Source organism: Gracilinanus agilis, chromosome 1 (genome assembly GCF_016433145.1).
Source record: "Gracilinanus agilis isolate LMUSP501 chromosome 1, AgileGrace, whole genome shotgun sequence".
Classification (NCBI taxonomy): Eukaryota; Metazoa; Chordata; class Mammalia; order Didelphimorphia; family Didelphidae; genus Gracilinanus; species Gracilinanus agilis.
In genome coordinates this window covers 651,136,112-651,208,200 of record NC_058130.1, presented here as the reverse complement: position 1 = coordinate 651,208,200, position 72,089 = coordinate 651,136,112, and the positions used below count along the sequence as shown (strand labels likewise).

Here is a 72,089-nt window from a genome sequence, read left to right as displayed (position 1 = left end):
AATGGAGCATTTTGTGTGAGAAAAAGCAAGTAGCCCAACATGGCTGGGCTACAGTATGTAAAAGGATGTGTGATCAATAATTGGCAATATAGGTATTGCTGGTGCTGTTGCTCCTTCCCCTATTTTCTTTGCTGTGTTTGTATGTGCCTCAGTTGTTTGCATTGCTATTTCTATTTTGTTCACTGCTGTGATCCCTTTCCCCCCTTTCAATTGAGCATTCTCTTCAAGTAACTTTGCTATTTTCTTTCTTAATGTCATTATCAATACAATGCTATCATCCTTGTGTCCTAGCAATTTGTGTACTAAATTCTTTAAGGACCAATAGAAGTGGAGGAATGAGATGATGACTGCAATTGTGGTTGGTATGAAAGCAAAGACCTGATCTATTTCTAGCTTCAACCATTGGCAGGAATCATATATTTCTGTGATTCCCATTTTATAACCTGGGATCACTAAGATCCAGAAATTATAAATCATAGTTGAAAAGTTATATAGTAATGTAAGGATTCCCATCATGGTACAAATTGTTTTCCCCACTGGTGCATCTATAGTACCAGTTTGAATGTAAAATTTCTATGGTACTGTGGCTTTAAATTTTCTTTGCTAAGTTTTTCCCCTTTGCTATGCTGTAGACAGGAGAAAAATGGCTGCTGTCTGGTTCAAACAAAGGCTTTTTTTCTCAGAATTATTTAGGTACTTTGCCTAAGCTGGCTCTGCCCAAAACTATTAGAATAAAGAGAGACTCTGCCAAAACTGTAATAATAAAGAGAGCCCGTAACCAGTGTTATGATAGAAGGGGAGAGAGAGAGAGTCTATGAGGTGAGACTCTCTTTAGCTCTCCCTTTCTGTGGAATATACCCTGGGAGACTTCGAGGGAGTGTCACCCCAAAACTGGGTGACCTGGATGTTCGTGCCACCCCTCACAGGAGTTGGGGGCAAGGCTTCCCTATAAGATGAGGTATGGGGTACCCCAATCCAATTCTGAATGAGGGAGGTGTTTACACAAGCCTCACCTGGAGTCAGTCAACTTCACAGCAGGTGGTCTGGCTCCAAGATGAAAGCAGCCAGACCAAGATGTGATTCCCTTCCCCTTGTTGTCTTTCTGGAACACTATCTGACTAATGAATGGCTTTTATTATTCGCAATTTAGTGGTTGGGGAAAGGGGTGAAGGGCAGAGGGATTTGGGGGTGCCCTCTTTTCTATTTCTATGGGGTCCATCACTTGGGTGGGAACTTTTGGGGTTCTCACTCCCAAACTTCTTCCCTTGCCTCTTCTTCTTCTGTTTCTATTTCTATTATTCTATTTCTATCCCTTTCCTATAATTGTAAGTTAGACTGGAAAGGGTCTCTCAGCAAGGTTGGGTAATGGGAGAAGGAGAGTAAGAGATCACTTCCAAGATGGAGTCTAAACATTTGGATGACTTGATGTTTGAAGTCTTGCTGGGTGAGATGTGATGGAATCTTTGACCAGGGAATCAGGGTTTCAATGTCCAAAGAACCTGAGGGTCAGGAAGCCCTCAGGATTGGATTTGAGCTGAGATGTCCACCTCCTCCCTCTCTCCAGTCCTCTACCGGCAGCCCTTCTCCTCTTTCCTCCTATGGAGAACTACCCAGAATTCCCTCTGGTCTCAACCATCCCCAACTGTCACCAGCTCTCAGCCACTCCTTCTCTGACTCCTTTTGTCCCATCCCCTTTGCACAAATCTTATCCTTACAATATGTAAGAGGACTGAAAAGATAGGAATGGGCTAATTTGTAAAGAGTTTGAAATGCCAAACAGAAGTATTAATGTTTTATCCTCAAAGTAATAGGGAGCCACTATCATTTATTGAGTATGGAGTTTCTGTGCTTTAGGAAGATCACTTATTTATAAAAGACACTTCAAATGTGGAAAGATTCAAGGAAGAGAGACCAATTAGAAAACTGTTGTCATAGTCCTTGTGAGAAGTAATGAGGTCCTAAAGTAAGATGGTGATGATATCCATGGAGAGATGGTTAAGAAAGGGTGTTGAAAAATAAATGACAAAATTTTGCAGCTGCATTGGATATATGGAGTGAGTAATGGACAGGAGTTGAAGATGGTTCTGAAGTTAAGAGCCATGGTAACTCAAGTTAGAGTTACCTTTTCTAATAATAAGGAAGTTCAGGAGAAGATTAGGTATGACAAGAAAAATAATAAGTTTTGTGGCATACATGGTAAATTTGAAATGCCTGTAACATTGAGCTTGAAATGGTGAGTTGGCCTAAAACCCTTACCTTTTGTTTTGGAATCAATACTCTGTATTAGTTCCAAGGCAGAAAAGTGTTAAGGGCTAGACAATGGGAGTTAAGTGACTTGTCCAGAGTAGCACAGTTAGCAAGTATCTGAGGTCAAATTTGAACCTTGAACCTACCATCTGTAGACATGGCTCTCAATCTACTGTACCATCTGGTTGCTTTCTAGGGCTATTTATATACATCTGAGAATCATTCCTTTAGAAATTATAATTAAAGTAATGAGAACTTATTACATCTCCAAATGAGAATGAAAATAAAAGAGAAGAGGACATAGGATAGAGCCAGATCCACTTTTAGTGGGCATGATGTGAACAAAGATCCACAAAAGGAAATGACAGAGAGGAGGAGAAACAAGAGAGATTAGGGTCACAAAAGCCAATAGAGGAGAGATTATCCAGGAATACAAATTAGGCAATGACACCATAAACTGCAGAGGAATCAAGCAGGGTGAGAATTGAGAAAAGGCCCTTAGATATAAATAAAAGATCATTGTTAACTTTGGAGAGAAATTTTTCAGTTTATTAATGAGGTCAGGATTCAGAATACAGAGCAATTAGAAAGGAAAGTAAGTAGGGATACCAGTAGATTTGAATGAAGAAATAGTGGTATAGCCACCAAAAGGCAATTAAGTGTTATGGAAAGAACATCATAATTAGAGTCACAAAAACTAGGTTAGGACTAATACTTCTCAGGAAAATGACTTAATCTTTCCAAGTCTCAGTATTTTACCTGGGAAATGGGTTTAATAATCCTTAAATGTAATAATGCCATGTAAATGTATATAGTTTTTATTTTTGTGGTTAAGAGAAAAGGGCTTGCAGAAATGTTTTAACATCCATCATTTTATATTCAATTTTTATTAAATTCATTCCTTAATTCTTCCATTCATACTTATGCCTGTTCTTATTCTTGAATAGATAGCATTTATACTGAAAGCTTAAGCTTTCTTTCTTCAGAGTGGAGTTCAAGGGGAAAGATGAAATGTTTGTCCATGTTTATGGCTTTCAAAATTGTGACAGAAAAATTGCTCCCTATTTATATCTCCTTTTTACAGCAATAAGCTAGTCTTTCATTCCATTCATGAAATGGAATAGCTGATCTTGCCATCTAGTTAATAATTAGGGAATTTCACCAATAAGGCACTAACTATATTCGCTACTGGGTTGAAAACATGTCTAAGGAATCTGTGAAGGCACCACACACTGAAAGTAACTATTTTGAAGGATTTAAGGAGACAATTGGGAAGAAATGAATGAGTTTTGTCAAGTCACCAAATCACAATCTGGTGTCCAAAATAAAGTTAAACTGGAAAATAAAAAGGTTGGAGTATGCTCTTGACTCCTCAAGTTGAAGAAGGGAGGAAGGTGAGAGGGAAAGACATTAAATACTTGCCAATTGGAAAAAAAATGCAATAACAAAATGGCTAGTAATGCCATTTTCTAGAAGCAGCAGAGAACTACAATAGGTAAAACATACAGACAATCTCTAAGAATCCAAGATGTAACCTGTCTACTAGGAGTCCCACTTAGGGCATGCCTGTGAGTGTCTGAAGTCTCATGAGTCTGTTAAGAAGGACTGCTCATTAATGGGGTGGGAGGTCTTTTCCATGAGCTCTGATTTGAGTTCTTTTTATTTTAAGAGGTTTACAAATAATATTTTCTTCATTGGGCATTGTGAATTTCTTTCTTATAAATGGTGCACATGATGGCACACTAAAAAAAGCTGTTCAAAATGTGCTATTATGAATATGTTCAGGTCTTACATACCAATTTCACAAAACTAGGCCTTATTCCTCTTAGTTGGCATTCCTTCCTTACACTTCTGTCTGGTCTTATCCTTTATGTTAGAATGGTTCTATATCTCAAAGTTGGTGGATTTTGTTTCCAAGGCTTGTTTTCTTTTTTTTTTAATTCTCAATCTTAGAATTTATTTCCTTCAATCCTCAGGTCTGAATATGACCAGGACTGGGGCTAGAATCTTTCTTTTGCGGTCAGTCCTCATTCTTTTCCTATGGATTTTCATCTTTATTTCTCCTCACCTTAGGCTCACTGATCTAGAACAGACAAGTCTCACTTTTTTCTCCTGACTTCCATTTTCTTTTTCTCTTTCCAAATTTTCAAATGGTTTCTTCTTGGTCTCTAGGCTTTAGGTCTCCTGAAGCTCTTCCTGCTTTTCCCCCCCTCTAGATTTCACCCTTTCTGGCCATCAGCCTATCTTTTTTTTTATTTGAAGGAATTATAACCATTATCATTGCCCTTTCTGGTTAAATGCCTCTTCTACTTTTGCCTCAGATTGGTATCAACACTATTATTCTAGACAATAAGGCTAGTTCTTTACACCTCCCAATTCAACTTCCCTTATACTTTTCCTAGCTTGAAGTCCTTCTCATTCTCAAAGTCTATTCCAGTTCTAACCTGTGCTCATTTCGTTGGAAGAAAGGATAAGGACAAGCTTCCTCTAGGGGCAGTAAACATCTGTTGTAGCTTTCTAAAGCTGGTGCACTTTTAGTTCAGATTTGATATTGGAACAAAATGAAGCTTTTGCAAGGCAGTGAATGTTTAGTAGAAGAGGTCTACTTTGCCCACACACAGTGAAGATATACACACAAGGAGCTCTTACTTTCCTTGGATTTGGCTTCCCACATTTTCATCTGGAAATAAGTTATCAAAGTATAGCAACTCTTGTGGTCCCTGGAACCCTTCCTGTCTGCGAGACCTGGAGTGCACATGGCTTTAGTATTTTATTGACTCTAGGCCAGGAAGTTACATTGGAGAAGCTGGCCTCACTCAGTTTTCCTAAGGGAAGGAGGCTTCACCAGGGAAGCCTCTGAGGCCAAAGGAAGTTGGGTGGGGAGAAAACTGTGTCTGGAAACTGCTGTCTGTTACAATTGCTAACACAATTTCTACCCATAACTATTGTTTGCACCACTTTTCTGATCTTGGAGATTACAGGTGGCTCACGTTGTCCTAATGTCAAATGTTCTTCTTAAAGGGATCTGTCCTAGCTTACAACTGGAAAAATATTCCCAAATGGACAATATTCATTAATGGATAATCCCCCTCACCCATTGGGCTAGTCTGGTGTTAAAGCCTCTTTCATAGAGTCCTCAACTTACCATCTGGCAAAGGAAATCTGTTTTGCCCAAAATTATTATTGGAAATTTTTGGCGCAATGTTCCTACTGAGGATACTAGTGATTTGGGCTCCTTTGGTTTCTCTTGGTAGCCTGTTTAATGCCATCCAGAGAAAATGAATGAAAGGGATATTTTAGATAAATCACAAAACAAAAACATGTTCCTATCATCAATTCCAAAAGATGTTGGCAGTCTCTTTATTGATCCCTGGCCTTCTGTTCTACTCCTTCTTCACCCAACATCACTTAAAAACCAAAACATAAATAAATCTCAAACCTGGACTGAAAAACAGAGAATCAAAGTCCCCAAGCTTTAAAAACTGTATTAACCCCTTCTGGAGCTGTGGAGAAGTCATTGTTTTATGCAGATCTTAGTAGGCCAATACCTAATCAACAATCAAAATGCTTGTCCTTTCTTGCTCTAGTCTCCATGACTTCATTCACCACAGAATTAGGTGCAGTTAGGTGGCTCAGTGGATTAAGAGCCAGACTTATGGATGGAAGGTTCTGGGTTCAAATTTGTCTTGCTATTTTTCCCCCCTCATGTTTGCATTTTTTTTCTATATCATTTAAAAATTTTTTGTATTTAATTAATTTTCCATGGTTACATGATTTTTGTTTTTTTCCTTCTCCTCTTCCCTTCCCTTCCCAGAGCTGACAAGCAATTCCACTGGGTTTTACATGTATCATTTATCAAAACTTATTTCCATGTTATCAATATTTGCAACAGAGTGATCGTTTTGAGTCTACGTCCCCAATCATATCCTCATCAAACCATGTGATCAAGCAGTTGTTTTTCTTCTGTGTTTCAACTACCACAGTTCTTTCTCTGGATGAGTTGCCTTGCTATTCTTAAATATCCCCTTCCTTCCTTTAAACTGACATGTGCTAAAGACATGGTGGGGCTTGGAGAAGAACATTGAAAAGGAGGCAAAGAGAGGTGAGAAATAAAAGTGGAACTCAATAGTCACTGGAAGGAACCAACAGAAAATGTTAAATTTTTTTTCTTGACTAATAATACTTAGCACTTTCATAATACTTCAAGGTTTGCAAATTGCTTTGAATACATGATCTCATTTGATCTTTGAGGTGAGTATTGTAATCATCCACCTTTCTGAATCTGAGAAAACTGAATCTGAGAAAAAATAAATTATTTGCTCAGTCACGTAGGTAGGAAGGGTCTGAGGAAAAATTGAATTCAGATCTCCTTGATTCAAAGTCCCACATGCTAACCACAGTGCCACCTAACTGTCAGGATTCTATTGCCATACCTGATAGTTTATTACTCATAAAATACCAATATCAAAAGTTACCCATAAAGATAAATAATTAAAACTTTTTGAACTATAAAGGTCTAACAATACCCTGGCTTAGTTCAAAATTAGCTTAATAACCTCTATGTACCTGGTTTCCCACGTCTGTAACTTTAAAAATTCTGTTTTATTAACTGAAGGCAGTACTTTTTACCTGTTTTATATTTCTTTGTTTTTTCTATTGGGAGAGGGTAGGGAGGAAGGGATGTTAGAAAATTAATGATTAGGTAATACTCTCTGTTATATACTTGTAAATTCACCATGCAACAAATTGCCTTCTTCTTTGTGATGAGAGTAAGTTCAGGTTTGTACTATAGATACACAATTGGCCTTCTTGCTTTGTTCTATAGATGATATCCCATCTATCTCCTGTGTCCACCTTCACCCCCTCTCAGTTTATGATTTTAGGCTGTCCTCTATTCCTGTAACACTTTCCCTCATCAATATACATCTTAGAAAACCTGGTTTACTGGTGGATAAATGGATGGCAAAAATCTGTTAATAAGGAACTAATATTCATTAGACTGTGTGTCTCTCATCCAAGGTCCAGGTTAATAAAGTTTGGAAAAGTTTGGCACTTAAGATTGGTCATAGGATTATCAATAGTGATTGGACCTGTTATTTCATTGCTATTGAGAACTACTGGATGAAGAAAATCCCTCTACCTAGGAAGGTTGATACCATCTCTACAATTTCTATTCTCAGAAAATTGCTTAAAGCCATTAGTGGTTACTTGTCCAGGTTGCCAGTCAGTATCTCTCAGAGAAGGGACTTGAATTCAGGTTTTTCTGCCTCCAATTTCAGCTCTCTATCTACTACTAAATCCCTACTTTTAGATTTGTCCAGAGAGTGAAGAATGCTTTCATTTTCAGAGATTCATGAGGACTGAAAACCAAATCTTTGAGGAGATGAAGGCTATATATCAAGTCATGTCAAGGATATCCACAATATGATATCCTGTGCATTCATATATTAAAATTTCATTTCAAATTCTTGAAGTAATAAAGAATATTGAAGTATCAAGACCTACAATGCAATAACAAAGAAATTTTCAAATCACTGAATCTCTTTTAGGAAGGTGTGTGAAGCAAAAAAAATATAATAATAAAATTAAGATGTTATGTCTATTAAAATATTCCTCCCTTATCCAATCACCTCTCTGTTTGAACTGGATTGTTTTATATACTTTACCTGAAACAACATCATAATGGACCAAATGTAGAAGAAAATTTGTGCATCTGTCTTCTATTAAAACAAACTTTAAAGAGATTTGCAAAACTATTTAGAACCATTGCACACTTCTCACTATTTTTTGGGAAAAACAAAGTTATTTTCACAAATTATTAATTACTTTAACATATGTGGGTTTATTGTTGTTATTTAAAATGTGTTAAGTAAATATTTTTAAGTGACCAGTTTTAATTTTTAACATTGCAAATATGCATAGCTATTGCTCAGTGAAACAAAAGCTCATTGAGTTACTCAATAATTTTTAAGAGTATAAGGGAATTCTGAGGCAAGAAAGCTTGAGAATTGCTACAGAATCTTATGCGCAAGTTGCTATTGTTGTTTAGTCATTTTTCAGTTGTGTCTGAGTCTTTGTGACCTCATTTGGGATTTTTTTTTTGGCAAAGATACTGGAGTAGTTTGCCATTTCCTTCTCTAGCTAATTTTACAGATGAGGAAACTGAGGCAAGCAAAGTTATAGCTAGTACATGTATGAATACAGATTTAAATTCAAATCTTCCTGACTCTACGCCCAGCACTCTATCTACTGAACCACATGGCTGGCCCACGTACAAGTATGTCTTAGTAAAAACTTTTGAAGAAGACAGTGAGGTAAACAACAATGAAGTGTCAGGACACACACAGTCCTTAATTATTTTCCCTTTTAATTTGAAGTGCTCCTTTCCTAGTCAGTTGTAAGTTGCATCTTCTTTGCTGTATTTCCCTTCTCTGCCAGCTTTTTGGAAATGTTCACAGATGTTTTTCCCTGGGAACAAATGGATCACATAGCTCAAGGCAAAGCATACCCAAAACACCCCTTTAAGAAAATTCTGAGAAACTATTGCTAAGTGAATTTCTGCAGCACAGCTGCTCTTCAATTCCCTCTTTATTTTTTACCTTTTTATGGTTCTCTTGAATTTTGTATTTGGACATCAAATTTTCCATTTAGTTTCTTTAGGAATGACTGGAACTCTTCTGTTTTGTTAAACACCCATACTTTCCCCTGAGAGTAGATAGTCAGTTTTGATGGGTAGGTGATTCTTGATTGTAGACCCAATCCTCTTGTCTTCCTGAATATCACATTCCAAGCCTTGAAGTCCTTCAGTGTGGAGGCCGCCAAATCCTGTATAATCCTGATTGGGGCTCCTTGATATCTGTCTTGTCTCTTTCTGGCCATTTGCAATATTTTCTCCTTGACCTGGGAGCTCTTGAATTTGGCTATAATATTCCTGGGGGTTGTCTTTTGCGAATTTAATGTAGGGGGTGATCTATATATTCTTTCAATGTCTATTTTGCCCTCTTGTTCAAAAAATGTTCAATTTTCTTGGATAATTTCTTGTAATATGATGTCAAGGCTTTTATTTTGTTCTAGGCTTTCTGGTAGATCAATAATTCTCAAATTGCCCCTCCAGGGTCTGTTTTCAAGGTCAGTTGACTTTTCAATGAGATATTTCATGTTTCCTTCTATTTTTTCATCCTTTTGATTTTGCTTTATTAATTCTTGCTGTCTTGTGAGATCATTAGCTTCTACTTGACCAATTCTAGTCTTTAAAGACTGATTTTCAGCCATGATCTTTTGATTTTCATTTTTGCTTTGGTCTATTTTGCTTTTCATGACTTCCAGCAGGTTGATTCTAGTCTCCAATTTGCTTATTATTTCATTTCATTTCTGTGTCTCTTTTTCCATCTGAGCAATTTTGTCTTTTAAACCATTATTTTCTTTTAGTATTCCTTTCATTTCCTTTCCCCACTTTTTGCCCCATTTTTCTTCTATCTTTCTTACTTGGTTATTAAACTCCTTTTTGAGTTCCTCGAGAGCTTATGACCAATTTCCATTGTTTTTGGAAAGTTTGGATGTGTTTCCTCATTTGTCACTCTCTGCTGTTGCTTCTGTATTTTACTCTTTAACTCCATAGAAATTATCCAGGGTCAAGATCTTTTTTTACTGCTGCTTATTCCTTTTGCCACAAGAGGATTGGGGTTCCTGCATGTTGATTGCTTTCTTAGCTTCTGTCTCACAGGGCTTTGCCTGGGTAGTATCTTCCCTTCCCAGTCAGAAGCTTGAGTGAGGGCAGGTAATGTGATATTCTTTGTGCAATGTACTTCAAAGCATTTTGCCCTGAGACTATCTTTTCCGCCCCTGCTGCCTAGACTGTGTCCAACCCTGTTTCTGTTCAAGCTCCATGTTCTGCTGCTCAGGCTCCGGGCTCTTCAACCTTGGGTCTCAAGTCTTGCTGTCAATACCTCACACTGCCCTCAGGGGTAAGTCTGTGGTGCTTTCAGCTAGCCCCAAAGAATTTAGAGATTGCCTGGCCCTCACGTGGTAGGTGGTATTGGAGATATGTGATAAACTTGTGTTTGGATAAGTGCAGTTTCATCCCGTTATAGCATACAAATCCCCAAATACTGCCTACCTTTAAGACTACATCCAGTGGGACAGCTCCTTTACTTGTCTGATTTTGATTTCTGTACTTTTGAGATGTTTTGTAATGGTTGATTGGAAGGAGATTCAGAAGACTCCTATTACTATGCTACCATCTTAGCTCTATCCCTTGGTCTTCAGTTCCAATAGAGTCCATTCTAACCCATTAAACAAACATTATTTAAAAACAATTATTTTGTTATCTATTCCCCAATTACATATAAAAATCTTTCAACATTCATTTAAAAATTCTTTTGAGTTCTATATTTTCTGCCTCTATCCTGCTCATCTCCCCTTCTTCAGAAGGGAAGCAATTTGATATTAATTATACATATGAAGTAGTGATGTAAACAAGCATTATTTTAAAGGTCCTGCTAGTACCAGGGAAGAGCCAGTATGGTGTAGTGATTCCATGATTTTTGGAGTCAGAAAGACTTGGGCTAAAGTTATGCCTCTGACCTGAATAATTAGGTGACCAGAGATAAATCACTTAGCCTCTCAGGGTTCTGGACAACTCTCTAAGGCTATAGATAAGTTGAAAATAAGTTGCTGACCTAATTTTTGGATCCCTGGATCTAAATTTACATTTATATTCTTTTATACNTTGCTGACCTAATTTTTGGATCCCTGGATCTAAATTTACATTTATATACTTTTATACATTTATGTATACTTATGTATACTTATATACAGTTACATATATATGTGTGTATATATATGTATATTAATACATACATACATCCATATATGTATATATATATATGCTTTTACATATATATTGGTTTCCCCCATAGAATTCCATATTTGCTTCCTAATGCTTAGTGTAGTGACTGGCATATAGTAAGCATTTAATATATACTTATTGATTGTTTCTATGTTTTCCTGATGACATCATTTGCCCTCTTATACTGAGCAAATGAATCTATAAAACAAAGATCAATTGAAAGAATCCAGTGGATTTTGTTATGTTGGTGTCTAGTTTTTTATGGACTCTACTGTTCTAACTATTCTCACAGAAATATTCTGCCTTCAGCTGGTGGCATGTATATAATTCTTTTTATTCTTTGGCTACCCAAATTCCTCAAAAAATTATCCTTACATAGGACAGATAGTAGAATCAGTGATTTCTCTGAGTGGTTGTTTTTTAATTTGGAAGCATGGTATTTATTCAGTCACAATTCAGCTTATTTTTCCACTTGGCTGGCCCAACCTAACTATTCACCTTTAGAGACCTTACCTTCTATAAACCCTTCCCTCACCATTAGTACACAAGCTCAAGACTGGAAGGTATCTTAGATGTATTTTAGTATGGTGTTGTAAAAAGAACACAAGATGAGGTTCATTAAATCATTTCTTATTGTGAGGAAATTGAGGTACAAAGAATTTATGTAATTACTTCTAAGGCTTCTTTGGTAGTAAGTGGCAGAGCTCAGAATTGAACTCACTTCTGAATCCAGATGCTTGAAATCTATGTCCACTGACCTCTCTTTCTTTTTCTACTCCTCAATGATCTTCTGAATAGTATGGAAAGAATGCTAGATTTGGTGAGAGATGATTTTGATTCAAATCTTGATTCTGTCTTTTTAACCTAGGAAGAGTCACTTTCTATTTCTGAATCACAGTTTTGAGGAAATTATAATTATTCTGTATCACTTAATAATTGATTTTTGTTTTGTAATTGACTCTATTCTGTATTACTGTCCCATTTAGTATGATTGTTCATGCCATATTTCTCAATCTCCAAATTAAGCTCAGGGATGCAGTTTTCATTTCTAATTAGTTTCAAGGTATAATTAAAAGGGAGCTTAAAAAATCACTCATACTATTAGCTCTTGGGACATCTGCTTGTTGTCTGTGAAACCTCAACCAGCTTAATTTGGTGCCATTTCCCAAAAGACATGTTGTCTGCCCTTGTCTGTCCTTGTGCAATTAGGGGAGATTCAATCTCCTCCAAAGAGACAGCAAGGCTACCTAAGGGTATTGATTTCTTGATAAAGACTACTAGAGGCAGAGGAATCCTATAAAAAAGCTAATATTCCTTTTTGTCAGAGATGGGTGTGATAAGCCATACTTGAAGAATGCCAATTCACTTTTCTTTGTATAGCCAATTGTAATATTCCTTAACTACCTAGACTTTCTCCTTTCCTGTATGTCAAAAAAAGTGTCCTCCTCCTCTTTTCATGGAGTCACTGGCTTTGCTGATATTTGTCAATGTGATCCTCTTTGTCAACAGTTATATGGATCACTGTTAATAGCAATGTTAATAAACAGATCTTGCTTGGAATCTGAACCTCAGTCTACCTTTATTACATTTACTTATATACTATAGTTTCCTTATTCATACAAATAAGTGCCGTGGCCTTGATAATATCTGATCCCTTCTAATTCTTGATTTTATGATTATAAGTTTCACCTGTCTAGAATGCCCTTCTTCCTCCAAATCCCTATTCTCCTAGCCTCTACAATTCCTATCCATCCTTTAATACCTAGGTCAAACTCTCACTTTCATAAAACATTCTTTGATCACCCCATCTTAATTGACTTCTCTCTCACCCACAAAATTGTCCATAGAATTCATATATTAATCACCATCTTTCATTTCTTTTGTTATTGTCTTGTCTTAGAATACACATCTTTTATTGTTATTTGATTTTTCACAAATTTCTCTCTTGGCACCTGAATTTGTCTATAAAGGCATTAGCAAATCTTTGTAGAATACTTTTCCATTAAAAAGTACTTTCACGTATATTACATTTTTTGACCATTAGAACAACCCTTTGAGGTAAGGACTACAATTATTACTGTCTTTATCTTCTAGATAAAGAGATGGAGACTCAGAGAGGTTCATTGAATTAGTAAAGATCATGTGATTGGGAAATGGCAGAATTGAGACTTCTACCCAAGAAATCTAATCCCATGTTCAGTGTTCTTTCCACTATTATATAATGAAAATCATAGTATCTTAGGGCTAGAATGGACTTTATAGATCCCTGGGAGTCTCCTTAGTTTTCCCGTGGGAAGGCAGAGGCTCTCAGAAGATAAATGACTTATCTAAAGTCATTCAAATATGCCACAGTTAGAATCTGAACTCAAGTATTCTGATGAATAGGTCATTTCTTTGTCCAGTTATTAGATATTATTAGATATTAATATATTAATAACTATTATAAGTTCCTTAAGTATAGAATACTTGTTTTGACTTTCATAGGACCTAAGAGAATGCTTGGATAGTAGTAGGAGCTCAATAAATATATATTTATTTGATATAATAATAATAACTAGCTTTTATATAGCATCTATTATGTGACAGGAATTGTGCAAAGCATTTTACAGATGATTATTTGAGTTTTATAGCAGTGCTGAGAGGTAGGTACTATTATAATTCTCTTTTTATATTTCAAGAAATCAATGGGAAAAGAGGCCAAGTGACTTGTTCAAGGTCACACAGCTAGTGTCAAATGTCAAATTTTAACTTATATTTTCTGATTCTAGGTCCAGAGCTTTATCCACTTTGCTATCTAGCTCAAGAATTATTTTTTATAGCTTCTGATTTTTTAATTCTCTATTCCAGCTTAGTTGCCATTAGCAATAGGAAGCAGGAAGAACTCCTTTAAAGACATAAAGGAAAATGTACAATAACTGAAATATTAGGATTAGTTTTTGTCCAAGAGTTTAGTGGAATTTTTTTTTCTCTCTGAGAGACTCACAAAATTCATAGCTTTTAGATACTTTCAATATATATAGTAATTTTGTTTATTTTATATTTCCATATATAGATAGATGTGGATAAAGGATAGATCTTGGCATTATAATGACTTAATTCTGAATTCTAACTGATGTATGTGTAAGGAAGTTAATGAGTGGACTTTGATTATGAGGATAGAATTGAAACTCTGGTGCTTCCTGTAGTTAGCAGGAAAAGCCAGCAATTGAGGTAGAGGACAACAAGGCAGAAGACAGGCTGGATGTCCCCTGGTTGGTCCCATGGGCAATCAAGCAAAAGGGGAAGAGTGACAGTTGGCTCGTGAGGCATGACGTATGAGAATCAGTAGGTGAAGAGAAAGTTAGATAAACTGAGGTAGGATGGGATTTTACTCTCTTCTACTTTCATATTGAAACTGATTGAGGACTGTCGGCACTATTGTGGTAGAATATAGGTAGAAAGCCAGTTAAATGAAGGTTATTAATCCTTTCTTTAAGAATGATCAATTTCCTTATTCTTCTCTTATTCTCTCCTTTCTGATTAATTAAATATTAAAATCTATGGCCAGTCTCCCCAGTTTTAATCTTAAAACATAGACCATGTGAAAATGGGTACATCTCTTAACTATTCAATATCCCAGGTAATTCTCTAAATTATAGGTGAGTTGCCATGTATCAGTTAGAGGGAATTTCCATTAACAGCAGTTTCCTTCACTAGTGAAGTCATTCATCTAGATTCCCCCCAATCCTTCATTCAGTATGTCTAGATGGGGCTGTATATGAGTCAGAGACTATTTAGAGGTAGAAACAGAGTTTATTAAGTTCAGTCTTTTTATTTTGCAAATTATAAAACAGAACAATGGAGCATCAAGAATTTAAATAGCTTTTAAAACTAGAAGGTAATTTAAGGATAAACTAGACAATCTCATTTTATAAATAAGGAAACTCAGCCCCAATGAGATGTTTCCTAAGATCATAAATATAGTAAGTGACAGAGAACCAATTCCTCTGAACCCATTTTCCCAGGGCTTCTACACCAGAACTGAAATGATGGTTGGAACAATCTTAAAGTTTATGGATGTTTTTCTCTCCCTAATTCAGAGCCAAAAGTTTCTGAGATATGATTTTTCCCAGATGTTCTGGAAGGAAATGGGCATGAGTTTGTAGTCATTTGGTAATGACAGTTGGAATGTGTTTTTCTCTTCCTTTGCTACTTGTTTTTAGTGCCAATGAAATTTTTTACTATTAAAATGCATTTTTTTTGCTTTTGTCTCTTAGTAAGACAGGTATTGAATAACTATGTTCTTCTTGAATCCCAGGTTTCTGTCCACTACTCTTCTAATTGACCCTCATGCTATATATGCTTCTGGTGAGCATTTGCGATCCTCTCCTGCTTCAGACATCCTTATCAAAGCACAGGATCATATATAATCCCTTCTGTAGAATACCTTCCTGAATCTTGAGACTATGCTCTGGAGAGGTGATCTTTGTGGAAGACCTCTACTCAGGCAGCAGTTGTTTAAATAAACCACTTCTTGGCCCAGCAGATCTTGGAACAAGTTCATGAACTTCTAAAAAGCTGTGGAAGTGTTGTTGCATAACCCAAGTGTGATAACTTAGTATCCTCCTAAGTAGTACCAGGTCTGGAAGGCAATTTTTCTATTGTTCCTTTAGATTTGGACAATGTTGCAAACTTGGAAGGTTCGGGTTGGGAAATACTATTATGTGTACTATTTTTCCATCATATCAGGGTAGGGAATTGTGGTCTCAGATGGTGATAGTATTTAGGGCACCACAACAATTCCCAACCTTATGTTTTTGGCTTTCTTTTTCATGAATAACAATGGGAGGCAAACAGAAGAGGTAGACTTCAGGATGAACCCTTGCACCATGGGGAAAGATCACTGGCTTTGGAACTAGACTATATAAATTGGAATCCTTTACCTTTTATTACCTGTATGATCTTGGACAAATCACTCATCCTTTCTCAGTTTGTTTCCTCATATTATAAAATGAAGGAACTTGACTAGATGAATACTAAGATCTCATCTAGGTAATCTGTAATAAAACTAAATCAAATATTTTATTGCAAAGTTACAATTTGAAAGTAACTCAAATTTTATCCATATTTTGTTAATTTACAAAAGTTGTAAAAATAAATATCTAATGAGCTTCTAGCTCTAAACCTATGATCCTATAATCTTTCTGTTATTTTCCAAAAACTCCCACAGGGCCATTGTCTATGGTCTGGTCAACAAGGAGATCTATCCAAATAGGGACAGAACTTCCAGATTCAGGTTTTTTATACAGCTAAAGGGCTTACACAGAGTCAAGTTTTTCCCTTTCCAACTTCCCTAAATATAGCCCAATAATCATACACACACACACACACACACACACACACACACACACACACTTACATATATACATGAATAAACTCTGATAAGGAACCATCTGAAAATACTGACTCAATAAAATTGACCAACTTGTCCAGAAGTGTCAGGAATAGAAACTAGGTCTCCAAGTCCCATAGAAGTCTACATATTGTGCTGTACCAGACAATAAATTCCTAATGTCTTGGATAGAGGATTGTTTTACTAGAGGATACGCGACTGGGATTGGAACTTGGCAAACCCTATTTGAGCTTCTGACGAAACCCTTTAGCTTATGAAGATTCTTAACCTCCTTTGTGTCATGAATCACTATAACAGTGTGGTGAAGCCTATATATCTCTTTTAAATATTTAAAATGAAATATGTAGAATTGTAATAATAATAGTTAATAATAGTAATCAGTAGCATAGAGATAGGGATTAGATCTGTGATTTCATTAGATAGGGAACAAACTTTTTGGGAAGGAACTTAGCCCTTATAATTTTCTTTGGCTTGGGAATTTGCAGGACAGATGAAGAACTGAATGGCCTAGCTTAGAAACAAGAGCAAATGGCAACTACTTTATCTTTGCCTGGTAGCACCTGTAAATAAGACCCTCTGGCACAGGTCCTTCAGTTTGGGTGCGTATGTGTGTTGGGATGGGGGTGTAGGGAATGAAGAGCTGAGAGGAGCTGGGTGGGAAAGCTGTTGCCATTCTTCTGATGCTTGGCAGACTACATTGAGTGCTAGATATAGAGTCAGAAATCCAGATCCTCACTCTACCCCTTACTAGCTAGGTGACCTTAGGTAAGTCATTTTAACCTTGGGAAATGTGTTTGGATTACATAACCTCTAAGGTCACTTCCAAGCTTCAAATCCAAGAATTCTATGAGGCTTATGACATGAAAGAATCCAATTGTAGGCTGTACTTACCTTTAAAAAAAATCAAAATCTTATCGTCTGTTTTAGAGTCAATACCGAGCATTGATTCTAAGAAGAAGAGCGGTAAGGGTTAGGCAACTGGAGTTAAGTGATTTGACCAGGGTCACATAGCTAGGAAGTGATCAAATTTGAACCCAGTACCTCTCAGCCCCCTAGTTGTCCCTACTTAAGTTTCTTAATAAGTTTAACTTGGCATGCATGTGGTAGAAATATGATATCTATCTGTACCAATATGATGCTTTACATTAATTACTAAATATGATAGACAACACCACAAAATTAAAATTTGGTAATCCTCCATTTTAGTTCTAGATATGCAAGTTATGGGTATTTAACAATAATAATATCTATTTACTTATATTTGTATATATGTGTGTCGTCTTATGGTTTGCAAAACATTTAACAGGGGGCAGCTGGGTAGCTCAGTGGATTGAGAGCCAGGCCTAGAGACCAGAGGTCCTAGGTTCAAATCTTGCCTCATACACTTCCCAGCTGTGTGACCCTAGGCAAGTCTCTTGACCCCCATTGCCTAGCTCTTACCACTCTTCTGCCTGCCTTGGAACCAATACACAGTCTTGATTCCAAGATGGAAGGTAAGGGTTTAAAAAGAAAAACACATTTAACAAACAGTATCCCATTTTATCCTAATAGCAACCATGGGAGATAGATGCAATTATTTGCCCAATTCACAGATGATAAACTGTAACACAGAAATGTTTAGTGACTTGCTCAAGGTCACAAATTTAGCAAGTGTCTGAGGCAAGATTTAAATTCAAGTCTTCCTGTTTCCACACTCAATGGTCATTCACCCTAAATCATCTTGCTGTCTATATAATTCAGTTGCTTAAAGAAAGGTAATTTCTCTTAGCTGGATCTATGGGAAAATTTTACTGGAAAAGCAATGTTGTAGAAAAAGAATGCAAACTGTCTAGCCATGCCATTCATTTTGATACTTTATTACTCATCATACATACATTAGATCAGAGACATCACAGAGAGTATAACATTCCACATTCAGAAAGAGAATTGTTCCATGTGGAGACTTCAGCTTTTTATTCCTAAGCACATGCTTTTCTAAAGCAGAAGAAAGGGAGCCAGAGGCATTTCTCTTGAGATCATAAGTTACATGCAATGAAAAAGACGTGTCTCTAACTAATCTGTTAGAATCCATGCGAACTATCTATGCACACAGGATTTTCAAGATTTAACTTTAACATTTATTTTCAGAGACCCCTGAATACCAATTGTTGTTATTATATGTTTACAGAGATTCCGTTATTTAAAGTCCTTGAAAAAAAGACACATATAAATATTTATATTTTTATATATGTATATCACATAGAGAAAACTAGAGATAATGTATTCCCCTCTGCCCTTTGGAAAATATGACAAAATTACTCCCGAGCTTATGCCATACCTAGAATAAATAGTACAATATTTATTATTAAGAGAATAAATAGAATTTACAATGTTTGGGAAACAATCACAGTTGATTTAGTATTACACACACGCATATATATATATATACATATAAAGCCACACTTGTTTCATATTTTTCTCTGTGTGTGGAGTTTCTCAAGCATGCATATATGCATCTACAACCCCAATCTTTTCTTTTCTTCCAATTATGACATTTTTATTATCCCAAAGGGAAAAGCTCACTTATCCTCAGCTTGTTAATGTCATTATAATTCAATTCAATTCAATAAGCACTCATTATATGCATACTATGTGTAAGGATGTAGGAGAATTTTTGCCAGATATTGCTTGTTCATCCTAAAAATCTTTTCCTTTCTTCATGCCTTTCTTTTTGTTTTCTTCATTGACTGGAATGTTCCTCCCTCTCTTTTTGCTTATCAAAATCCTTCTAAACCAGTGATGGGCAAACTTTTTAAAGAGGGGGCCAAAGGAAAGGAAGTGTCTGTTTCTAAGGTTTCATTGTATTGTATCCTACTCATTGTATTTGTCAGATTAGGAATAATGTCCTGCAGCAGGATTGAACATTTCAGGGAGCTGCATCTGACTTGCAGGCCATAGTTTGCCCATCACTGTTCTAAACCACTGATCAACCATGAAACATTTATTAAGCACCAACTGTGTATCAGGTACTTGAGATACAAAAACAAAAATATAACCATGCCTGTACTCAAGAAATATATATTCTATTAGTCCTAAAACAAAATGCTGCCTTTTCTATGAAGCCCTCCTTGATTATTCCATTCCACCCCATGATCAGGCTTCGCATTATCTATAATTCATGCCCTGAACTACACAGAGGAATAATTAATCATGTGCTTTGTACTACTGCTTGTTATTTATGCAGGTTAATTTTGTCTCTCCAACTACTCAGTAAGATTCTCGAGGGCAGGGATAGATTTTATATTTTGATGGTCTCTAATTTTTTTCTCTTAATCTTCCTGGTTTTTAGTGTTCTTACAATTCTTACATAATGATGTAGAGGCTTTAGCAATTTACAAGTTTCATCCCATTATAGAATGTAAGCTCCTTGAAGCCAGGTACTGTTTTTGTTTCTTTTTTCTGTTTTTTTTTTCAGTACCCAGCACCATATCTTGAACTGATTATTCTAGGCCCTAAACAAATGTATGTTCGATTTTAGTGTATAATTTTCTGCATCTCCTACAGCATTAAAGAGGCCTAAATGATGCCTAAATGATGTCAAGTGCTCTTCAGTCACTACAACATGACCTCAGTGGCCTACAGAGAATCTAGCTGCACCTATTTTTTTTAAAGCTAGTCTCATTTGATACTAGAATAATATTAAAATTTGAGGTCCCAAAGACCACAATTACAGGGATTAATTAATCTCAAAGAAGAGCTCCTCCTTGAATCCATGATAGATTCAGATCCCAGTTCCAATGGGGTTGTCCTAGAAGTGTGAAATTTCCAGGTTTCTGCATTTATCATTTCCACATGTGATTATGAAAATCTGAAACAACTTTAATATCATGAGTGCTTTCCCCAAGAAGACAGAGTCACCATAATGCTATCTGCAATTCTCAATAAATACATAATTTCTAAACATATTGTGAAAATGTTTAAAAAGATTATATACTCTATCAGGTTAATCTAGTGCAATCTGACTGGGGTTCAAGGAGTAGAGCACAATAATGCTCACTAATACTTAATGTGGGCACATGAAATTTGCTAAGAAATTACTAGAAATTACACGAAAAGTACAAAGTTGAAGATACTACTGGGCCATAGCCCTTTCCAATTCAGTTTGTATAAAGTCAAGCAATTGATGAAATATCTACTCCAAGGCAATGTCAATGGAAACATCAACATACAAATTCTTACAATACACTGAGATGCCTAGCAATGTTATCAAGATGTTACGTATTATTCAGAGTTGTCATTCTGCAACAGTTTCTAAATCTCATATTTAAACTCTGAAAAATACCATCCTGATACATCAGCAGGTAAATACATATCTTGCTCAAATTCACAAAAGCTGGGGAGTAGAGAAGGAAGTTTTTAAAAGCACAAATTGAAAGGACACACGATCATCCTCAGAAAAACTAACAAATTCTGAGAGCTAAATGTTCTGTCAAAGATGGAAAGGTGTGTTAGGCCACAGGGAGAAAATTAGGAACATCCAAAGCATGTTAGAGGATGCAAGGTTTGTATTTGGAGGCAGAGGCCCCAAGTTCTGATCCTGGGTTTGCTACTTATGCCCTGCTTAACCTTGCTTAAATTATTACCTTCTGTAGGCCTTGTTTCCTTATCAATAAAATGAGGTGGTTCTACCAGAGAGCCTCTAAGGTTCCCAAGGTGCCAAACTAGCCAGAATGATGGATCTGGAGTCAGGTAGACTTCAGTTCAAATCCTGCTTTAGATATTTACTTGCTTTCTGACTCCGGACAAGTCTTTAAACCTCTGTTACCTTCCATTTCTTTATTTGTAAAATGAAGAGGTTGTATCCAATGGATACTCTAGTCCCTTCCAGTTCTAAATTTTTGGTTTTACAAGCCCTTCCAGCTCTAATTCTAAGAAGCCAGGAACAAACAGTATTTGCTTTTGTACATTTGAAAGAGATAAGGAATGCTTTAATACAACCAAATGAGATTTCATAACTTTTCATCACTTTATAATAATCAAATTATTTTTATGCCTTGTATCTTAGTATGTCAAAATGAGCAGACCTGGTTGAAAAAGAGCTTGAGGGCTAATATTAACTAGTATTTGTAGATAATAAATATATCTGTTAAGTAGTCAGACCTAAAAATGGAGTACTTAGAGGTACTACAAATGAGATTTTAATATATACTTATGGATTTTTATAATGAGAATTATCTGACCACTGTCCTCTCTATCTCTGAAAATGAAATGAAATAATTGAAAGAAACTTTCTCAAGTGATAGCATACCTACAGGTTTTGGTATGTTGTTCTGTATCACCAAGGGAGCAAGGAAGCACTAATGAAAATTTGTTGCCAAGTCTATATTTTCTGTACATAGCAATAGCGTCACATCATTAACAATCAGTGGCTGTAGGTCTGGCCCTTTGTTTTTCTTTCGAACATATATTCGGTTTTTGTTATTTACAGAAATCTTTAATGACTTGGTTCTGTGAAATGACAAATATTTAAAACGTATCGTTCGCTCCTAACTAAGCACCATGTCTATAGGGCAAGGTTTGGGAACATTTAATTTTGTAATGACATTTGCTTTAGAGTTGAAATGCTCTGAGTCCTGTTCTTTTGAATTCCCCTTTTTATCCAGAGCTGAGAGATTATTAGCTAATAACCTTTTGGGGAAAGTTAAAAATGAATAGAACTGAACCAATATATCAGACTGAAGTGAATAAAATGAAAAAAAATTATTGTATAATGAAATACACTTCTGCCCATTTGTTACTCGATAGTTATCATTCTGCTAAATTTTTATTTTTAAAACTAATTTTAAGATCTTAAATTGCCAATACCCATCCTGAACATCTATTTTTAAAAAGGGTGATTTTTCTATAGTTCTTGAACCTTAAATCATTGTCCATTATTTAATTTGAAACTTGTAGTATTCCTTAGACAAAAGAGATAGAAAATATGATTACCTCTATTTTACAAATGAAGAAACTGAGGCTTAGAGACATTAATTGAGTTTCTTAAATCATACAGCTGACAAAAGTACTGCAAACAAGATTTAAACCCAGGTATTTCCTGATTGTGTATATAGAAGTTTTTCTTATACACTGTGCTTTGACTTATCTTCATTCTCACAACTTTACCTTTTCTGTGAAAACAGCACTAGTCTAATCTAAAAATCCATGAGAGGACTGAGAATCATAGGCTAGAAAGAACCTTAGAGGCCATCAAGTTTAATTTCCTCATTTTAAAGGTGAAGAAACTGAGGCCTGGAAGGGTCAAATGATTTCCACAAGATCACAAAGGGAGTAAGTGGTAGAGTGGTAATTTGGACATAGTTTCTCTGACTCTAAAGGCAGCAAAAAGTTATTTCCAGTGCTGCATGCTTCCTCAAGTCTCTGGTGAAGGACCTAATAGAGAATGTGATGTTACTCTGCATTTTGTTTCTCTCATTTCACAAAAGCAAGTATTGGAGGGAATTCCCAGAGGTAACACTGCCATGAGGAAGGATTTAAAGCCAGAAATACCACATAGAGTTGACTCTATAACAAAGTGAGATTGAGATTTTAGAATTAACTCAGGGCCCAGAAATACAATTGGAATGGTTAGAGGCCAGAATGTGTGATTCTTCAAGTGCTTGACAGCTCTTAAGTCTGTCGGTCAAAAAGAAAAAGATTATCTACTGAGAATTCTTTAATGGGTGTTTTAACTTACAAAGAACAGCTTTTGCAGTGGGAGGTTATGGTTGATGATGACTCAGTGAGTACAAATATAATGTCTCTATCAACTGGTTAACCAAGGAACTGATATATTTGAAAGCATTCAAGGCTGGAATATGACAAAATATTCTGGGAATATTAAAATTCACACATGCCTGAAGGCTCATGGGAAAGATAGGAATAAGTCATATATTGGACAAATCTACTAAAGATATTAAGGAATCTATCTCAACTCTGAAGAATAACATCTACAGAAATTGTAGTTTCTAAAAAGTTCATGTTTAACAAAATATCTCTGATTTCTAGGAAATCAAAGAATAATTAAAAGAAAACCAGACAGGAAAAACTACTGAAAACAATGTCAAATTCAGAATTTAGGCTGTTATGTGGATAGCACACATTTGGAAGCAGAATTTTGATAGACCAGAAGTGAACTAAGTTTTCACACACACACACAAAAGACTTTCAGGTGAATTTTCTTTTATAAGACTCTTTTCCCTCCTAAAAACCACAACTCAGTAATTCAAAATCTTCAGGATACTCAAAAGATTTTCTCTCAAAACATTTCTTGTATCCTACCCAATCATTATTTATGAATGTCTCAAATAGTTGGAAGAAGCTGGCTTTAGCTTCAAAATGTAAATGTGATTAGTAATTAAATTTACAATTTGGAAAACATTTGAAGTACATTATACATTAAAATTTAATAATCTATTAGTAAGCAGAAACTGAATGTTCTAAGTGACTATTAAGATATTAAGGGAACTTAAATTTTTAATTAATAGTTTAAGTGAATCTACAGTAAAATGTCTTAAGCATTTAAGCCATTTGAATGTGTAATGTAGACTTTTGGAGGAGAATAATTTTAGATCAGAAAATCTTTGAAAATTTAGTGTAATTATGTCCAGAATTCATAGTAGATATAATCAGTTACAACTAATTAAATTGATTCAACAAATTAAAAAGAGGTATTTTTTTTCTGATTGAGCTATAACATAAGTATTTCTCAGATCAACTTCATTTTTCTGGATGATAATTCTACCAAGTTAAAGGTTTGAATTACTCTCCTAGACAAGAAATCATATCTAAGGGTGACAAAGTCAAGGGAAACTAAGGAACCTTGGGAAAACTTCTCCCTGGTCCATTTCACCTATACGAACACTATAGACAAGTTTTTCCTTTCTCCTCATAATGGCCCAATAGCCCCCTCTACTTTGTGTTGCCTCATTTTCCATATCATGACTCAAATTCAGCTAAATGTTACCTCAGAAGACAAACATGTATCATCAAAGGACACTTTGGTTGTGGCCAAATAAGTGTCTGTGACTGTGATATCTTCAAGCTCTGTGCTGAAGTGGTCAGACTCCTTGATGACACTGTAGTTAAGGGCCACACTATAGTTGACTGGCTTCTCTGAAGGCTTCTTTTTGCAGTTGCAGAGCTTCCTGAAAGCAGCTCGAAATTTCTGGGACATGAGATTATAAATCACTGGATTGATGGCACTGTTGAGATAAATGCAGATTCTGCAGAACAGTAAGAACCAATTTTCTTGAAAAGGACTGGAGAGAAATGAATTGACCACAACCAGGGTCCTATAGGGCATCCATAAAAGGGCAAATAGAATCACAACCACTGCTAGCATCTTGGTAACCTGTTGGGGGATAAAAAGAAAATAAAAACTGATGGGAAAGAAGCCCCCATATAAGTAACTTTGTGTGTGTATTTTCACAGATACCATATGTGAATAACATACTCTCGTTTTAATTTAAAACACAGAAATTGGAACGATAGAGAATCAAACATGACAGTTTTGGGGCCAATTATTACAAACTTCTATTCATAAAATTGCATCTAACATTGACTTTAATTTTATATATCAGTATTACAACATATTAAATACCTACCAAGATGTAACTTATTTAATTAAATATTTTTATATTAAAAACATTAAACAAGTAACTTTTTTAGGGATATATTTCAGTACCTAGCTATCAGTATGAATTCAAGTATATCATTTAACTCCCTAGTTCTCAGTTTTACCTCTAAAATGTATCCAATAATACCTATTTCAGTAGATTTCTATGCAAATTAAGAAATAATATGAAAAAGATCTTCCAAAAGTATAACAGATAAATATAAGATGTTATTGTCAAAGTCGGTGCTAAGCTATTGTCCCTTCTTCTACCATCTCAAGCTACTTTAGGAGAATAGTGGCTGGTTGAGGATGGGCTTGCATTAAGAACAATCAAAGATGCAATTTCATCTTGGGTTGGGTACCTAGGACAGATAAGGTGAAGGTCTTGAGTGCCTTGAATAAGAAAAAGTAGGAGTTTGAAAACTATAAGAGGCTAATAGTCTTGACTGCAATGTCTGGCAAAATTATTATTGAAGGTTTGGTTATATCATAAAAAGAAGAAACACTCAGAGTCAGCATGCCGTCATCAAGAACACGGTATTCCAGACTAACCTAATTTCCCTTTTTGACAGGGCTACTAGACCAGCAGATCAGAGAACTGTTATGGATATGATTTAGATTTTAGAAAGAAATTTCACAAGTTCCTCTTTCTTGTTCTTTTGGGGCAATAGAGTATACCAGGGGTCTCCAAAAAAAGTAACATAGTTTGATCCCAATGGGCTTTGTGTGAAACCAACCAGGAGATAAATTGGGTCTCATCTTCCCTGTGTAGTGATGGGATTTTATTTCCCACATAACCACACCACACAAATCCTAACATTCTCTTCCCATCCTCTCCTCCCTTGTGCAAGTTTCTAAACTCCCCACTTCTGAACTAGTGTTGACTGTTCAGGCCTGTTATAACCCTTCCGATATTCAGGCATCCAAATCACTAGCTATGCCAGTGCCATTGGGAAGATCTTTTAACACTGGCTGTGATCTGAGTGACTATTCCAAGATAGTTTCAAGTACTTTTATGGAACAAATGGATCAATTCATAGCTCCATAGAAAAGAAGTAGCTAGTAAAAGCTAGAGGAAATAGACTAACACAAGAAAGTGGATGGAGAGGTAATATGGATGAGGTAATGGAAAGAACACTGAATTTAGAGCTGGGAAAGCTGAATTAGAATAGAGCTGTGATCCTTATTACCTGTGTGGCCTCAGGCAAATTCATTTTACCCTTCTCAGTCTCGGTTTCCTCATTTGTAAAATGAGGAGATTGGAATTGGTCACCTCAAAGACTTCTTCAGTCCGAAATACCTTCATAGCATCAAAGTTTTCTCCATTTGCAATGCATTTTGACTATGTTAACTTTCTCCTTCTTACTAGGACTACAATCAGTCCTTTCTTTCATGAGAAAAAGAGTGGGGAAAAGGAGCTGCTGCAGTAGAGGTTGTGGAGTGGGACAGTGTTTCAGAGAAGGTGTCGTGTTCACTTAATGAGGGAGAAAGGACAAATGCATTCATTAAATACATGGCTGGGAAAAAAAGGGCTCGATGACTTGGGTATTTTGGAAACTGTCTATAATTATGTTTCAGTCATTACCGAATATCTACTGAGAACTTGATAACTTCCTAAAATGCTCAAAAATTATTTTGCTTTATTGTATTCTAACTCCTGTCCTTTCACTTTTTTTAAAAAACCAGACCATCTGAATCAACACAGAAGCTGGAACAATAATAACCAAGAGTTTAGCTAATTCATTCAATTGAGCTTGACTCTGTGGTTGCTTAGTTTCTTGTTTTGTCACTGTCTCTCATCCTGAATAATATGATTAAATGCAAATTTGAGAAGGAAAGGGGGTGGGGAGGGCAAGAGTTGACTTCTTGTCATTCTTCATCATGAAAATTGACTCTGAGGTGTTAAATAATTTAGTACCCTTAAAGAGGGGAATGATTTCCTTTTAAAAAATAATAAGATGAGAACAGTCTGAGGAGGGACAAACCTTCACAGGTGATTGATTGTGATGATTGATTCTATTTTAATAGTAGGCAAATAAATACAAAGAAAGTAAACTATTCTTCCTCATAGATGGAATATCAATGTTGGGGGACATTATTATGTACCTTTATGAATAGTAGCACCGTATAATAGCAGAAAATGACTGTTTTTCAAGTAATATGCCTTGAATTCAAATCACAGCTCCTTGACTTACTTCTGTGACCTTAAGCAAATCCTTTTACCTCTTTAGGCTTTACGTCCTCATTATTATGAGTTTATTGTACCAGATGACCTTGAAAATCCTTCATAACTCTAATTCTATGATTCTTTGATCGTATAATTTAGTTCTGAGTATCAGTTTTCTCATCTGAGTAATGAAGGGATTGGATTAGATGATGCCTATAGTCTCAGCTCTAAGTCTATGGATACCATGAACCCTAAGATGGTATGGTGTCATCAGAAAGCACAGGAAAGAATGTGGCCAGAGATGGGAAAAGGTACACTATGTATGTACACATGAACTTCTGTGATAGTCATGTTGCCCCGAATCCTCTGAAAAAGAAAGCTCAGACATCTTTAATTATAGCAACTGGTGTCACATAAAGCAGGCAAAGAATAATTGCTCCAGATTTTCCCCTTCAGCAAGTTGCATTTTCAAGCCCTCTTACCTGGAAAAGTGAGGCAGGATGAAGGCATCAGGAGCTAGTGGAAAACACACTATATTGACAATCAGGATATTCAGATTTTAATTCCTGTTCTGCTACTAATAAGCAATGTGACCTTAGTGTGGTAGAAGAGAAAAATAAACTGCATTTAAAGTCAGATGACCTAAGTTTGAATCTATGTTTGAGTACTGATAACTAGGTTAGAAATGAATCTAGGGAATCAGTACTATATCCTAAAGTTACTGATACAGGAGAAGAAATCTGGGCATAGTCTGACATGCACCTTAGATTTTGGAAAAGCAGATTTCAAAGCTCTCAAAGTCATTCAGCCAATGAACATTTATTAAGATCCTATTATCTATCATACACTGGGCTAAGTACGGGGATATGAAAAGAAAGAAAAGGCAATCACTGTCTCAAGGAACTCACAATCTAATAGAGGATACAATAAGTAAGCAAAATGCATGAGCAAAAATTAAAAAATAATTTAAAAAGAAATGGTTCTAGAATTAAGAGGATTTGGGAGATGTTTCATGTAGAAAATGAAATTTCAGTTGGGATTCGAAGGAAGTCAGGGAAACCAAAAGGGAGAGCATTCCAGGCATAGGGGACAGTCTGAGAAAATGCCCAGAACTGAAAAATGTCTTGTTCATGCAACAGCAAGGAAGTTAGTGTCATTGAATTGTTCTGGAGTAAGGTATAAGATGACTGGAAAGAAAGGATTGGACTAGGCTATGAAGGACTTTGAATGCCAAACAAAAGGTTTTGTATTTGATCCTAGACAGAACAGGGAACAAGTAGAATTTATTAATTAGAGGGATGAGAGAACTGTGCCTTAGGCATATTACTTTGCTGGCTCAATGAAGGATGGATTGGAGTAGGGAGAGATTTGAAGCAAACAGAAGTAGGCTATTACAATAGTACATTTATATTGATGAGTGCCTGCACCAATGTGTTAGCAGGTCCAGGACAGAAGGCGATATATTTGAGAGATGTTACAAAGGTGAAATTGTCGGATCTTGGCAACAGCCTGGATATGGGGAGGGATGTGAGATATAGTGAGGAATCAATGATGACACCTAGGTTATGAGTGTGAGGGATTGGGAAAATGATGTTTTCCAACAGGATATGGAAATTAAGAGATCCTTGGTATTTGTTAGAAACTTTGAGATGAAAGAGTTGAAAAGGATGGGGATAAGGAATTAGGAGATAGGGAATAAGGAATGAAGTTTGGCTGATGACCTACAAGAGTTGAGAATCACTAGATTGTGTAGCATATGAGCAGGCATGGGGTTTCATCATCGAATGGAAGGTGAAGTTTCTTTTCACACAGGAGGCTGGAGATAAGGCAGGAGAAAAAAAAACAATGAGATGGAAGGCACATGGTCATATAGTCAGATGGGAAGTCCTTTTTCACTATTCTTCCAATGTCAATATGAAACCAGTTTTTGATACAGAACCATATGTCAGTGCCACAAGCTTTGATGGCAAGAACTTCCTTTTCTATGTCTTCAATAACTGGGGCTGTCGCATCTGTGGGAGTCATTGCCAGGCTGCCTGTACACAGTGATTGCTTGCTAGTATGATGACCGCGGTCACTAGTCTAGAAGCAACTCAATTTCCAAGGCTCTTGGACTGAGGACCCTAAACTTCTCCATTAGGATATGAGAGGAAATGGTGGTCAAAAAGGTGGTGATGGTTTAATTTGCCTGGCACATGCTCCCTCCCATCTCTTTTTAAGAAAGCCTTGCTGCTTCAGTTAGACTAGCTTGCCAGCCCTGGGCGTGGTGACTGATTTGGTTCTTCTTCACAGTTGTTGCATTCCTGGATGATGGTTTTGAGGGCTGGGTTGGAAGCAGGGTGATGTTCTAAGAGATGTTGTGACTACCCTCTGTTATCTAAGCATTTGATAATTGTATTTATTCAGGTATTGAGTTCTTTTATTTTCTTATTATTTTCACTACATGCATAAGTTGTTGTCTTGAATAGGACTTTTCTATTATTGACTTCTGGATTTGGGTATTAATACACAGAAATGCTATTGATTTTCATAGCCTGCAACTTTGCAAAAACTATTGTTTGCAAACCATTTCATCAGCAAATAGGACTAGTTTTGTCACTTTGTTTATCTTTATGACTTCCTTTCCCCCTTTTTTCTTATTGTTATTGTTAGCATTTTTAAAACTATGACACATAATAGTAAGGAATAAGGATATATCCAAGACCCTTGGGAATTGAAGTACTTCCAGCCTAGTGACTTCATTCACCATTCTAGCAAGCAATCCCTGTGTACATTCAGCCTAGCAATGGCCCCAACAGGCACAATAGCTCCAGCGATTGAAGATCTAGAAAATATATAGGCAATTGAAATTAAATGACATGACCAGGGTCACATAGCTAAGAAGTGTCTGAAGCCAGATTTGAAGGTAGGATCTCCAGTCTGCAGGCCTGGCTCTCTATCCACTGAACCGCTTACTTGCCCAAGAAAGGGGATATTCTCGATTCACATTTACAAATAAGGGGAAAGCTTCTAGTATTTTCATTTTGAATGTAATACTAACTTGTATTTTAGATATATACTTTTTATCATTAAGGGAAATAATCATCTATGCTTATAATTTGTAGGGATTTTAAAAGCATAAGTAAATGTACTTTGTCAAAGGCTTTTACTTTTCTGTATCTGTTGCTATAATCTTGACATTTTGAATGATTTAATGTGATTGTGTTAAATGTTTTCCTAATATCGAATTATTATGCTTGTATCTGGTATATTTCCAACTTGATCACAAAGAATTATTATTTTTTTATAAAATGATGCAGGGTTATTTTCAGATTGGATTTTAATTAAGTTTTTTGAATCAGTATACATTATGTTGGTCTAGAGCCTTTTTTTTTTTGATTCACCCTTTCCTGATTTATCATTAGGATTGCATTTGTCTCTTAAAAGGTAACTAGTAGAGTGATTTATTCTTAATTACAAAATTTGTATAATATGACTAAATTATTCTTTAAACACTAGGTAGAATTTTCCTATAAATATATCTGGAGCAGGATTCATTTCCCCTCCCACACTTCCTTGTTAGTTCCTTATAGCTAACATTTCTTTTTTCTCCTTTAGATTAGATTACTTATAATTTTTATTTTTAATTAATTTTTGGCATTTATTATTTTATTATTATTGTAGATCATTATTTCTACTGAATTCTATTTTGCTGGTAATTTTTGGTTTTCTTTTTAAAAAATTTCACTGATGTGATTTTTTTCTTGCTTTCATAGTATGATTATTATTTCTACTTTTTTGGATTTTCCTGATACGAGTAAATTTTGATTCAGCCTTTTGTTTTGATTCTGACTGTTCATATTTCTTATAAAGAGTGGGTTATGGGATTTTATTTTTTTACCTATTCTACCATTCATTTTAATTTTCTTTTATTTGACCCTTACTAGGACTATTTCCTGTTACAAATTCTGTTATGTTGTTGAATCATTTTCAATTGTGTCTGATTCTTCACAATCCCTTTTTAGGGTTTTCTTGGCAAGGATATTAGAGTGCTTCACCATTTCTTTTTCTACATTATTTAGTAAATTGAGACAAATAGTGGTAAGTGACTTGCTCAGAGTGACACAAGTAGCAATTGCCTGAGGTCAGATTGGATCTCAGGTCTTCCTAAGTCCAGGCCCAGCACTCTTTCTACTGTGCTACCTAGTTGCTGCTAAGTTCTAGTATACTTAAGGCTTAAGCTGCATCCAGTTTTACTTAGAACTGGCTACAAAAACTCTACACCACCTTGCTAACACAATATAATTCTAATTCTATCTTCTTCATCCTGAATAGGCTTTCCTAGTTAATTTAAGAATAAAAAAAAGGGGGCAGGTAGATGCCTCAGTGGATTGAGAGTTAGACATAGAGACAGGAGGTCCTGGGTTCAAATTTGACTTTAGACACTTCCTAGCTATGTGACCCCAGGGAAGTCACTTAACTCCCATTGTCTAGGCCAGTGATTCCCAAAGTGGGTGCTACCGTCCCCTAATGGGTGCTGCAGTGATCCAGAGGAGTGGTGATGGCCACAGGTGCATTTATCTTTCCTACTAATTGCTATTAAAATTAAAAAAATTAATTTCCAAGGGGGCTAAGTAATATTTTTTTCTGGAAAGGGGGCAGTAGGCCAAAAAAGATTGGGAACCACTGGTCTAGGCCCTTATGGTTCTTCTGCCTTGTAACCAATACATAATATTGATTCTAAGATGGAAGGTAAGGTTTTGGGTTTTTTTTTTTTTAAGAAGAAACAAAAAAATGTTTAAAAAACACACAAAAATCTCTTCTTGTGACTGGTTCATGTTCCTTGATCCCATCCCTCCATCAGTAATGTGACAAATGTCATAGCAGAACCTTTGTCTGAAAGCAAAACCCAGCACATTGCCCTATGAGATGATGGGAACAAAAGAGGCCACATGCATCTCTCTCTGTTGGAATTGCTGTGCTTTTTAATTGTGCTTGGCTATGAATATCAATAAGCCATTCAACTCCACCCAGGCTTTGCTGTATGCCACTAACTTAAACTATGTCTTAAGGTTTGCATGACTATTACTTAGTATATTCATATTTTATATTATGAAAGTTCATTTTGAATCCAATATTTTTTTTTCTTAAAGGTATTCCCTTTCTCTTTTAAGTGAATACATTGGGATTGTTGTTAGTTTTGCTTAAACTACATTGATGCATCCCTTTTGTCACAGGCCTCCTTTCTGTCTTCGCCTCCCATTCCATTTGGAAATCTTTCCCCATGTTTTGGGGTATTGCTTAGATTGTTGTCATTTTCCCTTAGTTGTTTATTTATCCTTTTCTTACCCTTTCCCCCCAACTTTTTTTCCTCTCAGTTAAGATATTTGTTCAGAAGTCTCCCTTTTTCCTTCCCTCCAACTTCTTATGTTGGTTACTTCTATTTTTGATGCACTTTTTCCTAATTTTTTCGTTTTGTTGTGTTTACTAATTCTCTTGCTTTCTAATCATCAATACTTTTATTTACTCTTCCTTTAATCTGTTTGTGTTTCTCCTGGGGTTATAGCTTCTGAAATAGAAGATTGTTTGAGCTCTCTCTTCTAACTAATTTCTGCAGTTATCCATATGATCTTGTCTCATGATTTCTTTTTCTGTTATGCTATATTCTTAGAAATCTCAACTCATGACACAAGCCAATATGGAGTGAATCAGGACTCAATGACAGGAATTACCCCAAACCCCAAATCATTGTAGTCCAATTCTACCCTCTACCCTCTTAATGACCTTATCTTTGTTTATGCCACTTTATTTTTGGGTTCATACAAGTTTCCACATTTTGGGGTGCCAGATAACTCTTGTAGCTTGTAAGTGTCTTCTGCATGTGGAGGAACATCACATTTTCCCCAGTATACCCACTACCTCAGATTGAACCCATTATGCAACTCCCATCTCACATTATAGACATTCATCTCTTTCCTCATGTCTCTGCCCCTCTCTTGTTGAATTGAGACTCACCTCTTTCATTTACTTAGTTCCAGGCCTTCCCTTCCTTTGCTGACAGTGACATTGACCTCCTTACTATTCTTCATAGAGAACAATCCATCTCCTGACTTCAAACATTTTCATTGACAATTCTCCATACCTGGAATTTTTTCCTTCTTTATCTTCAACTTTTGGCTTCTTTGGCTTACTTTAATTAAGTTCCAACTAAAATTCCACTTTCTACTTTTCCTGATTCTCTTTGATGCTAATAATAATATTAATAATCTCTTATTTATCCTTACAAGCACACAGTTGTTTGTATCTTGCCCTTTTGCTTTCCCCAGTCTTTATCATAGTTGGATCTGACATATAATAGACTTTAAAAAATATAAAACCCTTTCTTTCATTCTTAGTATCAATTCTAAGACAGAAGAGTGGCAAGGGCTAGGCAATTGAGCTTAGGTGATTTGCCCAAGGTCTCATAGCTAGGAAGTGACTAGTGTCATATTTGAACTGAGGTCCTCCTGACTTCAGGCCTGGTGGTCTAACCACTGTGTTACATAACTTTCCCTATAATAAAATCTTAATAAATGTTTATTGTTTGATTGTCATCTATCACATTTTCTTTTAGTCATTCATTGCTGAGAAATTAAAAGTCATCATCTCTTTGCTTTTCATGGCTATATCACTTTTCCATCTCCATTTATTCATCTTCCTAATCTGCAATTGTGTTTCACAAAATCTGTAGGGAAATTGTGGGTTTAGTCTATGGTCTATCCAGTTTCTTCCTATACTATCACTAACACTTTTTTTGGCAATTTGTTTACCTCTCACCTTAAATATATTTCACGATATTCTCTTTGTAGTAATCCCTTTATAATTATTATTTTACTCTTATGGATTGTTATTTATCGCACCTTTATAATAACCTCTAAGCACTGTGTAATTTATTCCAGTAATTATTCTTTCCTTTGTAACTCATATTTACCTTTCTATATTCTGCATATTTACTTTTTTATGTGTCTGTTGTTTTGGATGTTTTCAATCTAAATATTGTGTTCATATCTTTTTTATTCTACAATATTCTTTAATACTTTTCTTTTGTTGAAATCCATTTTTATTCATTGATGATTAGGCTTAGATGTGCAGAATACATTTACTACTTTTTGGTAGCAGCTCGAGCTCCTTTGCCTCTTAAAATATGTATTGTTCTATTTCTTTCTATACTTTCTGATGGCATGAGATAATCTTTGGTAATTTGAATTTATTTTCCATTATATCTGAAGGTATTTCTCCTGTTCTATGATTGCTTTTTTTAAAGGCGACTTTTTAAAGGCAACACGCCAGACTGGAATCCAGGAAATTGTATTCTAGTCCCTGATCTGAGTAGCTCTGTCTGTGATTTACCCCAAGTCAATTAATCACTTGAGATATTAGTTTCTTTATTTGTTCTATGAGAGGATTAGATTAGATGATCTTTAGAGCCCCTTTCTGATAGTTGTAATGGTTGGTAATTCCATAATTCCAAGGCTTGAAATGTGATGGGAAAGTCAATAATATAAAGGTCACATTGTTCTGAAATGATTTCTTACCTAGCTGCCAAAGAGATAAGGGAAATGAACGAAAGTGAACAAAGGGCACCAAAGTCTGAAATCTATAATACCAACCAATTTAAACTCGTAATGTTCTTTGTGTGGTCAATTCCAGTAGTACTGAAAATTTTATTTAAGTAGATATTTTTTAGTAGAGGAATTGTGTCATAAATTAATAGAAGCACATGCCAGGCTTATATTTATTCTAGGAGTGTAACAATAATAGTTGGTAATGGTTAAATATACAAGCAGGGTAAATAAACTGTCAAACTTCATTTTCTTCTCATGTCATTCCCACAATTGTTGCCCAATAATACTACTTGTCTTATTCTTTAAGAATAGTTTACCCTCACAAAATTTCCTGGGAAAAGTCTCATAATAGTAACTCACATTTACATAGCACATTAAGGTATGCAAAGAATTTTCTTATATAACCCAAGTGAGGCAGATAATGCAAGTTTAAGAAATCTGTTTCAAAAGTGGAGTGAACGCAGGAGGATAGGCACAAAAAAAAATAGAACCAAAATTTCAAGAATGGAATTCTCCATTTTTCTTCATCCATGCAAAGGATAGATGTGAAGTTTCATTCTATGGGCTCAGGACCCATTTCTATTAAGGTTAGAAAGATTGTTCTCCTATCCTGCTCACAATTTATTATTCAGATACTTTTAAATTTTTTTTGGTGCCTATCTTCCTGCATTCATTCCACTTTTGAAACATGTAAATCTTGAAAAGAGACAAAGATTATGAAAGATGATAAAATAGATGTAGAATTTGGGAAATGAATGACTAACTTTGCTCTGAAGTTTGGTATAATGATGAAGGGTACTTATAATATCCAGGCATCTGGTGGACATCTTTTTCTGCTTCAAGTAGAGAAACTGTTTTTTAAATAATTGATCCTAGAATGCCTTTTCCTAAATTACTTATGGCAAACTGCTCTTGGATCAGTGTATAGCACAATATTGATTCAAAGATTCACTGATGGGTCTAGAACTTAAAATTATGGACTTTTGTAGCCAATACCTTAGAATCCCAACCCTTCATTTGATAAGTAAAAATCCTGAGATGTAGAGAATTAAATATTTTGATCAAGATCAAATAGGAAGTTATTGTTATAAAATTGATATTAAAATCCAGGGATTCTGATCCTGAAGCTAATACTATTATCCTTATCACAACTGCCATAGATGACCTACTTTGGAGCTTCTCACTTAGTTTAGCTTTAGGTGAGTAATATAGTGGGAGTAAGGAATACAACAAATGGAAAAATAGATTCTCATAACAAAGTTTATGCCAAGTGTGTATTCAATCTGTGATTTGGAACAAAGAATTATTGGAAATGCTAAATAAGAAATCCAACAGAAGCATCTGGTTGTTTAGCTAGAGTCCAATTAAAAAAGTATTCTAATGGGGGTTCTAATTGAATGGGCTGTGATTCACATAGCAACTGATTATTAAAGATTGACTTAGTTGTCTGAAAAACAATCCATATTTCTGGTTGATGACTGTTCCCTTGGATCATAATTTAGGATTCTGTCAAATCCGATATTCTATGGAGAATCTACATTGAAATCATCAGTTCATTTCAAATTTAAAAGCTACTGGAAAATCACCATGAATGTTTTCTAAAAGCAAGAGTAATTCGGTGAATGACCTTGGGATTTGCTACTGTTGATACAATGAGGCTCAATCCAGGGCATAGGCTTAATGTGAAACAGCATAATGGAGACAAGGGAAAGAAGGATACCTTGCCATTCTAGAGACCTGGAGCCTAGACCCACCCACCTCTGCCACTGATATGAACTTAAGAACTTGTCTTCTTTGGACTTTAATTTCATCAACTTTAAAATAAGTGGGTTGGCTTAAATGATCACTAATGTCTTTTCCAGATCAAACAGCCATGATTCTCTGTAGAAATATGACTGAAGATGACAAAATGTTGAGAAATATTTATGTAGATAGATAAAACATTTATGAAATGCTTATTATGTATTATATTCAGAGCTAATCACTTCTGGCCTCAGAAGCTAACATTCTAATGGGTTTAGGTCATATAAAAGCGAGCAAGGAAGCAGGGGTAGAAGAAAAGAAAATGTATACCCAAAGTAGTGTGGTTTGGACACAACCAGCAAGTGAGGAGTAGGTTTGTATCTGGGCAAGAGTAGCTCACCTATTAGAGCCAGGGTAAGAGTTCAAATTTCTAGTGGGAATAATGGCTACAGAGGAGGGAATTAGGCTGGAAGTGTTTTCTTTTACTGTGCTTAATAATCTCACTGGGAAATTTGCAGTATCGGCCAAATTACACTCATACTTTTTACCAATTTAATCACACTAACTATAATATGACTCTCTAGCCATGTTATTTTCTTAATCTATATTTCATTCTGAAACCACTCCAATCCTGAGCATCCAGGGAATGATCAACAACATCACAACAGACTATGATTAGTTCTATCAATGAACTTTCTTTTTATAGCCTTGTCATGCTGACCAGCATCCTTATTCTTCTCTCTCTCCCATTGGGGACCTTTGACTCTACCACTCTGGACTTTCCAAGGTGATCTTTCCTATCATCTTTTGTGAAATCAGGCCTCCAGATCACTTCCAGTAATTTCTAACCCATGTCATGGCGTTCCTCTTTTTCGTTCTTTTTGTGCATTACATCAAATATTAGAACATAAGTTCTTTGAGGGCAAGGATTATCTTGCTTATTTGTATTTGTATTTCTAGTCCTTAGCACAGTACATGATACATGATAAACACTTAATGCTTTTTCATTCATTCATTCATTTATTCATTCACTCATTCTTTCAAGTCAGAACCCAACTGTTGTCTCTTAGGCATATTTTCCCAATGGGAAAAGAGAGGGAATTTCAACAGAATGACCATCTATCCCTACCTCTTCAGAGTGAATTCCACAGTTTGAAACAAAACTTCCATCTGGGTGAAAGTTTTTCCTCATTCACTGGAGGGTCACATCTTTCCCCATTTTGCCATTTTCCATCATCTCTTCCTTGCTTTCAGTTCTTTTGGTTTATTTGATTTTTTTTCCTTTTCCTTACTATGTTCTTTCTTATTTTCTTGACTTTCTGCCCTCCATCTTCTTGGCCTGCTGAATTTTTCCTGACCTTCTGGGACTATGTTTTTTTACTCCTTCTCTGATTTCTTTTCATATTAACTCCTTCTCAGCCTGACCTTCACAAAGATTCCTCCAACTCTTCCCTAAGCTGTTGCTTCTAAAACTAGACTGATTTTTGCCTCTATAATCTTTTAGTCTAAATTCCATCAGGGTCCCTTATTTCATTTAGAAGTTACTTATTTGATCTTACTGTTTCTCATCCCCCAAACCTCATTTTGGGGATAGGTAATCTCTCATCTCTAATGACCTTTAGCACCTCATAATGGAATCATAAAATATCTTTTGGCCTCGTATTTGAGATCTGTCCTGTGGGATATGTTTGGGTCAAGCTTGTAAATACTAAACTCCTCTGCTATCATCAAAAACTCTTTTTAACTTCATCCTAGTGTGTCCTTTGGTCTTATACAACATCCTTCACAGTTCTAGTCTTTCTACTGTTCCTCAGACATGATTCTCCATCTCAGAACTCTGCCTTTGCACAAGATGTTAGCTGTTTCTTTCAGAGGGATGCTTAATGTTTCTTGATACTCTCCATTAGTTACCTTGCCTGTATATTTTATACATACTTAAATGTGATTGAATAAAAACTCCCTGGGGCCAGTGACTTTTATTTTTGTCTTTGAATCTCCAACACAGCATAGTACCTAAAATACTATTCTTTAAAATCAATTTAATTAATTCATATTTCCAAATTTCAATTAATCTAATTAATTCATTGTTCCTTAATTATTGCAGGTCTTTAATTGATAGAAGAGTGGGTGAACATTCTATTTCAGTGAACTATTTAGTACTTGGCCTCATACCAACATCAAAAACTAAAGGCTACCTCCAGATTGCGTCCTGTGGATTTGAGACATTAGCCTTAAAGTCTTCTGGTCATCTCCATCGTTCTAGTCCTGCTTTTGGAGCCTAAAACAGTGGCAGGCTAAATGGCTTTAAGTGCCATACCATTAGCACTAACCATTGTTGGCCCTGTGGCATCAGTGCTGGAGTGTTTCCCCAGTGCATTGGAAAAGTTTACTTGTCTATCAACACTGGTATCACTTCCCATGATGGAAAAGTAATCTTTTTACTCTGATCTGGGCAAATCTACTTCCACATAAATGTTCAAATAAGAAAAGGAGTCTTAAGAGTGGTTTTTTTAATCTTCCTATTGTCCCTACTCAACTAATATGTTGGGGCGAATGGGGGAAGGTGTGGGGACCTTCATAGTAATTGTGAACATACTGTTACATGTCCATAATACATTTGCAGCTTGATGACTGATCACAGTGCTACATTTGCTCTCTGTGCACTCCATATTCAACTTTTGATACATATCACAAATAACTAAGGATGGGCTCATACTAGAATGTAAAACATCAGTCACAAATATCAAGTAAACATCTTGACCCCATTGTATTTTGAGATAGTAATTTAAGCTCCTTTTTCCTTCCATATGCAGCTGTATACCTTTCAAGTTGGGCATCTTTGAATCTATAATGGAGAAGTAATACTTGGGCCTAGATGCAGGCATTTATAATTTACACAGATTAGAAAATAATGCTAATGAAACATAGGTGCAGATCCAGTTAATTCATTAATTCATCAAAATATTCCTCTTTCTTTAATTTACTCACCAATTACCTACTGGGTCTTTTTGCTAGTTTTTATAATAATAATGAACATCTGAAGTACTATCCTTCATGTCCCACTATTGCACTATTGACCTATTATCAAAAGGGCAGACACTTAGAATACTTCTTCTGGTAAATTTACAGACTTTTTTGATCCATCTCTTCTTTGCCTGGCTCTCACATCAACATGAATATGTCAGTAAGACAGTTAAGCAATATATGAAGATGCTGAAGACACAAATAAAAGGCAAAACATAGTATTCTTCCTCAAGATACTCATATAGTAAAATAACTAGGTTGGAATGGGAGTGCACTTCAATAAATGGTCATTGAACAAAGAGAAACTAGCTTGTAGGAACCAACCTAATGAATACAATTTTCAACCTATTTCACTGAACCATACTTGTGGAAAGTGAATTGTGAATAATAACATTTACACTTAAGTGAAAGGCATTGTGCTAAGTGCTTTTTACAAGTATTATCTCATGTGATCCCTACAATAACCTTGTGAGATTATAATAATATATTAAATATATAACATATAATAACAGCATTATTCACATTTTATAATAGAGGGAACTGAAAGCAAGAGAGGTTAGATAATTTGTCAGGGTCAATCAGCTAATGAGTACCAGAGGCCAGATATGAACTCAGGTCTTCCTGTCTTTAGGCACAGTTATCTCCATCTAGTGCATCATTACCTATCGGTAACATACTTTTTTAACTACTGTGACTTTGAAAGACCATCCATTCAGTCCTACAGGAGGCATGATCAATGTCAATGGAGAGAGTACCGCATTCAGAGATATAACAAATTTTCGAAAGTGTTGAAGTAATGCAATGTTCCACCTAAAGCCAATTTACCAATAGCAATAAATGGTCTTTAGTCAGTTTCTTTTTTATTGCTCTTTAGAATATTACTAAAAATTCCTCAAACACTGTATGAGAATCAGAATAGATTCAGTATATCACCTTGTAAATTAATAGCATATATTTATTTAGTGCTTACTTTGGGAAAGTAATTATGTTAGACCCTTAGTTAGGGATAGAGAATGATAACATAATGGATTCATGGACCATCTGATAAACTCCAGAGAGGCTGCAATCAGCACTGGTGGAAGGAGAACTTCCCCAGCGGATATTGCAAACAGTTAAATATTGATGTTTTCATGTTAGTGAGATTGTTGGGTCTAAAGTCATAGCCAGTTTACATTGTGGCCTCCTAGCAAAACAAAATTCTTGAAGGTAGTAAATATTTTTTCCTTTGTATTCTTGGAGCTCCAAGGACCATTTTGTTAAGAATGAATAGAGGTAGTCTCCAAGTAAAGAAGACCTGGGTTTCAGTCCTACTTCTGATCTACTCTCTTTTTGACCCTGAATGAATCATTTAACTTCTTCAATACTCTAGGCCAGTGATGGGCAAACTACGGCCCCTTGGGCAAGATGCAGGCCCCTGTGAAATGTTCTGTCCATCAGCAGGACATTATTCCTAATCTGACAAATACACTGAGTTGGATACAATACAATGAAACAAAGAGTTGCCTTAGAAACAGACTGACAGATCAGCATTTCCTTTCCTTTGGTCCCCTCTTTAAAAAATTTGCCCATCACTGCTCTAGGCTATACTCTAAGACAATAAACTGGAGAGAAAATGCTGACCTTTGGTGGGGATGATTTCCTCACCTATTCTATCTTATCCTATCCTTGGCACCAAGCACATAAATGTCTCATTTGATCCTAATGATGTTATCCTGGGAGATAGGTGCATGTTGAATTGAGTTGAACTGAATACTAAGGGGACTAGAGATTGCTCTTGCCCTGACAGAGAACACTGTATCCTGAAAGTTTGAAATATGAAGGACCATTTGCTCCCAATTTGAGAATATACTTGCAGATTCCAGCTCTAATTTGGTGCACTTTACATTAGCTTACTACTCATGTTCCTTCCTTCTCTGATGCATTGTATCATTTTAAAGAAACCACTTCATGCTAGAAAAAAATTGGCTTGGTCATTTCTTTCTAAAAGAGTCCAGATAATTTTCCTTAATACTTTAATGGCTTATTATCCAAAGGCTCTGACTTTGGGCTAAGTCCATAGACTTCCACTCTGCTGTAAATATTAATTCAATTACAAGGAATATTTAAATCTCAATAGAGAGTCTAGTGAAGTGATCAATGACCTCTTTTGATTTTGGCAGCTTAATTGAGCAAATTGAAAAGTAAACTGGACTTGAAATAATGCAATCACTCTGAACTTAGCCAAATATCTCCCATAAACCGGGGTCTTTGAGAGGAGCCTCCCCTGGAGTCTGTTTTGTTTTTGTTTGTCAGGGCCATTTTAGCTGAAGGAATCACTAACTCTAAGATGTCTGAGGAGACATTGAAAAACTATAATCTATGCAGAGGATTCTGAATCAGGAAAGGAAATCATCTAGGACACTATGCAATTCTTAAATGAAATGAAATGTAGGACCTTGAAAAAGGTCAGGATATAACCCAAATTCATCCAAATGAATAAAAATGAATATGATTTTAGTAATGATTGATGGTGAAGGGATTTTTGAAACTGTTATGCCTTTCAGCATAGATTGCTTATGGCTGTCTTGAAAGGAAGCCACTAAGATTAATGAAAAAGTTCTCTTCTCCATCAGTCAAGCAAAATATCAAAATGTTTCATATTTGGTATGGCTAGTCTGCACAGTAGTGTACAGTGTATTCTAGCACTTGATGCATTAAAAGTTTCCATGAAAAATAATTATCAAAGTTTCAAAATCGAAGGGATATATAGAAAAGACACACACACACACACACACACACACACACACACCTGCATACACACTATCCAAAAGTAGAATGAGTTGTTTTGGGACATAAAGATTCCCTCCCCCTCTCCACGCAAGCCTGAGGACATTTCTCACATCACCTACCTCTCTGCCTAGCAGCCCAATGGGAGAGCTTCCTCCCTCCCCTGTCTGGGGTTAGGGGTAAGGGTTGCAGGTTGGACACTTGGTCTCTAAAATGTTCACCATCACTGGTTTAAAGTGTTAAGATGTAAAAAAATACTCTTATCTTTGAAGGCAGGTAGATGGCATAATGAAGAGAATGCTGAGTGTAGAGTCAGGAAGATCCAAGTTCAAATCCAGCCTTAGACACTTACTGGTTGTGTTGCCCTGAACAAGTCAATCACTTAACTTTTGTATTTCTCAAGTTTCCTCAACTGTAAAAAAGTGACAATTATAGCAGTTATCTCCCAGGGTTGTTGTCAGGATCAAGTGAGATATGCGTAAAGCACTTGATATACTGGCTGGCACTGGTAGACACTTTTAAATGTTTGTTCTCTCTGTTCTTTCCCTTTCCCTTCCCTTTGAAGGGGAATAGGGCTATTTGTAAATTTCCTGGGAGACATTATGGTATAGCAGAAAGATAATCATTTTGGAAAATTTTGGAAGCAGAGAGGTTTGTGTCTACTACTTGCAGTGTGACTCTGTATATATTACTTTATTCTGTGACTCTAACTTTCTTCATTTGTAAAATAGGGATAATAAAATACGACTATTTTCTGCATGTACTTTTTTAATGAGGATAATGGTTGGTAAATCTTAGTCTCCTAAGGTGTGCAATGCAGACTATTTTTCTACCAAGGTTTGCCAAGCTCTTTTCCCTAGATTTCTGCAGTATTTTCCTAAAGTTTTCTAATCTAGTGTTAAGGGAGGAAGAATGGGAACTGTAGGTGATATCCTTAAGGAAAAAGAACTAGGATTGCCTTAAAATTCAGAAACATTTGTCTGATGCCCGAGAAAGTCTACATTAAAATGTCTAAATGAAGGCAACAATTTGATTTCTTTTAGGGAATTGATGACTATGGAACCTCAGGGAGAGGACCCTCAGTTCTGATTTCAAGGAACCTCTTATCTTTGGGTATGCCTCTGCTGAAAAGAGAAAAAATATGATGATATGCCAGGTAGACCCTATAGTTAGATCAAGTTTAAACTTTCCAAGAAGACCAGCAACCAGAGCGACTTGCAGACTCAAATACTGACTACAGAGGCCTAAAATTACACATGATAAAAGATTAGACGCCCTCCTCTTGCTTTGATTCTTTTTTGCTCACAGGAGGTGAATATTTGAAAAAAATACTGAGAAGAGGAAAAGAAAAAAAACCTCAGCTAAGAGAACTGGGATTCAAATTATATCTCAGTTTAGAAAATAAAAGGCATTTTGATTTCTTTTCTGAGTCCTATAAAATAATGCTACAGCTTACTCTGCATTGTGATGGGTTTGGTCTGGAATATTTTCTATGAGTCTCTTCCAGGTATACTGCTAGGGCATCACTTGCAAAAGTGGCTAAAATTTCCTGCCAGCATCCTTCCTTTGCAACTTGTTCTTTTTTTTTTTTGTGCTTGTGACTCTGCGTCATTCACTCTAATAAACTTTCTCCCTGAAATTCAGGAAATTCTGGTTCTCTTCTATTCTTGGAAATGGAAGTTTCCTCTATGGCTATTATTATAAAGACATTTTCAGAATGTTTTTAGAAGTCACCTATTCCCATCCCTCTAGGTTGCCCAGGCTATAAAATACTAAAATGATGAATAAACTTGGATAAGTCACTTAACCTTTCTTGGGTTTCATCTGTTCTACTATATTAATGAGTTAGACTAAGTGGTACTTAAGGTTCCAACCAGATGCACATTCTGAGATTTTAATGATCAATTTATATGGTTTGTCCCAAAAGTCTTAGTGCATTTTTAAGGCTTAATAGCTGCCAAGAGGTCATTGAGGAAGAGTACTTAGCAGATGCACTTGTTTCAAAGGCTTTAGAGCTTGGAAAGATCCTTAGAAATCATCTAGTCCAATACTCTTTTTATAGATAACTGAGTCCCATTAAAATTGAGGTTGCACAGCTAGAAAATAGTAGAACTGTGTTGTGAGGAGCCGAAATCTGGTCATCTTCTTTTTCTCTCTAACATTTGAGCCAATTAATAATAGCCCATATTTATATAATACTTTATAGTTTACCAAATATACAATCGTCACATGAGGTAGAATAATGAAAATGTTAGTATTCTTAACTTTGTATATGAACTGTACATATTTTTATAGGGGCTTTCTCCTCCATTAGAATAAAAACTCATTATGAAAGGTATTGTTTCATCTTTTGCACTACAGTACTATAATAGCATGTGGCATAAAGTAAGCACTTAGTAAATGTTTATTGATTAATTTATGGATTGCTTCGATTTCAGAATGAGGGAATTGAGCTCAAAATTTGTATACCTCTCCTCCCACATCCACCAGTGGAATAGGGATTTAAAACCAAATCTTACTTCCAAGTCCAGCATTCTTTCCAAGCTGTTGAAGCTAAACCACTTTGACCTCATGTCTCAAAATCTAGAAAATCTCATAACTGCCTCAGCAATGAAATACTACCCAAGGTTATATATACTTTTCATCTCTATCTGATATGAACTAGACATCACTGACCTGAAAACCCTGAGCTAGGTCATTTTTAATGTGGTACTAGCTTTGACAAATAATTGCTATGTGCGAATGAGCTCATATAGAGCACAAATAAAGACTACTGGGAAGCTGGTATCCTGAAAATCTCAAAGAAATCCCAGGAAAGTTGAGAATTCTATGTGAAAGGATTTTTATATATTAAGTTTTCCCTCAGCATCACAATTATAGGCAGCAATGACTTCTCAGGAGAAATTCAGTGTATAATTCAGTGAATTCCATTTATTTCTAGAAACTATTTTGGAAAGTTCCTTCCATTTCCAAAGAACCACTTCCATTTCAAGTTGTTTCTGCAAGACAACACTATAAATAAGTGATTTTCCTAAAATTGTACTTCATTTTCTTAGACACCACTAAGTGACTTTCCTTCCCTCATCTTAATAATTGGGATCATGTTATTCAAGTGATTTTTGGTGGCTATTAAATGTGTAAAAGACTCTAGAGACATTGACCTTATCTATCAGTATTGTAGGGCTAGATTTATAGAGCTAATATCAATCTTATGTTAATAATAGAGACCCAATTACAATGTATTTACTTAGTATTTCTTTTTCAAGGAAAAAACCCTGATTTTCCATTTTAGAATAAATACTGTGTATTGGTTCCAAGGCAGAAGAGTAATAAGGTTTAGACAATCGAAGTTAAATGACTTGCCCAGGGTCACACAGCTAGGAAGTGTCTGAGGCCAAATTTAAACCCAGGACCTCCCCTCTCTCCACCTGGCTCTCAAAACCTTGTGGCACTTAGCTTCTCCCTACTTAGCATCTCCTAAAAATTCAAGGGATAAGGTAACCTTGCACACAGACATTCTGTTGCAAGATTAACATACCCTTTATATATTTCTCTTTTCCTAATACCCACTAAAATCATTAGAAAAATTAACTCCTTCAGCCCAGAAGTTTCTATATTAGGTCTAATGATGCACAATGAGCTCATGATTTTTCCATTCCATTGTCATTATTTTCTTTAACAAACAAAAAAAGATTCGAAACTTCACTGAGATATCTAAACTGAAAACCATCAATATTCCCAATTTGACAGATAAGGAAAGTAAGCCCACTGAAATGAAATTATATCCAATTTCTACTCTTTGAGTACAGCTTTATGGTTCTGTTATATATTTGGAAAATGGTAGAAAATAGAAGCAACCTAGAATTTATCTGCTTGACAACTATAATAAAAATAATAGGTTTATACCTTTCTGGAATTTAGAAGTACACTCAATTTTTCATAACTTTAGTTGGGGAAGAAGTATTTTCTGTAATAAACAACCAGACAGTCTAAAAAGAAAAAAGCATTTTGGAGCAGGGCAGTTATATAGCAAACTTTTGTAAGGAGATAATAACTCTTGCTATTATCATTCTCTAAGTTCTTTGGAAGGAATGGCAGTGATATATTTTAGAACAAATAGAAAAGTATTCAGCATCCTTGCCCTGTTGACCTCAATTTATTAAGGGCTATGTGCTTATATCTTACGGTATCATCTATTTCTTATGAAGAGAAAGTCAAGAATCCTGAGAAAGATGGCCTGTTGATTACAGTTCAGACAATCATTTCAAGGAGTGTTTTGTTTTGCATTACTTTTAGCCTGATATGAACACAAAGATAATGAGGCAGTAGTGAGTCAAGGTAACTTTGGGGGCAAGAAGCTTCATCAGCTAGAAAACAGGTAGGTAGGAAGACAGAAAACTAAGTGATCCCTCCCATGGAAGCATTTCTAAAGAGCAAAGGAAGAATAATTGCCTATGAAATTGACTGGATTGATTTTTTACTAAGGGATATATTATTGAGAAATCAATTTCATATTGATTTTGAAGTCAGGACTTTTGACTATGATTTTTTTTACCATTTACAGAAACCACTTTTCCTGTGACAATACATCAAAACCATTCTTCTCTGGCCTCAAGTTGTATAGTTTTCACTTTAAGAAGGGACCTACAGATAAAACCATGGCATTTTCCTCAGAGACTAGGTCTTACCATTGCTAAGAATTATTGTGAGAAGCAAGCTAACTAATTTTTGGTTAACCAGTGTAGCACTTCCAAAAATAGCACTTGAAGTCAGGTAGTCAATAAGCATTTATTAAGCACTTGCTGTTTGTGAAGCATTTTGCTAAACTCTGGAGATTCAAGCATGAGCAAACAACACAATTTCTATGATAAAGGAGTTAACATTCTAATGAGATTAAACAACACATAAAGGTGTGCTAGGAAAAGATGGGTATAATTAGAGAGGCAACATAATGAGGAGATAGAGAAGTGGATCCTGGATCCTGGCAAGATGAGGCAAAAAATCTCATCTATTGGAGTTAATAGATCAAGGGGTGGAGTTCAAGGATTTGTAGGGACAGAAATAAATGTGATCAGAGAGCAAACACAATGTTGTCAAATCTACCCAGAAGTTGTTGGTTGAGCTTTAGCTTTGCCTAATAGTCTAGAGATCTGTGATTCCTGAATAATATTTAGGAGGATAATCCTACAAGTTCCTTTCCATTATTGAAGATAGGTATAACATGGTCAGCCTGAACTTTAAGAAGATCGGTCTCATTGATCAATAGAAGATGGAAGGCAGTGGGGAAAGAATTGAAGGAGGCTATTTGTAACAGTCCAAATATGTAGGTCTTTTTTTAATTTGAAAAAAACTATTTATTTAATTAATTAAGAATATTTTTACATGGTTACATGAGTCATGTTCTTTCCCTCCCCTCCTCTCACCTCCCTCCCATAGCCAATGAGCAATTCCACTGGGTTTTACATGTGTCATTGATCAAGACCTATTTCCATATTCTTAATATTTGCATTAAGGTGATCCTTTAGAGTCTACATCCCCAATTATGGGCATAGGATTTTTAGTAGTAGGAAGAAAACCTTTTTTGGGAGATCATGAAAACCCTCCAAGAGCATAGCCAAGAGACCTCTTCTCAGAGTAATGTTTTGAAATTTACATTCATAATCAAAGGGAATGCTAAATTTTAGTTAATTTAGTTAGAGGTTAATAGAAATAAAGATGTATTTTTTCTCATCTGAGTTCATGGACTACCTAAAATATATCTTTAGATAATCTGCAGACCCTAAGTTATGAACTCCTTGTTTGGACTTTTTATATTTATTTGATTATTGATTATTACTTATATGATTATTAATATTATTATATATGAGACATGTAAGAGCCATTAAAGTTTAGAAGCTTAAAATCTTATCCCTGTAGGAGAACACATAGGATTCATACTTTAGGTAAAGGTTGGGATTGTCAACAAGTAATTATTCAGCCTTCACTTGAAGATCTTCATTGCTAGGAAATTTGCAAGATCATGAAGTACCAAATCCACTTTTATAAAACCTAATTTTTATTAGGTATTTTTTCTTTATAATGAACCAAAATTTGCCTCCATATCTGTACCTATTGGTCCTGGTTTCACTCTATGTGGACAAGGGAAACAAATCTAATTCCTTTTCCCCAGGACAATTATTCAGATATTCAAAGAGAGAGACCACATTTTTTCTTTCTTCTAAACCACTGGCCAAGAATGTTAATCTTTTAAAGAGATATGTTTACTCTGCTACCTATCTTCTAGGAACTTGCAACAGTCATTTTAAAGAACTTTTCTTTGGTCAAATTGGCAGATCTGTAATACAGATTTTATTTTCTCTTGGGCATTTAGGGGGGGAAATCATTTTTCTAGGGTTGAAATTATGGTTTATGACTGAGTATGTAAAATTAGATAAATATAGATTGTTTATTCTTCAATAAAAAAAGGGAAAGACTCATACTTGCAGAACATTTCCATCTAGTCGATTTATGGAATGTATGCACAAGCCTTTTCATGTCCAGCATGTGAATCAGAAAGTATTCGCTGTGCACAGTGTGCTACTTTGTTTACTGGCTGCTATGGAAAGGTGCCATATTAACAAGGAAAATGAAACAGAGCAAATAGGCGGCCAGGTCCTCAGTGACCAAACTGCCTTCCTTTAAATTTGAAGATCTCTGTGTGATTGCAGGTATGTTTTAAGTCAGAAATGCATGAGAAGAAAAATAAGCTTAACAGAGAAGGAAATTCAGATCCCACAAGTTCCAATATACTAACCCAAATACTGTGGGAAAAGATCTAAAAAATTAGGCAAAATCAGCAATTCCATCTCAGTGTGTGCTTCATAGCGAAAGTAAAATATAGAATTGTCCAATTAACTATTGATTTGAATTGTATTGTGTCTCTCTGGACAGCAGGGACAAATGTGTAGGTGGCAAATGAGGCATATCCACATAAGAGTTTACAGGCTACCAACAAATAGAGTCTACATCCCTAAAAATGATGTCTCTTTGAAAGGAATAGAAAATATAGGTCTCTAGAGAAAAATAATACTGATCATTCAGGTATAATACAAACAAATCTATGCTGCAGTTTTCTCACCTGAAAACTAGGAATAAAGATATTTCTACTATCTATCTCACAAATCACATAGGGATATTGTAAGCATCAAGTCAGACATGGTATACAAAATGCTCTCCAGACCATAAAGGACCATTGCAATATCAACTACTGGTGAAGCTTTGAATCACAGAATCTCAGAAAATAGAAGGACATCGGAGGCCCTCTAGTTCAGCCTATACCTAAAGCCCTTCCACAGCATACATGATAGGTAACTATCTGGCCTTTGCTTGTCAAACCAGGTAGTCAATTCTCCTTTTAAGGAGGACTACAGAATTATTAGGGGGCAGCCATGTGGCACAGATAGAATGCTGGGAGTAGAATGATGAAGACCTCTTCTTGAGTTCAAATCTGGCCTCAGATAATTGCTAGCTGTGTGACTTTGGGCAAGTCACCGAAGTTTCCTTATCTGTAAAATGAGTTGGAGAAGGAAATGGCATACAACAAATCCAGTATTTCCAAGAAAACCTCAAGTGGGGACATGAAGAGTCAGATACAACTGAAAGGATTCAGCAACAGAATCATTAAGGAGTTTTCCTTGCTATCAAGTCTAAATGTACTTCTTTGCCACTTCCATCCATTGCTCCTATTCCTGACTGCTATGGAGAAATGGAACATATCTTTACCTCATGATAGTACTTTAAATATTTGAAAACAGCTGTCATTTCCCATCTTCCTATCTCTAACCTTCTTTTTTCTATGCTCATTTCCAGTCTTCTTAGGGACCGTGAGCATAGGGCTTATTATTTTTTTATGAGGAAGTATAGTCCAGTTGGCAAAGGTCCTGGGTTTGGATTCAGAGGACCTATGCTCAAAGCCACCTGGCTCTGCCATGGAATCTTGGGGTGTGGCAATCACCATCAGTGTCTGTTTGTCCAACTATAAAATGAGGAAATAGGACTCATTATACTCTAAGGTCCCTTCCAGCTTTAATCCATGATTTTATTAGGCACGAAGTCAAATTTACTCTATGGTTACCCTCTTCTAGATGTTCTCTGGATTTTCATGATATTTCTGTGTTACCTCGATTTGAATATAACACCACAGAGGTCATCTCAGCAAAGAAGCATATAGAAAGAGGTTATTTTCTTGTTCCTGAAAGGTATGCTTCTCTTAATGCAACCCAAGAGCTACCATTTTACATTGCTGACTCATATTGTCTGAATTAACAATCGACTAAAATCTCCAGATATATTTCATAACAACAGCTGTCTAATCATAGCTCCACATATTATACACACAAAACTGATTTCTTGCACCCAGATGAAAAACTTTACACTTATACATATTGACTTTCATCTTCAATTCATTGCTGTTTCCTAGTTTGTCAAGATATTTTTGAAGACTCATTCTGACTTAGCTGTTTCTCCCAGTTTTGTGTATACATGTAAATTCAATAAAAATGCCACTAATGCCTTTATCTAAGGTACTGGTTTAAAAAAAGATAACATAAATAGCACATATTAGAGCAATAAATACCAAAAAGTTAAAAAATATACGGAGAGAACCACCCCCCTTTCCTCCCCTCCCCATCTCTTCTTTCAGGTCAACATAAATGATGACTCAGTGGCTGACTTTTCAGCCAATGCTGAATCCATTAAATTGCATTATTGTCTAGTGCACATGCCTCTGCATTTTCCACAACAATAACATGAAAGGCCTTTTTAACCACTTTGCTAAAATGTTATTTTAACTATATCTATCATTTTCTCCTGATCAACTAGTTTAGTAACTCATTGAAAAAAGGAAATTGTATTAGTTTGGGATGACCCAATTTTGATTAGATCACACTGGAACATTGTGATGGCTTCATTTCTTTTTAAATGTTCACTTTCCATATTTTTGATAATTAATTCTAGAGTTTTGCCAGGAATGGAAGTAAACTCACTTGTCTGTAATTTATAGATTTTATTCTCTATTATCTACACATTCATTCATTCATTCATTCACTCATTCATGTATTGCAAAATAAGAATATGTATCTTCTAGTCCTGTTGTATCTCACCTGCTTTTCCATGATTGTTTATATATTGCTTAAAGTGTGTTACTAATCATATCTGCCAATTCTTTCAGGAGAGAGGACATAATTCTTCTGAAGCAAATGACAAATTTATCAAGGCAAGCTAGCTATTCTCTTACCATCTCTTTTTATTCTATATTATTTCCTCTTGGCAATTTTTATTATGGGGTTGGGGTAAGAGAAATTTGTCAATAAACATTAATTGCTATGTGCTAGGCATTGCAATGTTAGGGATACAAAGATAAAAATAAAATGGTATCTTCTCTTAATTAATTTATATTCTATTAAAGGAGATGTATTAAACACATAAATATTTATGCTTCTATGTTATGTTTTGCCTGAATTCTCTAGATTTTCTTTTATGCTGGACCTAATCCTTCAACTTCCTTGGATTCTACATATAACCTTAGGATTCCTCTCAGTTTTGGTGTTTATAATATTATTCTGGTTTACAGATCAAATGCCATGTCCTAGGCCTAAAGTTACCTCTTCCACTTAATTTTTCATGAATAACCCAGCCATGGCTAAAAATTTATCTCTCCTTCCTATGACTTCCCATAGTTCTTACTTTATGTATCAGAGTCTACTTTGCATTATAGTTATCTGCATAGATCTTTTATTCTCTTTATTTGATTATAAATAGAATGCAACAATTTGGTTTGATTTTAATATTCACTTATTAAGTGCCTGCTGCCAGGTTATTATGTCATATAATCTCAAATGGGAGCTCACTATAGAAAGGCAATCCTTTTATACTTTCCTAACTGATTTGTTCTACCACTTACCATAGTGGCTATTGCAAGCTTTCAGGGGCGGCGGAGGTGGGGGGGAACATTCTTGAAACCTTCCATATCACCTCGGACCTGTTAGTCACCATCTTCTCCTGAATATTCTATTCTTTCTAAGTTTTTATAACCCTGCTTTCTTCACTCTCCTCCTACCTTCTGATTGTTCCTTCTTAGTCTTCTTTGCTGGTTCATGATCCAAGTTTTGCCAAATAAACATAACTATCCCTGACTATCTTTTCTTTTACTCTTTCATTTGGTGGTCTTATCAGGTCTTATAAGGTTAATGATCATTTCTATGCAGATGATTCTCAGATCTATAAATTCAGCCCTAACTTCTTTCCCAAACTATAGTCTTACTTCACTAACCATCTTTTGGATATCTTGAAGCAGATAACCTACTGTAAATACCTCAAACTCAATATGTCTAAAACAGAACTCATTATATTTCCCTCTAAACCAGTAGTTCCCAAACTTTTTTGGTCTACTGCCCCCTTTCCAGAAAAAAATATTACTTAGCGCCCCTGGAAATTAATTTTTTAAAAATTTTAATAGCAATTAATAGGAAAGATAAATGCACCTGTGGCCATCACCGCCTTCCTCAATCACTGCAGCACCCACCAGGGGGTGGTGGCGCCCACTTTGGGAATCACTGCTCTAAACCATCCCTATTTCTGGATTTAATTATTACTATTGAAGACATCACAATCTTCCTAATTACTTAAGCTCACAACTTTAGTGCCTTTCTAGACTCTTCTTTCACACTTTCTCCAAGCATCTAATATGTTGCCAAGTTCTCTCCATGTACATATATCCTAATTACTTCATGCCTGGACTATGACTATAGCCTTCTGGTTTTCTCCTTGCCTCAAGTCTCTCCCCACTCCAATCCATCCTCCACTCAGCTGTTAAAGTGATCTTCATAAAGCAGAGGTCTGATCAGGTCACTCTCCTACTCAATAAGCTCCAGTGACTCGCTATTATTTCCAGAGTCAAAGATTTAGTGCATATATTGCCCTTTAGAATCTGGCCTTTTCTTTCCTTTCTAGTCTTCTTACATTTTAATTCCCTCTATGTACTTTATGTTTTAGTGATAGATCTCTACTTAGGGCTCCTTCTATGCTAGAAATGCTATTCCTCTTCTCTTTTCTGATTCGTTAACATCCCACCTTCACCTACAGGCTTTTTCTGATCCATCCATATCATGTTGGCCTACTGCCTTCCCTCACTTTCCAGTAATTTAACAATTTGAGACAGCATGTAGTTTTCTCTCACAAGAATGTAAGTTCCTTGAGGGCAAGAACTGTCTTCGCCTTTCTCTGTAACCTCAGAGTTTAGTACAATGCCTGAAACAGTGTAAGTACTTTCAACTGACTGGAAGACAAAGATCATTTCCCATAATACTCATATTGGATGTGAATAAATGTATATTAGTGAGTTTATTTAACCTTGTGAATGGCCATTTACTCAGCCATAATGCTATAGTGAACAATTATGTAATTAAGAGTCTGGCAAAGGAGTGCACAGAATTGATAGCTACCTACTTGCTATACCCTAGTGGGAGTATTGTATTTCTCTTCTCTCAGATTTTAGAAGGCCTGTTTTTCAGGATACTATTATAGTTTTACTTTTTCTTTTTTAAGAGTTTGCATTTTAAATACAAAAACTCCTAGGAAAGGGGCACACCTTAGAGAATAATCAGGTAACACCTTAGTAGTAATTAATTGATATGTAATTGAGAGTATGAAAAGGACACAGTTGTGGTGATGCCAGTGAAGGTGGGAGGGAGGGTAAATAAGCCAAGGAGGTGAGAATGTTGGTTTGGAATAAAATAATCCTTCTCTATTTCTCTACATTCAGATAATGTCACATTGGCATTATGCTATTCTTTCTGAGAAAAGCAATGGAACATTTTAATGTGTATTGGTACAAGACAGAAATGTAAGTTTGCTGTACAAAATATCTTGCTTCACTTTGTACTTAGCACAAAGCAGAATGATTTTAAAAATTTCTATGAGAGTATAGATTTTTGAGTTGGAAGGGTAACTGTGGCCTATTGGTCACTGTGTGACCTTTCTACTATTATATATTGTATAGCAGAGGAAGGATTTGAACCCATGTCCTCTGATTCTAAACTCAAGCTCTTTTCACTGCATCATAATTTGCCTATAATCCAATGTTTTATTAAGGTATGTTCTACCGTGTCTGTGCTTACAGTATCAAATTCTCTAGTCAGATCAGTATGGAATTTAGTTGACCACTGGATATTTTGTTTGCATAACATCAATCATTTGAATGATGTTTTGAACTTGTGGCTGTTTTGACCCTTGGCTTACGGGGTTAAAAAAAATCACCAGCAAGGAAAAGACTTGGAAATTATCCTGATTTCTGCCGAGATTTACATAAACCCTAGACAAGTAGAAAAGGGGGGGGGGAACCAGTTGATTTGTTTGCCTATGTTGCTGAAGGAGCAGTTTGACAGCTTTTTTTTCATTGATTTGCTTCAATTAATCTGGCATTTTAGTCTGACCTTTAAATGTTATTGAATCTATTCTTGTTAGAAAAAGGATCTTTGACTCCATTTTTCTTTACTGTGTATAGTAATAATCTTTCATTATTTCATGACTGTTGACTTCATCTCCAATAACATAGATTATACACTCTCCATGGATTGACTGGCCTATGTTCTTTGAGAATTACTAGGCCCACAAAGATCACTCTGCAGTCCATGCAGGTAAATCTTATTGAACAAACCTCAACAGGTCTGAAGATGAGGTACACAACAGATGTCAAAGTCTTTCTAGATTGTTGGTACCCTCCTGCAATAGTCCCTACTGTTACAGCTTTTGAGAACTCAGGGTCAATTCTACAACTATTAAGAAGCATCAGAAAGGACTCCATTGGAAGTGAATATTACTATAGTTTACACTTAGCACAATAGATTGCGCAGAACTCTTTCCTCAAAATAACTCTATGAAAGAGATACTATTAAGTATTACCCCTGTTTTACAGGTATGGAAACTGAGACTCAGAGAGGTGACAAGTATGACAAAATTCACATAAAATATATGTGTCAGAACCAAGATTTGGTTCTATGATTTTTATATTTAGTCTATTTTTTTACTATCCTGATACTTCTGATTTTGCAGTCCCTCTATTAGATAGAAATTCATTAAAAACTTCCAGTTACCTTTCACATTTTCTAGGAAAAAATTTATTACCCTAATTCTTTTTGTGTAGTCTTTTAAGTTGTATAAAATTGACTTTATCATAAATAAAGAACTGACTCAGACAAGCTGCTTATTAAAATGTAAATTGCACTTGCCTGGTAAAGGGAAAGGAAAAGATTTAAATGTAGGTCCTTGGTGCAGTATGAGTCTGAGACTAGTCAAAAGATTTAAGGTCACACAGACTGTTAAGGGCTCAAAGAATTTTTGTTGAATAAATGAATGAATGAATGAATTTTACCTTAGGTAAACTTCTGTATCTTGCATGTGTATGTTGATATGGGAGGCCTCATAGGGAATGGATCTCTATATGCATTTTAAAATGTGTGAGTATAAAAAAAGTACCATACTCATAGAATCTGAAACATGATTTGTGCATTAATAGAAATTAATATTGAGTTAGAGGATAGGAACTTTCACTCAATCAAGCAACAAACATTTATTAAGCACCTATCATGTGCCAAGCATATGCTAATCACAAAAGGCATTCAGACTATTGTGCTTAGAATTGATAATAGAATTTTAAACAGGTGTATAATTAATCAACTTCCTAATTGGTATTTCTTTGCTTCAGATATTAGAGCATATCGTGACCCTTATCTGTGATATATGTATTTGATTTAATCTGGACTAGGGAAAATCACTTCACCAAAGCAAACTGAGGGCCTAGCTTGTAGTACTTGCTTAATACATGCCTGTTTACCTGATGTAGTAATAGGTACTGGAGAGATGTCTGAAGCACATTCAGTAATTTGTTTTGAATTGCACAGTATTTGACATGGAATTTGAACTCAGGCTACTGATACTCAGCACATCATCTCCTCCCTTCACAATACCCCTGTTTTACTATTTCATTATGCCAATTAATTATAGATTTGTCAGTGATCAACATATCTGTTCTCTCCATTCTCTGAAATCAAGTTAGAGCCTTTGATATCTCTGCCAAATACATTGGTGGTTGCTGGAACTTTGTATTGAAAAGCATTAATGAAAAAGTTAATACTATTTTCCATTCCATTGTATTCATAGGATCATAGCTGGAAGGAGATTCAGAGGCAATCTAGGCCAACAGATGAGAAAACTGAAAACTAGGGAGATTTTATTGATTTGTGTAAGGTCACACAATGTCAGAGACATGATTGGAAGCCAGAGCCTTTAACTGCAGCTATTGCTTCTTCTACTGACATCCTGCTTCCTTTATTCCATTCCATTTCATCCCATCCCATTTAAGAAATATTTATCAGCTACCCACTGTTTCCAGGGTCCCTTTCACAGATCTGAAATGATCAGAAAGGAGTATCCTATAGTGGATCATATTGATGATATTTACCTGTTTTTATACTAACACTGAACCATTAAAAATCACATGTGAAAAAGTTCACTGTTTTTGACTGCACATAGTAAGAATTACATTAATCATCCAAACATAATGATGATATTCAGCATCCTTGTGAAAGCAGCAGCACTCCAGTGTGTTTGCTTTTCAAAGACAAAAATTGGTGTTAACTAAATATCATTTCTTCAGTAGAGAACTCAAAGGGACTGAATGTTTCTTCTTCTCTTGCAGATACAAAAGAATGAATTCATGGAAACAAGGTAAGTAGTTAAATATCAACATACATGCACCTTATATATAATCTGGTAGCTATTCATCTCTATGTCTTGATGAACATTTGTTACCTGGACAATTATGATTACATATGGCTAACCCTGTAGTTTTGCCATGCAGCTGTGACCACATGTTTCTAGTGCATTTGACAGAGTAATTTTTAAGAATCACTTTTGGAAGAATAAAATGTAGTCTTTAAATTTCAATCACTATTTGTGTTAGACTGGACTTGTTGCTCATCTCTTGTTAAATGTTGTTCTTAGGAATTTCCATCCTTCTGGGAAGAAGGTAATCTATTGGCTTATTTTTTCTCTGTCTCTAGGACCCCAGCAGAGGTTGTAGGTCAGAGTTCTAATTTATTGTAGAATGACAAGAAATATTAAAACAAAAATTCTCACCTTTTTACTCATCCTTTCTCCATACAGTCCTGTCAATTTCTTGACAAGCAATAGAAATATAGTTTTAACATCCTCCGGTGGAGTACCTTCTTGAAGCTGGCCCATGTGCCAGACTTAATACAACATTTTTCAGAGAAGGGTACAAAATTTAGAAGTAGATTTTTAACTTTCTTTGAACCTTATTTGTAGTGCAACTTATAAAATCTTACATATTCAATTCAAACTTTGTCCTATCAGTTATTAGGTTTTTTAGTTGCTTTGAAATTGAACTCAATAATTTTAGCATTAACTGAACATGGAAACACAGAAAACAGGGCATGTTATGTTTTTCAGCAGCTGAGCCCTTAAAAGAAAGTCCCAGTTTACTATTGTATTCAACCCCATATTGCTTACTCATTTAATTGGATTTCTTACCTGCTTCCGGGAAGAAATGGTACTATTAAAACATCTGCTGGCTGTCTTAGAGTTCAAATTCTTCTTCTGATAGGTTGGATCATTCCTCCATGCCTTAGAGCTGTCTTTAGGATCTGAAGGAATGGGATTCAAGAACAGTATCCTAGCTATGAGTCCATAGAGGACAGTGGCCAGAATCATTGGTACTACATAGAATATGCCAAAGTCCATCAGATAAATGGGTGAGTAGTAACTCCTAGATACCTTGTAGCCACAGGACACTACAGTAGCATCTTTGTAAGTGACCATATTGAGGTCAAGCAAGAAAAACCAAAGCATACAGTAAATAGAGGTGAAAGCCCACACAAAGATAATGATCTTTTTGGCTCTTGAAAAGGTACAGAGGAACTGGGCCTTGATGGGGTGGCAGATGGCTATGTATCTCTCAACTGTAAATGCTGTGATGGAGCAAGAAGAAGCATTAATGCCTAAGTACTGGAGATATGTAATACAGAGACATCCTACATAGCCATAGACCCAGGAGCCATAGATACTATCAGTGATGTTGGGGAGACCTGCAGCCACCAGCACCATTAGGTCAGCTACAGCTAGGCTCACCAAATAACAGTTAGTTGGGGTCCTCATGTGTTTGGTTCTCATTACCACCAGGACCACCATGATGTTGCCTATGATGCCTAGTCCACAGATGATGAGAACTAAGAGGATAGTGACCACTTGGTATTCTAGGGCAACCAATGTTCGGGCCTGAAGTTGGGTCTGGTTCAGTTCACCTCCTGTCTTATTTTCCATCTTTGGCAGCTTGAAGCTTCTCCCAAGTCTCTGATGTTCAGCACATCTTATCTTCCAGGGTCTTCACTTTCATTCAGCGTCACTGTCTTCCCTATAACAAAGTGGGAAGTGGGTACCAGTGGGTAAATGTAGGAGACTTTCATTCACATTTTACCATTTTTTACAGTCAAATTGCAGTCCTTTCATACAACTTTTACTTCTCATTTGAGCTCCATTTCCCTTTGTGAGGGTGTGCTAATAGAGGGATATTTTCTCAGTAAATATAATAGCAGACTGGAATAATTTATCAGAATAAAGCATTTCCCTCCCTGCCTTCTCCAGCTTGAGGAAAACTGAATGGGAGAGGAGAAAGAGAAAAGGAGAGCTCTTTATTCTGATGAATACTGAAATAGGAAACTAAATGCAATGAACTGAGAATTCAAACAGTCCAACTTAGCTGCTGAGGAGAAACATAAAGTGAGAAGGAAAGGCACAAAGATGAAAAAAACAATCATCAGTAATTTCAATAATTCATTTCTTCTTCCCCTTCTCTCTATAAGGGGATAGGGTCCCAATGTAATAAAATAGCAGATATTAGAACCAACAATTCTGCCTTAATGCTTTTCTGTCTCTCTGTACCCAGACAGGGATGTCTGGGCTTCTCCCCTTACCTTGTCCTGGTTTTCTGGGTAGATGAAAAGGTAACAGGTCCAAGTTTCCAGTCCTGCAGAAAATCTTGTCTGTACTTATTTCATGAAGAGCTCTCACTTGGCAGCTGCTCAGTCCTCAGAACTGCAGTTCCCTCCACCCTCTCCACCTTCCCAGCCCTTTCTAAGGGATGACAGACCATACAGCCTCAGGAAAGCTGTCAAATGACAGACCGTCCCTTTAATGAGAGCACCCACACACACGCACATAATCTTCCACCCAGTATTCACCAATTCAAAATCTTTGCTTTGGAGAATTCCTTTTCTCACTGCCTCATCCCAAGAGGACTTTGGGGAAAAGAAAAAAAAAAACAGCACCCGAGAGACGGGGCAGAAAGCTGGGCTCTCAGCAACTGCTGGGGAATCTAAGCAGCGCTGCAGAAATTCCCATTTCTAAGCTATGCCAACCCGAAGCGTGTGTGCTCCTTCCTCTTTGGAGGAACCTTCTGGCTCGGAGTCGGTCACCTGGCGCTTTATGCCACTTTCAGTGAGAAAGGGGCTAACAATCCCTCTTCAGTCTAGAGTGAAAGCGACATCCCCAGCCTCTGGGTCTTGAAAATGTCTGTGGGTCTGAGCTGAAATCAATTTCTCACTCTCTGCTTCAGAAACCTGTAGACTATTTCCCTCACAAAAGAGAGGAATTGGCTCTTCTCCCCTCCGGACTTGTAGAGAGGGAAAAGGAAGGTGAAGTTGATTCTGAAGCATTTCCATTTCTGTCTTCTAAAATCTGTGCAAAAGGTGAGGAAAAAGGGCTTTGTGAAAGGCATAATTTTGAGCATGGGACTGACCTGAGTTAACTTTTAAAACTCCTTGAGCCTGGACGACTAATCCCTTTTAGTGAATTATTCCACCCATTTATTCTTCTTTATTTGTGCCCTGGCACCAGTCCATTTACTCTCTTGTTGTATTCCCATTGCCCATGTTCCTAGGTCAGAGAGGATTTTAATAGAAATTGATTTCAACACTGTCTTCTGGTACACTACTACTCTAAGGAAAGATTCTTAGATGGCCTCTTCTTTCAGAAAGTGCAACCTTCCTCTTTTATTATTGGCCCCAGGGGTTATTAACCTGAGCCTCACTTTTTTTTCCCCTTTTTGGTAGTTCCTATGCATATTTTACTACCTCTACTGAAAATCCAGAAAACACATCTGTTTTCCCAAAACTGATTGGCCCCCAGAATACTAAAACATTTTCAAAACCGGTGGTTAGCCTCCTCTGCCTTGTTAGCTGACCCTGAAAAATACTGCCTTTCAGAAATTACAGTGCAAAGTGTCAAAATACAGTTGTGAGTCCTGGGTCAGGATGTGCTAGAACTGGCCCAGTGAAGTAGATCCAAGATCAGTCTATGAAATTGAAGACAATCAGAAGCTCTTTTCTAGTCCCTTCTCCCACCCCAAACCCCTACTCCCAGCCCTATGCAACAGGAAGCTTAAATAAAGTAGATGCCTATTGATCAGGTAATGCTTCAAAAGGAATGGAACAGAGTATTACAGCACTATCAGAAACAATATGAAGAATTCAGAGAAACACTTCTATGAACTGATGTTGAATGAAATAAACAGGACCAGGAAAACATGTATAATAGCCACAGCACACAAATGGAAACAACAAAAAATAAACTAAACACTGTAACTATAATAAACAGTCTTTAATGAGAAGAAGGATAGAGAAAATAGACCTCCCTCCTTATACAATCAGATGGTTAGGTTTGCTAAAGTACCTCCTACCCCTTTTATTTTTTCTTTCTTTTTTATTCTTTGTTGCCAGGGATAGTCTTCTCAATAGTCGGGGGGAGTGGTGGGGAGGGAGACAGAAGGATGGATTTAAAAATAAAAGAAATGAAAATTCTAAAAATAGCAATAGAAATTTTTAAAAGAAAAAAGAATCATGAATTGTTGTTTATCAGGAGGGTCAGTCAGGCTAGAGATGAAGCATAATTTGGGGTGCTTCTTTATTCATGTGAACAGGGATAAATTCAGGAACTCTAATGTCTGGCAGATTTCTGAATCCCTTGGGCAGTCTCCTGAAGATCATCCCTCCAAAATCTAGTCTTTGATGATGCCTACATGCCTGGTCTAATGTTTTTTGTTTGTTTGTTTTGTTTTTTCACAAGAGGCAGCAAGGCAGCAAAGTGGATAGAATGCTGAGCCTATAGTTAGGAAGATCCAAGTTCAAAATCCAGTCTGAGACACTTACTAGCTGGGTGATCCTGGGCAGGTCATTTAATCTCTGTTTGCCTATCATAGTGCCTGGCTCCCAGGATTTCTATGAGTATCAAATGAGATTGAAATATTTAGCACTGGACTTGGCACATAGTTGGCACCGCATAAATGCTTATTCTCTTCAATTCTTTATTAAGTTGAGAAGTAACTAAGTGAGACGTTGGACATAGAGTTTTTTAAAGTCAATGTAATTAGATTTAGAACTGGCAGGAACCTCAAAGGTCTCTAGTTCAATTTCTCATTTTATAGATAAGAAACTGAGTCCTGGAAAGATTAAATGACTTGCCCAAAGAGGTAGCAAGTTGTAGTGCCAGGATATGAACCCACATTTTCAGACTCCAAATTCAGCAATCTTTCTCTTGTGCCACTAATTAATTTGCCACACCCAAAATGCATATCTAATGCTTTATTGTTGTTCAGTTATTTCAATCATGCCTGATTTTTGTGATCTCATTTAAGGCTTTCTTGGCAAAGATATTACAGTGGTTTGCCATTTCCCTTTTTCAGATTATTTTACATACGAAGAAATTTAAGTAAATAAGATTAAGTGACTTGCACAGATCACACAGCTAGTAATGACAGAGGTCAAATTTGAACTCGGGAAGAAAAGTCTTTCTAACTTTAGGTTCGGCACTCTCTCCGTTGGCCATCTAACTGCTTTAATCAATATATACCAAGTGAGTGTTTCGTTTTTGCAGGGAAGTGAGACACTAGGAAATCAAAGAAGGGGAAGTCTGAGGAAAGATTCTCCCTGCCAACTTCCTTAACCCTCTCAAAACTTGAAACACATCCTTTGGAGCTATTATGCTAATTTGAATGCTTTCCTTATGTTATGGATTGTAAAATGAATATACACATTTCAGAAAACATTGCTCTTTTAAATGTATGAAGTTAGATGGCCCTTCTTTGTTAGTTAGATGAAATTAGATGGCTTCTGCATGAAATTCTAGGACTCTTCCTTATAAACAACTACTATTTTAGTTTAGGAAAAAAAATCTTAGCTTGATAGTGTTTTGGAGGTCCTCAAAATCATTTATAATCCTAGGCATCAATAAAATGCCAAGGAAATTTTTTCAATACATATTTTATGATGCTAAGGGAATAACATTAGGCTATTATAATACCTGACAGGACATAGATAACAATTACAATAGTTGACATTTATAGAATGCTTTAAGATTTCCAAAGTGATTTACATTGTCTTACTGAGCCTTACAATATTCCTTTGGAGGTGCTAAACTTATGATACCCCCCTTTTTTTTTAAACCCTTACCTTCCGTCTTGGAATCAATACTGTGTATTGGTTCCAAGGCAGAAGAGTGGTAAGGGTAGGCAATGGGGGTCAAGTAACTTGCCCAGGGTCACACAGCTGGGAAGTATCTGAAGCCAGATTTGAACCTAGGACCTCCCGTCTCTAGGCCTGACTCTCAATCCACTGAGCAAGCCACCTGTCGCTATAATACCCTTTTAACAGAGGAGTTAAGTGAGCCACAGGGGTTAGACACCACTCAGAAAATAAATATCTCTGGTGGGGTCCCAATTTAGATCTTCCTGAACCTAGTCTAGTACTGAATCCTCTATATCATGTTGCTTTTCAGCATTAGGGGCCATAAGATTTAGCATTGGAAGCAAATTTAAAGATCATCTAATTTAATCTCCCTCATTTTATATGTGGGGAAACAGAGACTCAGAAACATCTGAGCTCACATATGTAGCAGATGTGAAATTTGAACCGAGCTTCTCTGATTCCAAATCTAGTGCTCTTTTTTAACATCACACTGGTTTTTTATTTTATTTTTTGGTTATTGTTCATTTTTTATGCCTTTTTTCTTTTGACAGTAGAGCGTTAACCTTAATTGTTCAACTTCAAGAGATTTAAGATTGTGATGAAATCAGCAGGAACCCTTTCAAATAAAATCTTACCATTATAAGCTACTTCTGCATCTGCTCCCTGGGGGAAAATGGGGGTTGGATTCTTAGATTGTTCTCCAACTAGTATCAATTGATCAGTTTGTCAATTAAGCAGTAAATGTTTATTAAGTGCTTACCATGTGCTAGAAGTACAAAGATAAGAATGAAGCAGTCCCTTTTCTTAGAGAACTTACCATTTGAGACAACATATATCTGTCATGGATGGAAGAGTAATTATAGTAGGCATCTACTTCATTCTTTCATCCATCTATCCATTGATCTATCTGTCCATGCAGCCATCCATTCACACACAAACACATAAAACACACACATATATATGCATATAGAATTCAGAAGCATTATATGAACTGATGGCAGATGATATATATATATGTATGTATATATATACACACATTTATTTATATGTATATGATATATGCATGATAAATATTTATAAAAACAAAGCACACCCAAAGTAATTTTCAGATGGAAAGCTCATACATGGCAGCAGAGGTGGAGGATGACTAGAAAAAGCCTCTTATAAGAAACCAGAGACTTCAGAGGTAAAATTGAGGTGAGAGAGGAATCCCTCCTCCATGTGGTCCCATGACTATAAATAGATGAATATCAGATTATCTGAAACTCAGCCAGATATCCTACAATGTAAGGATCCTATGATATTGACTTGTGTTGTCAAATTCAAATAGAAAAAAAAGATCCCTGTGGGTGATGTATTGACTTAGAAAACCACAGATTTACATTGTCTATGTTGCATTATATTTTTCTTTATTTTTAAAAAACTTTTTAATGTTTTTTAAAAACATGTTTTTAATGTTTTCTTAAACAAAACATAAAAACATTTCTCAATTAAACTCTAGGAACACTCTGTGGAGGGGATTTTGTATCCAGACTAGTTATACAATCCACCTTTATTTATCCTTATATCCAATTCTAACCTATTTTTTTTTCAGAAACAATGTACCTTTTGCCACTTTAGGGCATATAGGTTCAGCCTCTGTACTTTGTAGAAAGGAAAGCATATTCTGCCTAAACTTTAGATGTAGTGCCTGGATTTGGATTCTAACTGCTATCTCTGCAGTGCTCTGTCATTCCAGAACTTTCTGAATTTATCTCTTCCATAAATTTCCAGTCTGGCCCAATTGCACCAGTTCCTATTCTATTCAACTTTAGGATGATTTATTACCTCCTTTCTCCTCTTGACTCACACTATCCATCCTTGTCTTTTTCTTTACACTTTTCATTCTCTGCCTTGATATCTCCTATAGTACCTCATACCTCTTGGCTCACAGTCATAATGGTTCCAAACTGTCTATTCTACTGTGGTCCCATGTCTATAAATCAATTTCATACCCATCTAAAATTCACATTTACAAAACAATTGCATTTATAATGCAGTATTGTCTCCAGCCAAAGACCAGTCAGTATTGATTAGTTAGTATATTAAGGCACTATGCAAACTTGGGGGTATAAGCATAGCATACTCAGAATTCAGAAAAGGGTGTATTAAATTTTTATCAACTAGGATTTCAGGCCACACCTTGACTATCTCAGAAAAAAATATTTTTCTGAAGTTCAGACCAATAAGCATATAAGAAAAAAGGAACATAGTCCTTGAGCAGGAAGGGACTGAGACCATCTAGTTCCAATCCCCTCATTTTAGAGATTAGGAAACTGTGTGTGGCCTTTGGAAGTAAAGTGAATTGAACAAGATCACACAGTCAGTGTCACAGATGGGATTTGAAACCAGGGCTTCTGATTCCATAGGTTCTTTATATTATAGTTGGAAAGACAATGGGAGAGGCAAGTAGTCAGATTGAAGCCCAAATAGTCATTGATTCTAGATTTAAGCTTTTTATCATGTGGGGATGTGGTAAAGTTGGATTGATTTCCTTTGTCTCCCCTAACACCAGAGTTCTAGCTCTGGGGCCTTGGAGCCTGGGGGCTATGGGGCCCTGGCCTCCTCATTAGAGAGAATTCTTAATATACATCCACAGCCTGTCCTATCTTGTTGTTCTCTTGCCATTTTTATGATTTGCTGAAGGAAGGAAGGAAGGAAGGAAGGAAGGAAGGAAGGAAGGAAGGAAGGAAGGAAGGAAGGAAAGAAGGAAGGAAGGAAGGAAGGAAAGAAAGAAGGAAAGAAGGAAGAAAAAAAGAAGGAAAGAAGGAAAGAAAGAAAGAAAGAAAGAAGGAAAGGAAGAAGGAAAGAAGGAAGAAGGAAGGAAGGAAGAAGGAAAGAAAGAAGGAAGGAAGGGAGGAAGAAATATTTATTAAATCCCAGTCATTGTGCTGAACACTTTACACATACTATTTTATTGGGTCTTCATAATAACCTTGGGAACCTAGGTGCCATTATCATCCCCATTTTATAGGTGGGGTGGCTGGGGCAAACAAAAGTTAAATGATTTGCCCTGAATCACATAGCTAGTAAAAATTTGAGGCTGGATTTGAATTGACTCTAGGTCCTGTATTCTATTTATTATGCCACTTAGTTAAATCTAAGCATAAAGCAGTAGCATACCAATACGGTAAGATTCTTTTTAAAATTGTGTTTTCCTCTCAATTACATGAAAAAATAATTTTTTCTTTGTTTTTTTTAAAGTTTGAGCCAAATCCTCACCTTCCCTCTTTAACCTCCCCACTCCTTGAGATAGCAGGAAATCTGATATAGATTTTACATGCATAATATTGTAAAACATATTTCCATATTGGTCATTTTGTGAAAGAGAACTCAAACAAACCCAATAAGAGTGAAGAAATAAAGTAAAAAATAGTGTGTTTCAGTCTGCATTCAGACTCCATCACTTCTTTCTTTGGAGATGGATGACATTTTTCATCCTGAGTTATGTTGAGATTCTGATGGACATATTATCTCAAAATTCTAGCACAAGGTCCACAATTTTGAACAGCAGAGCTATTCTTTTCATAAAGGAACCATGTCCAAAAGGTCTTAGTCAAACAGAAATATTAACCCACTAGAGCCCGACACACTAGTATACTTTAATTTACCCTGTTTTTTTTGCATTAGATTGCAAAAGGCAGAGCCTCAAGAGGGTCTGACTCAGAACAAGTAAATCTATAAGAAGTATAGGAGACTTAGAGGCTGAGGCATCACAAAATGAAAATTGATGACTGGACATGAGGAAAAGGTGAAAAATGAAATGAGGTGATTGTTGCCTCAATATTTATATCTAGGAGGCTTCTTGGACATTTCTTATACTCATAGTGCTCAAATATAGGTCAAAGGTTCCATAGACTCTCAGAAATGTGGGTGACATCAGTTCATTATTCCTTGCCTGAACTTTTGCAATAGCATCCTAATTGGTCTCCCTACCAAGTTTTCTTGTCCATCCTTCACATAGCTGTCAAATATTTCTCTAAAATACAGGTTTAATCATGTAATTCCTTTGCTCAGGACCTCATCTATTACTTAAAGTCCTTCACAATTTGTTTCTAATCTATCCACACTTGTTCCACATTTCTACCTTTTATAACCCTCTAGGCTTTAACCAAATTTGTCTGTTTATATAGTTTGCCATATATGATATTTCATCACTACCTCCATGAATTTGCAGGATCACTTTAATGTATGGAATGTCTTCCCTCCTTATTTCCACTTTTAAGAATTACTACACAAGCTGTTATACTAATACTTCTTAGTTGCTAGTACCCCTAGATCTCCCCAATTAATTTGTATATAACTGTATATAATTTGTTTTCAATTACTTATGTACATATTGTTTCTCCAGTAGAATATATGCTCCTTGAGGTGGGGGATTGTTTGTTTTTGTCTCTCTATCTCCAGAGCCTCGCCTATGTCTTGGTACATTTTTTAAAACTTACAGTACAATTAATCAACATCTTCCAACAATCTCCCATTGCTGATTTGTACATCTTCTATAACGTAAAGGTTTAGAGAGTTGCCTTTAGCATTAAAAAGTTGTGTGTTTCAGTGGTAGTTGCAATTTTTGAAATAAGTTGATGTTGTAGTTATCTGATATGGTTCAATGAGAGGATTAGATAATAAGACATGGAATCATTGAAACTAAATGGTCCCAATGACCATAAACAGCTTGTACTTTTCCTTTTCTTCAGCTCCTTTCCTCCTCTTCCAGCTCCTTTCTGCTGTATTTTCTTGTATATATACATATATATGCATATATATATATATATACAAACATACACATATACATATACATAAATGTCTTATTTTAATATATTTCCTCTAACTTCTTTTTTTGCTATGATTTAGATATATGGGTTTTTTTTTTTTTTTGCAAAAAATGCTGGTTCACTAGAACAGGATATGCTAGATTAACCTTACCTTATGACAGTATAGATTGCTACACATATGGTTTACCTACCCTTTAGTCAAGCATTTGTAAAAAATCTGTCATGCAGTCATTGTGGACAAGAGAGGGAGATATGAGCAGTATGATAATGCCAACTTTCTATTAGGTATTTTTGTTTTGTCATTTCCAGTCCACATAATATTCTCTCAGGAGAGGGAAAAAAAAGAAGTCAAATCAAAGTTGAGTAATTGTCATATCTCTATTATCTATCATTATCCAAGTGCCTATACCTCAGTCTCTTCCATATATGACCCTATCCCTTCTTTAAGCTTATTCTTTTCTACAATAAAATTAAAAACATATTTCATCTTGTGATTCTTAATTTTCCTGTCACAATTTCATTTTCATTCTCACTTAACTGACCTTACTTTCTCATACACACACACACACACATATTTAATTTATGTTAGTTGCTGTGCCCTAGTCTCTTTGATAACTTTTTTCTTCATAATGTTTTTAACACATTCCAAAGTTAATCCTTGAGAACTTTCTTTTTTTCTTCTGTATTGAATTCTATAAAATTTTAGCCAACGGGATCTTATCCATTCTTTCTCCAACTCCTTTAAGATCTCTTCTTCAAATATTAGTATCCTAGATACCTTTGATTCCATATATTATCTGCCTAATCTATTCACATATTTAAAGCTTTTAATTTTTAACCAGTATCAAATTCCTTTAACAATTACTTTTTGTGGTATAGTTTGAAATCTAGCACTGTGAGGCCTCTTTCAATTCCATTTCTTTTCAGTATTTCTTTTGAGATTCTTGACCTTTCCCTCCTTTGAAAAATAAAAAAATTCAGATTACATTTTGATACAATTTTAATAATCATTTTCTGACATTTTGTAATCCATATTCTTCCCCCAAGATGGAAGATAATATGTAATATAATAAAATATAGGTTATCACATATAATCTATATAACACATATTTCAATGTTCATCATGCTATGAAAGAAGGCAAATATCTCTTATCTTAGAGAAAAAATCATGCAGGAAATAAAGTGAATAGTAGTATGCTTTAATTTACATTCAGACTCCATCCCAGTCCCTTCTTTGGAAGTAGATATCCTTTACTGTCTTGAGTCCCTTGAAGTTGTGCTAGATCCTTGTATTACTGATAAGGATTAAATCATTCACAACAGGTCATTGTACATTATTGCTGTTACTAAATACAACATTCTCCTGGTTCTGTTTACTTCACTTAGCATCATTTCCTTTATGTTTTTCCAGGGTTTTTTTTGTGATTGTCTTGATTGTGATTTCTTATGACATGATAATATTCCATTTCGATCATATACCCCAAGTTGTTCAGTCAACTTTTCCCCCTTGACCTAAATTTTAGTATTATTTTTTCTAGTTCTACAATTCTTCAGCAGTTTAATATGGAATAGAATGAGTAAATTAATGTAGGTAGGATTTATTATGTTGTCCTATGCACAAGCAATTAATATTTTTCCAATTGTTTCATTTCGTCTTTAGGTAAATAGTAGTTTGTTATTATATTTGAATGATTTTTCTGAATACTTTAGAAGACTCCCATATATTTGATATATTTGGTAGTAATCTTATATAGAATTTGTTTTTCTATCTCTTTCTACTGGATTTCATTAGCAATATGGAGAAATGCTAATGATCTTTGTGGATTCATTTTATATCTTGCAAGTTTGCTGAAGTTATTAATTGTTTCAATCAATTTTAGTTAACATTTTAGGATCTTTTAAGCATACCATTACCTGATTTGCAAAAAAAGTAATTTTTTTTCTTGTGGCTAATTCCTGTATTTTTCTCTTTCTTGTCTTGTTGCTATAGTCAGTTCTTCTAATATTATAATCATTACAAGTGATGTCATCAGAGTTTTTTTGTTCTAGTCCAATATTTACTGGAAAGTATAATAGTTTATCTCTTTCAAATAGTGGTAATTCTTGGCAATACACACACTTGTACTTGTCATTTTACAAAAAAAGTTTATTCCTGTGTTTTCTAGGATTTTAACTGAAATTGATGATATATTATTTCAAAAGCTTTTCACTGTATCTATGTAGATAGCCATAAATCTTTTATTGATTTTGTTATTAATATGCTTAAATTTACAGTTTTCCTAATATTGAACTAACAATGCATTCATGGCATAAATATAACTTAATCATACTGAATAATCTTAGTGATATGTTATTAAATACTAAATATCTTTGCCAATATTTTAAAATAGTTTTCCAGAATGGTTGGAACCATTCACAGGATCCCCAAAGTGCATCAATATATCTGTTTTCCCACAATCCTTCGCATTTATAATTTTTCTTTTTTTGTTATATTTGACACTCTGATAGGTATATAGGAAATTTAAAACAATACTTTAGTTTGTATTTCTCTAATTAGTAGTGATTAGAAGCATTTTCCCCATATATCTATAACTATCCTGGGTTTCTTCCTCTAATAACTGCCTATTCAAATTCTTAGACTATTAATTAAGGAATAGATGTCATTATTATAAATTTTCTAGGGCTATACCTTAAAGAGATCAAAGAAGGAAGGAAAGGTCCTATATATACAAAATATTTATAACAGCTCTTTTTTGAATTGCCAAAAATGAAAACCCTAGAAAATAAGGGAACTCTTTTCAATTGAGGAATATCTGAATAAGTTGTGGTTTCTGGATAAAATGGATTACTATTATGCTGTAAGAAGTGGTGATTTCAAAAAGATTTTGAATTACATATGGTCTGATTCATTATGAAGTAAGCAAAACCAGTAGAACAATGTATACTTAATTTATAAAATTAATGTTATAAAAATGAATGTTTTTGAGAAACATTTTAAACTGATAAAAAGTGAAATAAGCAGATGGAAGAGAATAATTTTGCAGTAACAATACTATTAAAAACTATCAGTTTTTAAAGGTGTAAGAATTATGTTCAATACCACAACCATTCATGATTTCTAAGAATCAATGATGAGCCATGTCATCTACTACAGATTGGTGATAGCTATAGGATGCAGAATAAATCTTATCTCTCTCTCTCTCTCTCTCTCTCTCTCTCTCTCTATCTTTATCTACCTACCTATCTATACATATATGCATACATATACATATTTCATACATGTATGCATATGTGTATAAGTATCACAACCATTGAAGGAATTGATTTTGCTTGATTATATATGTTTTTCAGCCAAATATGTGTTTTGTACCTTTTCAACTAGAATCTGTTATTTTTTAAATAGAGAGGTTGCTACAGATGTTGCATATTGCAAACCCTTTTAGATCATACCACTCACTATATTATTAAGTTTACTTGTTCCATTTTCTTATAAGACCTTTCTTGGGAAAGTAATTTGCTAATGTAATGGAAAAACAAAGCAAATAATTTTTTTTAAAAATTCTGTTTGTCAGAAATTTAAGACATATGTCACTCATTCATTTAATGATCACTTATTGTATGTCAAGTAGGTGCCAGGAACTGTGGTAGGTACTGAAGATACAAAGATAAAGAGTGAAAAGTCCCTGGCCTCAAGAAGTTTAAAGTTTAATCAGGAAAGAAAAAAGTTCTTTTAATAGTAGATCCAGGACTTCCAAGTTAAGATGGCTGCAGAGTAGAAACAGGGCACTTAACTCTCCTCACCACCACCCCATACATAAGACCTCAAAAGGACAAAAAAACTCATTCAGATGATTGAAGGGACCCCACAATAAGGTTCAGCTTCAAAGGTACATGGGATTTGGGCATTTGGGTGAAATAGCTCCCACCAAAACACAAACTAATCAACACTCCCCCACCCCACCTATGGTGCCAGAGTCAGAGTCAGAGCCAGGTGCCAGAATTAGAGTAAGCATGGGCCAATCTCTAGTTCTGGCTAACTGGGACTACCGAGATTGCCCCGCACTTGCTCCTCTGCCTGAGGTTCATTTTCCAGTCTCAGCACACTGTTTCCACTCTCTGTCACCCCTCAGCTCTAACTCCATGTCCAAGGTCGATACTCTTTAGGCTCTTGGGGTCTCAAGTGTTGCTGCTCTTAGGGGCAGCTGACTGGGACCACCAGGGGCTAGACCCTGAGAACAGCTAGACTCGAGACCCCAGGAGGCTAAAAAGTGCAGACCTTGGACATGGGAATAGAGTT

General features: G+C 35.7%; 1 protein-coding gene across 1 annotated transcript; it reads right to left on the bottom strand.

The window, feature by feature from the left end:
* Positions 1-24,456: 24,456 nt before the first annotated feature.
* Positions 24,457-58,782, bottom strand: TRHR (thyrotropin releasing hormone receptor). The gene is made up of 2 exons (XM_044658260.1): positions 57,994-58,782; positions 24,457-24,858 (listed from the first exon to the last, which is right to left on the bottom strand). Exons 1-2 carry the CDS (start codon positions 58,780-58,782, stop codon positions 24,457-24,459), a joined length of 1,191 nt encoding a protein of 396 aa, XP_044514195.1.
* Between the last annotated feature and the right edge of the window lie 13,307 nt (positions 58,783-72,089).

Bases quoted from the DNA above. Each gene is read 5' to 3' on its own strand.
- TRHR (XM_044658260.1), bottom strand. From the start codon at position 58,782: ATGGAAAATAAGACAGGAGGTGAACTGAACCAGACCCAACTTCAGGCC. The intron at 24,859-57,993 runs GTAAGAAATCCA...ATCCCCCAACAG, and splicing joins CCATTTCTTCCCGGAAGCAG to GTTACCAAGATGCTAGCAGT.